Genomic DNA, 72,089 nt, shown 5'->3' on the forward strand with positions numbered 1-72,089 from the left:
AATCCAGATACCCGAAGGTAGATGATTTCCACCATCCCTCCTGGGACCCATATAGACCATATAAAGCACATTTTCCTTTTTTTCATTTTTTAATGTCCATATGTTTATTTGGCAGGAAATCAAGTTTCATTACATGTTCCTATTATTCCACTGTATAACAATTTTATTTATTGGCCACTCACATAAGAACTAATTTCTTTGATAGAAAAGCTGCTAATGTTGATTTAAGCTCACTATAATAAAAGCAATATTGCTGGCACTCCAAACAAATGCTGGACCTGAAAACCATGCCATTGTTCCCTCTTCCAATAAGGTAACTACATAGCGTCAACCTCTTCTCTTGGCTCCTTACACCAACGCGCGCCAAAGGTCCACAGGAATATTATCAAATGGTGGGGATTCCTACACAAAGCAAGGGAAGTGTAGCTAATCCCCCAGAATGGCTATGAGAAGTCTTTCCAATATAAGGTTATACTTGAATTCAGGGACTCACATACATAATAAATGTCTCTTAGAAAGCTATGTAGGAAGTAAGCAGTATTCTTTTAGAGCACAATGCTATCTATATGGAATACATGTGAATTGGAAATCTTGGTTTCTTTACAACTCTGCAAAAACATTTTGCTCATAACAGATAATAAAAGACTGCACATAAAATACATCCCCTGCAGTATTGGAAGTTCACTGAAGTTGCATTAAACACTGGACAGTTTTCCCACATTGATCTATAGGTAATTAGATTATGTTCCATAAACAATGGGCTGGATTCACGGCTTCACTTCAAATTCAGTAGGGTCTGGTAGCAATCAAAGATGCCTCAATATTAACTTCAGAAAGTTTATGCTTCAAGCAAAAGGAGTTTTCTGTTTCAAGAATGTCACCTCAGTGTTTCAAATGTTTACATTTTTGCTTACAGATGTAGCCATGAGCGAATGAATACATGGGTTAGCATGGGATTTCATGGTATGATTACTCTGGCCTCTGCAAAGTGTCCTGTCAGCAGTCTAAAACCATATGTTGGCAGTCAAGTCCAATAACATCTAATTAATCTTTTCCTTGGAATATCATGGTCAAAGTGAGTTATGATGCATGCAAGTGAAAGATCATGTGTTATCTAAGATAAATGTCCAAAGATAGTGTGAAAACATCTTGTTTTTAAATCATTTTAAGTGACTCTGATTTTTGTTACAGTCTTATATTCATAAAGTATAGGAATAAAGAAATGAGTAACCTTAAACATCTAAAGTAAAGGTAAAACTTTCAATCTGCCCTCCAACTAGAGGCTTCACATACATTATCTAGTCTGTTTGCAATCATAACTTATCTCAGGAACCATTCCATGAGTATTCCTCAGTGATAAATTCAGACTTTGCGTGCTGTGTCTTACAAAGAAACCCAAATTTTATTATTAATATGTTAGTACATCCCTTGTTCCTGGCTGAGTATTAGATAACCAATAAAAACACATTTAGTAATTCAGCCTTACCTTAAAATAACCTTGATGAGTGTCTGCATATATTTGTGTGTGTAGGGGGTACACATGTGTACAACTGACTGTGTGTGTGGAGGTCAGAGGACAACCTCAGTTGTTGTTCCTCAGATGGAATCTACCTTGTTCTTTTCAGGCAGGCTCATTCATTGGCCTAGAGATCATCAAATAGGCTAGGCTGGTTGGTAAGTTAGCTTCAGAGATAATGTCTTTCTCTGCCTCCCAAGCACGTGAATTACAACCACAAGCCATGATATATCTGGCTTACTTTTTAAATATATGTTCTGAAGGATTGAACTTGTGTCCTAGGACTTGCAAGGCAACTGATTGACTGACTGAGCCATCATTTCTGCCTCAATCATAGTGATATTAAAAGTTAATATTATTGCCTTCACTTAAAAGAGAATCCAGGGACCAAAATATTTATGAGCTGGATTTGATAGGACACTAGTCAGAATAATGTTTACCACAATCTTCCCACTGTCTCATTCTCTTCTTGGGGCTATCTACCAGAGTCTCTGTCTCCTAGTGGCAGTACTTTTAGGAAGTGATTATCCTTCCATGAAAAGCATTTTTTCAGCGCTAATAGTAGGTTGCACTATATTACTCTATTTATTGAAAATAAGTCTTAAAATAATACACAATGTAAAACATATCATTTTAACCATTTAGGTATATAGTTCAGTAGTTATAATTGTATTATAGTGTTCACTTTTTCATACTGGAAAATTAAAACTCAAGATCTGTTATGTCTGGATATGAAAAATCCCCCTGAAGCTCATGTGTTGAGAGGTGGGTCCCCAATACAAAAGTCAGAGGACAGATTTTCAGGAAGTGATTGTATCATGAGAGCTTTAATCTCATCCATCATTGATGGATTTGATGGTTAATCTTCGTTGTAACTTGCTATGGTTTAGAATGGCCCATGAGACACACCTCTGGGCGTGTCTACAATAGTGTTTCTAGAGAGATTCAACAGAAGTGGGAAGAACCACCTTGGAGGTGTGAGGCACCATTCCATGAGCTGATGACTGAGGCTGGATAAAACGGGGGGGGGGGGGGAGGAGAAAGTAGAACCCAGACATTTCCACTGCTCTGCATCCTGGTACAATACACAAGCAGCTGCAGCCCTATCATGCCTCCCCATCCATCATGAACCATAACTCTTCAAACCATGGACTGAAGTAAACTTCTCTCCCATTTAATTGCTTTTTGTCAGGTCCAGAGAGGAAACTAGTAAAATGCATCCATCATTTCATGGGCTGTTGGGATGTGGCAAAGACTTCAGTAGGAGGCAGGACCTAGATGGAGGAAATAGATCATTGGGAGAATTCTTTGGAGGCTGTATTCATAGGTAACTCCTCCTCTCCTCCTCCTATCCTCTCATCTATCCATATTCCATTTTTTGTCCCTATCTCTTTGAGCTCCCTTCTCTCTCCTGTCTACCTTACCCTGCCATTATATTATCTGTTCTGATGAGTCTGGCTACTTTAGATGTCTCCCACAGTGGTTGTCTTTTTGTAATTGGATTTCTTGACTTCTCATAATCAATTTTTATCCACTTTGGGGCATGTGTCAGAATTTCCTTCCTGTTCAATGTTGAAAAATGTGTATATATACCTAAACATGGCACATTTTGATTTCTATTCATCTACTGATAGACATTAGGGTCATCATGAATGATGCTGCTATGAACATGTGTGTAGGGATGTTTCTCAGAGATCCTATTTTTAATTTAATCAGATATATACCTAGAAGAACCATAAGATCATAAAGCATAAAGCATGTCTAGTTTTAGTTGTTTACAGAACTGTCATGTTGCTTTCTATATTGATTACATTAGTTTGCAGCCTGATCAACAGTGCAGGATTCCTACGGCTCCACAACTTTGCAAGGTATATGTCAGGGAGAACATGGGTGAATAGAGAACCATCTCTAGTTCTAAAAAGACTGAATATTTAGTAAACAAGACAGCTACATCCTTCATAGGAAGTGATTATATACTCAAATTAGCAATTATTTGATATAGCCTTTGCCTTCCTGGGAACTATATAAATATATATTTATAAAAATATAGTTGCTATAGATACTGATGTTCCCTATATAAAGGAAGTATGCCAGGTTTGTCAAGGTGTGGCAGATAGTCCACAAAGAAATTGATGTAGACAAACCATCCATCTGGTTGGACTTCTCTGAGGCCATTTTGCCATATGTTTAAAAAAATAGTGATCCTTTCCAATTTTATATATTACAACCTTGGGACCATTGTCAAGAAAATTACAACATAGAGGCTTAATAGACATTCTTTCTTTTATCATTAACCAATTACATCTGTCCCTAAAATCTTGTAGACATATAAATATACATGTATATATACATAAAGTATAAATGCCTATAATATATGTATGTATATTAACATGCTTATTTTTATTAATATACACATTCAGGTTAATTTATTGTTGATATAAAATACAAATACTTTTGTTGTTGTTGTTGTTGTTTTCCAAGACACAGTTTCTCTGTGTAGCTTTGGAGCCTGTCCTGGAATTCTGTCTGTAGACCAAGTTGGCCTCGAACCCACAGAGATCTACCTGCCTCTGCTTCCCAGGTGCTGGGATTAAGCCACCACCGCCCAGCAAACACAAATACTTTTAATTAAAGGAAGATTGACTGAAGATACTATGCATTTTGGCATCTCTACATCCCTGCACTGTTTTAGTATTTATGATCCTTGTCACAATCAACAGTGTTTGATGTCCTCAGGGCTCTCCTCTAACATGTTTCAAACAGTCTTCTCTTCATTCTCCTCACCTGGATCTCATCTCCATGCATTCAAGATATTCACCCACCTGGCCCCCGACCCATGCAAGACTGTTAAGGGTCTTAAAAGGATGATTTACTTAAACTCCCAAGCATTTCAACATACTAGCAAGACGGACTCAACAAAAGTAGTCGTATTTCCTTCAAAATTCCCTGCACAGTAAGCTGCTGTTGTCAGTCATTTTATTAGCTATATTTCAATATTCTGACAAATATTTTTTCAAAGCCATCTGGAAATGACTTTTGAACCAGAGAGTATATGTTCTGCCATGGTTGGTGAAACGGAATTCTGTGAGTCTGGCTTCAGGGTAGGTGTGTTCACCCACAGAATTCAGTTCCCTAGCTAGAACTTCAGTTTGTAAAATCACTTTGCTACCATCATTGTAAAAAGCCCATGTCCCAAGTCATGGGCATTTAAACTAAGCAAATGTGCGTTTAATAACAGGTCAGGCTTCCAGACCCACTGAGGTACCAAAGAGAGTCCAAGAGGATGCAGCCAGAGGACTACTCTTCCATTCAGCAATTGTTGGAGGCTTTCTGCTAAACTTCAGTTACTGGGGTCATAAAATTAAATTCATAAATTATCTGTGTCTCGCCTTGAGATATGATTGGAAGCATTACGAGTTAGGGGAATATACGACTAGCTGAATCATTTTTCTTTTGACTGATGAGTTGGCTTTACCAAATCAGTCAATAATAAAAGGAACCTCTTAGGCAGTTAAGAGAGGGAGTGATGGCATCCTATCTTCCAAATGAACTATGTTTGAAAATGGACTGTACCAAATGGTTCAGGGTAGTACACAGGGGAAACCTGAAGATTTAGCTAGAAGCACAGATAAAGTTATAAACCAAAAGTAAATGCCACAATGCAGATTTCTCTGGAACAATGAAACATGACCTCTACATGGCATGCCAGGGACTTAAAGTACTGATGTGGTTCATGTATCTTAGCAACCACAAAATGCTCTCATGTGTGATTTAATGTCATTTTCATTAAGGTTTCATATTTAGGGTTAAAATGTTCACTATAGAAGATGCTGGTGCTCCACAGTTTGCCTCTTTTATTCCTGAGTTGCTGTGGTGGTTTACATGAGAAATGTCCCCGGCAGGCTCAGGTATTTGAGTATGTGAACCCCAGTTGACAGTGCTCTTGGGAGAGGTTTAGGAATTGCAGCCTTGCTGGAAGAAGCACACCACTCACAAGCAGCCTTTGAGAGTTTATGGCCTCATCCCACTTGCTGTTCACTGTGGTCTCCATGTTTGCTTGTGGTGGTATTGTGTTCCCCCAAAATATTGTGCATGCTAATAAACTTATCTGGGGTCAGAGAACAGGACAGCCACAATATTAAACAGAGGATAGGCAGTGGTAGCATATGCCTTTAATCCTAGCATTCTAGAGGCAGAGATCTACCTGGATCTCTGTGAGTTCAAGGATACAACCAAGCATGGTGACTCACGCCTTTAATCCCAGGGAGTGATGGCAGAAAGCAGAAAAGTATATAAGGCGTGAAGACCAGAAACTAGAAGCTTTTGGCTGGTTAAGCTTTTAAGCTTTGAGCAGCACAGTTCAGCTGAGATCCATTTGGATAAGGACTCAGAGGCTTCCAGTCTGAGGAAACAGGATCAGCTGAGGAATTGGCGAGGTGAGGAAGCTGTGGCTTGTTCTGCTTCTCTTATCTTTCAGCATTCACCCCAATACCAGGCTCCCAGGTTTGTTTTTATTAATAAGACCATTTAAGATTCATGCTACATTTGCTGTTGAAGGTATGAACCCTCAACTTCCTACTCTTGGGCCACGCCTGCCACTTGCTGCCATGCCCCCTTACCAAGAGGGACTTTTATTCCTCTAGAATCGTAAGCCAAAATAAACTGTTTCTTCAATAAGTCACTTTTGGTCACAGAGTTTTAGCACAGCAACAGGGAAGTAACTACTACAATTACTACTTTCCTACACATCTCTATGGAACAATATTTTAAACATACGCTTTGGCTTTACGGTGCTAGTCTACATCATCTTCCCAGGGAGGGAGAATGGGTTTACCTTTTTAAAACCTGTTTTCTTGTTTACCTGACCTTACCACATACATGTGCTTCTCTTCTCTCTACTCCTTTCTCTTTCTTTCTACTTACAATGACTTTATTGGGACACAACCACATTGTAAGTCAAGGGCTAGTTTTGTGTACATTTTTCTCAGTGAATACTGTTTATATTATGGTCAATATGTAAACTATATAGAGATTTGCAATAGTAGTCTTTGAGAGTTAATGTTTCTTGTATAATTTGAACTCCTTGCAATAACTCTCTTATTTATCTGGGTGTGGTGACCTGATTCTATAATCCTAGCATTAAAGAGATTTAAACAGGAGGATTAAAACTTCAAGGCCAGTCAGACAATAGAGACAGACCCTGGTACAATAAGAAGATTAGTTTTACTTATTACTTAGTTTGCTAGTTTCTTTTGTATGTATTCACCATGAATTCAATTCTATAGCTCTTTCCACTTGTGTTCATCATTTGGGTGTATGTTAAGTACATATTGAGGAATTCTGCCCACTCCTATTCAGAAAGGTAAGTTAGGAACATCTAAGAATATTTGGTTTCTTTTGGTATTTTCTCAGAATCAAAACTTCTGGAAGAATACCAAGAGAATAGGAAAATTCCATTGAACATAGTCTTAGCACTTGTTGTATTATTTATTTCCTGCCTCCTTAAGAAGCATGAGTTCCATGAGAGTAGGAGCCGTGTTTGGTTGTCAAGATTGGTGTCTTAGACAGCTGCTGGGGCCCCAAGCCTGGATCGGATCCTCAACAATAGTTATGTCTCTCAAAAGAACAATTCCTAGTATGATAGTTTCTTAAATTAGATTGTCTCATTATATTTATTCTTACATCAACCACCAAAAGTGGAATGGGAATAAATAACCCTAGAGTTTGAATAGGAAAAAGTGAACAATGAACATTGACTAATAAACAATTGTTAAGGGATTAACTATTTAACCTTTAATTAATTATTTAAACAAATAACTTACAAATTATAACTAATTATTAATAAACTATTAGAAACAATTAGCTGTTAAATATTGATGTACCCAGGAATTGTTCAAAATGTCATTACATGCATTTCAGGGTTGTCAACAACAAATCTGTACTGAAATTTGGGGCAATTCAATATTCACTCTGATTTATGATTATCTGTTATCCCCGAAAGTTTTGCATCAGCTGCAAGTTACATTTGATTGGTAGTAGCTACTGAATGGGAGGTTATACCCATCCATAGCCTTCAAGAAAAAGGTTTTGACTGTTAATCTATATTTACCTGAAATCAGGTGGAAGCAGAGTTATAAATTTTGTATTTGACTACACAGTATTGCTTCCACAAAAATAAAGAATAGCCAAAAACTTAGGAATGCATCCCTAGTTCTTACAAAATGAAGTTTAAAGTACGATCAAATAAATCTAATGGTTAAGCAATTCCAAGAGAAATAATATGGCTGGCATCATCCATGGCTGCATGTCTAGCATGTGCTAGTCACTATGCAGGCACCAAGAACTCTAACCTTGCCCCTGAACTCAATGTGGAGTGAATGCAGATTGACACATAAAAGATAAATACAGAACAAAGAAGAACTTGTTATTTCTTCTTGAAATAAATGGGTTATCTGTATCTGAAACATACAAGTTTTGTCACTCGGAAGAGATGATAGCACCCCAGTCAGAAGGAATAATATGCTACAAGCAAAGCTGTGAAAGGGTTTGGCATTTCTCAGGAAAGAGAGAGGAGGGTTGGGTGAGAGGGAGAGGAGAGTTACTGTGTGCATGTGTTATAGCAGGAGAGGCTGAAATGGACAAGGCTCAGATTACGAATGGTTTCCCACCAAGAATATGACTATTTTTTCAGTGGCAGAACAGACTGGAAGCATGCAAGGCTTGCTAGGTACTGGCACACCACAGAACAAATGGAAGGAGTCAAGGAAAGAACAGAGACAGAGGAACCACTGAATGCAGGACAAGGGAACCAAAATTGCAGGGACAATGAATAGGGTTTAGAGGTCACAAGAAAAGGATGTCTCAGTGAACAGCAAAATTGTACATTAACTGATATGATGAAGGACAAGAGAGGTGGATTAGTAGGGGGATATGCAGAAGCGATCATGTGGATGCAAAGGCACCAGAACCAGGCCGCAAAAAAGAGAAGTAAGGCTTAGGGGCAATCTGCTAAAGCAGTAATTCTGAATTATTAGACTGTGTTAGTCCAGTCTCTCCAGACCCAGTGGAGTTCAGCAATTAGAACTCTAAGAGAAATGATGAATACTTTTTAAGAATACCTTTATGTACAAATATCCACCAGGATTGTAGGCAGGGGATTGGACCTGCTGTGGTTACACTGAGACACACGGAGGCCAACACAACTCATCCCTTTAGCAAACCAGCAAATACCAGGGACCACAACCACCATGAGTATAAAATAGCTACAAAAGAAAGTAAATAGCTCCTACTATAGAAAGCCTTAATTCCTATGAAGTTTTAGCTATACTTTCCATCGTGGTGGGTAGCTTAGCCAAAACAGCATCTGTCAGACGAACTGTGTGTCTGTCCTGTATACTGAGGACCATTCCACTGTGCTTCTTTGTCCCTCACGTTTCCACATGTGTAAAATGACAACCTCTGAATTCCCTTCCAGCCATAAAATACTCTTAGCTACTACAGAAGAAGTATGACATTCTTAACCAGTTGCCCTAAAACACACTTGACATTTCATAGGATAATTAAGATGCTAAACACTCATGTCAGATACTATTTGAAATTAATAGATTTTCCATTTGCCATTTAAGAAATTCCCTTTTGACTTTCCCTCAGATTTATTGCTCTTGAAAGTATTAAAGAGAGCTGTTTACTCGCTCCTATCCTGTGGCCTTTCTTTGTAACTCCTGGCATTCTTGCCATATAATAAAGAACGTGGTAGAACACCTAAGACCCAAAGGGGTTCCATCTCTCCTGAACACTTCCATCTAAAAATTTCACCAAGTCCCTTGGCAAAAGAAAGCATGCCAGGAGCTTCTAGAATTAACATGTCAGGTAGCTAAAACATCAGCTGTATCTCTTCTTTTCAGTTGGACAAGCCTACAACTGACTAAGAAAATTTGCTTTGGGAGTCTGAAAATGAAAACACAGTAAAATTTTTAAAGCTAGGCTTCATTTTTTTTATTCCCTTAAAATTTCACACATGTATGTAATGTGTTTTGACCAAACATATCCCCTATTCCTTTTCCTCTATTTCCTTCCTTACTTTTCCCTCTGAACATCATATATTCTTGTTTTAAAAATCATTGACTCCACTTAGTGCTGCCTATATGTGTATGGATGTAGGACCATCTACTGGAGCATGGGTAGGCACTCAGGGGTTTCATCCCTGATGGAAGCTTCATTCCCAGCCATCACCAATTGCTAATATCGCCCCAGTTAGGGGTAGAACTTCATGAACTCCTCCCCATTCATGCTGGGATTTTTGCTGGCTTGGTCTTGTGAACGCATTCCTGTGAGTTTATGTGTACAATGGTCCTGTCATTTTTAGAAAATAGTTTCACTGCAGATATCCACCACTCTGGCTCTTACAATCTTTTCTCTTCCGCTTCTAATGTGATCTCCCAGCCTTGTGGGGAGAGTTACACTATAGACATCCCGCTTAGAGGTAAGAGCACAACAGTCTCTTATTCTCTACACACTAACTGGTTGAGGGTCTCTGCATTTATCATCATTGTATTAATCACTTTCTGTTGCTGTAAAAAAACACCATGAGCAAAAGTAACTTAGTGAAGAAAACGTTTATTTGGGCTTACAGTTACTGAGGAACGGGTCCATCATGTTGGGGAAGTAGGGCAGGCATGGCAGCAGGAAGAGGAAGCTGAAAGCTTACATCTTCAAATCACAGAAGGTGAACTTGAAGTGGCCTGAGGTCGTTCATCTCAAAGCCTGTCCCAGTGATGTACCTCCTTCAATAAGGATGCCTCACCCAAACCTCCACAAACAGAGAAAACCAGTGGGGTGTTCAAATGCCTGAGAACAAGGGGGACATTTCTTATTCAAACCTCCACAGCCATCTACTGCAGAAAGAAGCTCCTCTGATGAGGTTTTAGAGATGCACTAACCCAGGGAAATAAAGATACGAACTTAGGGAGCAGCTTAATGCTGTGTTCATTTAGTAGATTAATGAATGGTATTGGGTTCTTTCCTAGGACCTGTGACCTAGTCAGCCATTGATTTGAAGCCCGGTTAACAGTGTCAGTCATGAGTCCCATCTTGTGGAACAGGCCTTAAAACTAATGAGGAATTAGTTGGTTTCTCTCCTGACATTCATGCCGTTAGTCCACCACTGAGCATATCTCGCCGGGCCAGTTGTTATTGTGGTTTGCAGGCATCACAGTTGGGTAAGACTGTGGATTACTTCTCTTCTCCTGTGCCATACATAGAACCTCCCAGGACTCTGAAAACTACCCAGTAGGGATGAGGCTTTATGTCAGTGCAAGTTTGATTTTTCCATGTCCTAACACTCAAGTATGTGTTCTCTTCAGCAAATAGGGTCTTGCCATCAAGTTCTGGAGAGTAATCAAGAGCAATAGGAGGTTTGTTGGGGAATATATGGACCTCCCTGACTAACAACTTGAAAAGGAGCAGCCCATCTAAATTCTCTCTGTGTGTGTGTATGTATGTATGCATATATATGTGTATATTTTAGGAAGACTTTCCAGTAGTAGGTTTCCATATTACATTTTCAAAGGCCTTTAATGGTAGTTATTCAGCCATACTCCTTCCTCTACCCTGTCCTTCCCCATCTCCCACCTGACTTAATCTTTCCTGTTTAAGCTTTCCTCTTCCCTCCTTTAGAACACCTGTGTTCCAGTCCCTTTCCTTGAACTTTCCTCCCATGCCCCTTATGCATTCCTAACTTCTATGTGTGCTCCAATGTAAGCATGCTCAACCAAAGAGTCAAAGCTACCATCCACATATGAGAGAGAACATGTGTTTTTTTTGTCTTTCTGGTCTGGGTTTCCTTACTCAGAATGATTATTTTCAGCTCCATCCATTTACCTATGATTTTCCTAGTTTCCTGTCTATTTATAGCTGAATAATATTAGTGTGCCCTGCCTTAGTTACTTTTCTATTGCTGTGACAATACAGCATGACCAAGGCAACTTACAAAAGGAAGCGTTCGATTTGAGGATCACAGTTCCAGAGGGTTAGAGTCCATAATCATCATGGTTGGGGACCATGGAGTATGGCACTGGAGCAGTAGCTGAGAGCTTAAATCTGATCCATAAGCATGAGGGAGAGAGAGAGAGAGAGAGAGAGAGAGAGAGAGAGAGAGAGAGAGAACTAGGAATAGAGTAGGCTTTTGAAACCTCAAATCCCATCTCCAGTGACCTACCCCCCAAAAAAAAATCACACTTGCTCATCACTTCTGAAAATAAATAAATAATTGAACAAATAAATATCCAGATTTGGTAAATTAGACTGTTGGCCCATTGGGCCAAACATAAATCTTTTATGGACATTTTGATGAGAACATGATTTCTTCCAAGTTCAGCCTTCATCACAGAACCATTCTTTTTATTCCCAACATGAAAAACCACATATGGTTTCACAATGACTCCAAAGCAAGAAGAGGTCTACATAACATCACACAATAGTAAAAATATTTTTCACATCTTTGTAAAAATCTAGTCCGTGTTTCAAATGAAATTTTCCACCTAGTTTCTAAAGAGCTTGAGTATGTGAAGAGACAGACTGGAGGCCCTGTAGGGGATTAGTAAGATGTGAGTGAACTCCATGAAGAACTAGTGAATGTGCTGACTAACAAGGATGGTTTTATTGGAGGTATTTTTTTTTTCTATTTTATTTCTTCTTAATGAGGAGAAACCAGGGAGGTAACTATAGAGTGAGACAAGATGTCCAAACAGCTTTCCAATGGTGCTCTGCTACTAACTGCTCCCAGAAGGGAAGACCTCAGCCTCTCTCACCCACAGGCCCACCCTTTAGTAACTGGTATAAATATTCACTTCTGATGGGCAGCAGTTAATGCCATAGTTTGACTATGTAAATCCCTCTAAATTCTTATCCTAGAAGTGGTATCACATCCTGTGGTGATAGATTAGCCATATTATAAAAGAGGCACAATGCAATCCTGTTACGGTTTGGATGTAAAGTGTCCTTCACAGGCTCATGTGTTTGAACACTTGGGCCCCAGCTGGTGGTGATGTTTGGGGAGGTCGTGGGACTGTGAGGAGGTGGAGCCTAGTTGGAGGAAATAAGTCACTTCAGGGAGGGCACTGAGGCTTTTAACCTAGCCCAGCCCAGCTTAGTTTCTTATGAGCTCTCGCCTCCTAATCTACCCAGATGTGAGTGAGCAGCCCCGTGCTCCTGTGTAGACAATCAACAGCTCTCCTGCTACAATATAGCTTCCAACTATCCTCAAATTGTGAACCACATTGAACCCTTCATCCATTAAGCTGCTTCTTGTCAAGTCCAGTAATGAAAGAAGCACTGAACACCACATTGTTGTTTGGCGTCCCACCCCCACCCCCCATCATGCAGCAAGGCACCATCCTGAGCCAAGACTCAAGTCTTTACCAGTCTTTATTTATTCTGCCTGTGTCTTGACCTTGGACTTCCCAGCCTGTATAACTATGGAAAGCATATTTGATTCTCTATAAATTTCCCTGTCTAGAATATTTTGCTCTACAGTAGGAATAGGTAAAAGGCATATGCCTAACACTTCCTGTGGAGAGAGGGGAATTCACGTCCCCTATTATCTAGACCAAGCACATCACTGGAAAGCCAGCTGCTTTACCTGGTAGATGAGTAGAGCAGTGAGCACAATGCTCCCAAAGCGAGAAGGCCACCCGCTGTGTCCCTTCTGTCCTGCATGCCAGCAAGATCATCTGAAGATGGTAGAAGGTCTCAACAGCTTTAACTTGTCATGTTTCTGGTACAACAGCCTTGACTGCTTCCAAAGAGCTTTTCAGAGAAAGTTCTGAGGTGGACTGTCATGAGGAAGCACAGGATATATTACTAATATTGCCCCCCATCAAGCTTATAATGGGAATGAGGTTGATCCTCTAAAAAGCAAAGGGAACTCATCCCCAAACTTGAATAGTTCTTTTAAGCAGCTTCACCCAGCTCAGAGTGGAAATGTGGTTTGCTTCCTCCATGTTGCTGCTTGGGTGCTCTGTGCTCCTTCCTCATCAGTCCCTCTCCTCTCTCTGAAGGAGAAAGATGATTGCGGACCACAAGGGGCAGAAACAACTTGTATCTGTTAATATTTCAGGGAATGGGGGAAAAGAAGGAATCTTTTTTTTTTTTTTTGGCATCTGGGTTGCTGTTGTCCCATGATTCTATGGGGTGATGGTACTCCCATATTTAACTGCTAGGGTTGTGGTAGTTTCACAATGGAGAAGAGAAGAAGGTAGATATGCCTGTTTTGAGTCAATGCTGTTGTTTTGGATTCTGCTGCTAAAGCTATAAATGCTACTCATGTTTTATATGCCTCTATTGAGAATGATGTAAGCAGCCAAAGTGATGCTCCTGATTGAGATGACATAGGTATAGCTAAGTGTTGAGATCTTGGTGTCTTCACATCTGCAATGATCCCTTGAGTCACTGTAACTGAGGTTGTCAATATGCCAAAGGGAGGTGGCTTCCACTTGGAGGTATCCCATAGAGTTTGGACCCTGATTCCCTCATACAGCAGTCACCTCCACTTTTGAAAGGAGCTATTTATTTACTATTGGGTTCAGGCTGACCCTGAGCACCTGACCCCAGAACTGTGACTCTATCCTATGGCCCCATTGGAAAGATCCAGCTCACGATCAGTGACTGATGAAATGGATTCAAATGGCTTGCTTATTAAATGGAACAGATGAAAATCCATAAAAAGCCTTGATTCTCCCATCGCCAACCCATCTGGATGAAAAGGCTACATTGAAATCACAATAACATTGAGATTCCATCTCCCCCAAGTAAGGATGGCTGCCATCAAGAAAAGAAATGACAACAGATGCTGGCAAGGATGTAAACACTCCTAGATGGAATGTGAACTACTACAGCCGCTATGGAAATCAACATGGAGGCTCCTCAGGAAACTAAGCCTAGAACCGCCACCTGCTCCTGACATACCACTCTGGGTATATGCCTGAGGGAATCTACGTCATCAGCAGAGGTAGCTGCACATCCATGCAGACTGTACACTAGGTACAGTATTCAAGACCTAGAGCCAGTGCAGAAGCCTTGATGGATGAAAGGACAAAGAGAATGTGGTGTATTATACAGATGTTATGAGGAATACTAATTTTCAATAAAGCGACCAGAGGTGGAGATCACATTAAATAAGCCTGATGTGCAAACTATCACATGCTCTCTTGTATGAAGAATCTAGGTTTATATATATACACATGTAAGAGTGGAACAGGACTGTGTGGGGCGGGCAACTAGAGAGGAGGGAAAAAGACGAGTGTCACATTATCCTGTGTTCTCTCATGTGAAGAACACACACACACACACACACACACACACACACACACACACACACACACGTACATAAAAAGAAAGCAGAAGGGACGATTTGACACGACTAAGTGGACCAGTGGGAGGAGGTGCTGGGAGGTTTATGAGGAAAAAATGTGAGCAAGTACAATACATGTGTGTGAAAGCCATGAAAAGACCTATTAGTTTGTATGCTTATTTTAAAATACTTCAAGATCTTTAAGTGCTTATAACAATTCATCTAAAAAACAATGCCAGATAGTGATTTCAATTAATTCTACCTTTAATAAGATATTACTCCTTACAGAACTAGACATTTTAATAAGTAAATCTATGAGTCAGTAAATTATTTATTCACATTTTATTTGTCATTATAATTTGACAGTGAACCACTTTTCACAAAGACAATCTGGAAACACATTGGGGAGGGTAAACTGATTCTTCACAAATGTGGGGAACCCCCAGGGTAGGACTAGGTATCACATTATAGGCACCAAGAAAATGGAAATCAAACCTGCATAACGGAAATGAAACACTATGGAAATCAAACACTATGCAGCCACTAGAATGGTCAAAATGAAAGCATGGTAGAGAACTGGGCATCAGGGGCTACCACACTGCCTGGAGTGGAAAACGGTAAAACTACATTGACAAACAGCTAGATGGTTCAGGTAATGATGCAGGACATCACCCAGCCTCTCTGTTGTGAGGGTGGATGCTTACACCTCACAATAGCCCTATTTATGACAGCCCCACACAGGAAGTGACCCAAACCTGTGGTGACTGGACCAGCAAATTGCACTGTGTCCATAAAATGACATCTATGCAGCCACAAAATAAACAGGTGGCATTTACAACATGATGATTCTCAAGACAATTTTGTTGAATGAAAACAGATTATCATAAACTTCATTCATGTATTATGGGAGTGTTGGCTGTGTCACCATGATAATTTTTGTGAGGATCAAATAAGGAAAAAATTTCTTAAATGTAAGATAATAATCAATATGCCGGTGAGGATTCATTTATTCTGGCTGTCGACCTCTCCTGGGAGCTTTGTAAGAATCCACGACTTCAGCCTCTCCAGCTCAGTTCTGTTCAGCTCATGGTAGAGATTTGGGAAACTGTGAAACACTGTGTTCACTCCTAGAGACTTCAGGTTTGAGTTTGTCTCCTGGCCCCAAGAGTGAAGAACCAGCTCGTCTGCAATGCCGTGACACTGGAAAAGCTCAGGGAACGTGCCGCCACTGTGCTGGAGATCCTGAAGGAAGGGGTAAGAAGTCAGTCCACTCAGGCACCCATCAGAGAAGACCACTCCTAGCTTACTATGGCTTCTGTAGGTAAACGAAGAGGGAGCCTCCAGAGATGGCACAGAGCGAGGTGTGCACTGTATGCCAGTGGGCAGGCCTCTGTGAGGGCTGCGTGGGTGTGTGTGTGTGCCTTATGGGTTTATACCACTGAGGACGCTTCAAAGGCCAGGAAAGCATTTCCTGAAGAAATAAGTGAAATGCAAAGACAGACTTCTTCATGGGGAGAGGGAGAAGGAGAATCATAGAGCTGAGACCCACCTGAAGGGAAGTCATAGTCAAATGCTCTGGTCAGTTTTTGGTAATGGAGTTGTAACACCATCATGTAGGATAGTCATAAGCTTGAATACTGCTGTAAAGCAGTTGCTTTATAATTGATTTCTGAGTAGACTCATAATAAGCAAGCCCACCTATTGTCTCATACATTGTAGTTCTGTATAAAGGATTCATATAGTACTAAACATATCCTTCCTTATAACTGTCCTTTTCAAGGGGGAATTGCTAAACATAGAGGCCTCCTGTAATCAATATGATTCATGGATTCCACGGACATCTAATCTTTATCGACCAGGCACATTTTATTGCTCTATCATCAACTTTATTTTAGTTTCAATGTGTTTATGTTTCATGTTACTTTTGTTTGTTTGTTTGTTAAACCTAGGACTTACCTTGTAAACAGAAGACTCTTTATTCAGAAAACTAGAAAGAGCAAATACTCCTGCCACATCTCGGTGATTTCTATATGCAAGATGTATCGCCATGCAGCCTCCCATAGAAAATCCCCCTAAAGAAAACAAGACACAGGCCTTATCAGAAAGAGAGGACTACACATGGTACTCAGAATAAGACAGGTCAGGACCAATCTTTCACAAACATTTTAAAGCTGTCTGGAGATGTGAAGGAACTATACTCCTAAACAGAACGTCAGTCTCCATCTTAAGCACTCTTCTATCGCTGAAGAGACACCATGGCCAAGGCAACTCTTACAAAAGAAAGCATCTAATTGGGTTAGTGCTTTATTGTCACCGCAGGGAGCATGGTGGCAGGCAGGCAGGCAGATATGGTGCTGGAGAAGGAGCTGAGAGCGACACTCTGATCTTCAAGTAAAAAGCTAAGGGAGGAGAGTGGGGGAGAGTGCCTGAACCTAGTGTGGGCATTTGAAATCTCAAAGTCCATCCCCAGTGACACACCTCCTCCAACAAGGCCACATCTCCTCATCCTTCTGATCCTTACAAACAGTTCTACTCCCCGGTGACCAAGCATTCAAATATCTGAGCCTATGGGGGCATTCTTATTCAAGTCACCAGTCTTCTTCAGGTCTCAGAGAACAAACCCTGCTTTGAGTAAGTAATGCCAAGACATCAGCGGTAAAGAGATGTATTACAAAAAGAGCCAGACTTAGAGAAATCACATACATCAAGAAAAGCATTTATCATAATTCAAAATACAAGTCATACTATGACTCTGACTTGGTTAAACTTCTAGTGTCTACTTGAGTTTGGGTTTTACTTCTAGGAGCCCTCACACCACACCTACAGTTAATACCATGCTCCTTCCTGTATCACTTGCTGTGCTATGGGCTCCACTAATAGTCATGTTTCTGCAATTTCCCCGTAACAGATGCCTGGAGACCTCTGCATTAGGAAGCATGATTAAAACCACTGGGGAGCTACATAAAGCATTTTGGAATTATGGTATTAGTTTGTAAACTGACAAGATAAAATGAAATGAACTCATCTCTATGAGAAAAGCCATTTAGTTACTTAACTACTTTAAGTGCCACAAGGGTTGAGTATCTTTGCCAGCCCTTGGTTATGATGTAATCCAGGCTGGCCTGGAACTCCTAATCCTTAAACCTCGGATAACTTTGCTAGCCCTCAGTTTTTTGAGACAGAGTCTTACTATGTAGCCCAGGCTGCCCTGGAACTCATGATGCTCCTGCCTCTGTCCTTAAGTGCAGAATATGATGCTAGTCACTACAAACACATGGAGACCCTGCCGGGGGGTGGGGCGTGGGGGGGTGATGCTAATGAGAAAACACATGCATCACAGAGTAGAGATGGCATGCAGGGAAAGAGCAGAGAGGCAGAGGATGCAACACATGGCTAGAGCTCAGAGCTCCATGTGGTGGTCCTGGCCTTTAGCGAGAGAGCTGAAGGCATCTTGTTTGTATTCTATGAGAAATTAAAAATGGAAGCAAACCACACATTTAGAGAGTTTAAAATTACACTCTGGTACACAATTCAGTCTCCTAAATTTCGGCCTACTGCCTTACTTCACATAATAAAGTACAATCCTAGCCCTCCTCAGACCATCGTGTGAATTTATAAGGTTCTCCCTCCATGCATCGAGAAGACAGGCCTCAGAGATCAGGTGGCCTGCTTAAAGGTGTAAAGTAAAGACTTTTGGGATCAAGATCCCTGTGGCAGAGCTCAATGTCCTTTCTCTCATCCTTTGATATTTATTCAGAGGATTTCTTTCCCTGGGAAAGTCAGCTGCTATTAATTAGGGCACAGGATTCAAATATATAAAAGACAGCAGACTGCAAAGTTTAAATTTCTCCTACAGGCACAATTTGTAAGTAATAAGCAGACGTGATAAAAATGATTGTTATCACAGGGCTCACCAGTAGTGCTAGAGTCTAGTGGTCTAGTGACTAGACTTGGTGTGGACAAGAACCACCTTAAAGGATGACAGACCCATCCATCCCCAGTTGCAGGCAGCGAAGGAAGGATCAGGAACAGCTTGGCAAGTGAAAAGAGGATGCACATCTTAAGACACTGTGTGCTTGCCTTTATGTGTGAGCCTTGCCCGGATTGAATAGCCAGTGGGTCTGCAATGATGCATCCTCAATGTGTCTCCTCTGGACATACAGAACTTGGCACAGCAAGTAAGCATCCCCAGCCATTGAATATATGCCTACGCAGAGTGGAGTCTCAGCATCGTTATTTTCATATGACTTCCTGCAGTTCTAGCTTTGGGCCTCTTTCTTCTGAAGTCCCTATACAGTAGCTGTGGGTCTGAAACAAAATTCTCATTTTGATTTGCTGAAGACATACTAGTTCCCTCATGTTACAAACCTTGAGAGGAAGAGGCAGTTCTTTCTTCAATTGTCAGCAATGAGCTGAGTCCTAGGACCTGCTGAGTGGTGTCTCTCCCCTCCTTTGCAAAGCCTCATTGGCTAGCTTCTCTTTAAACACCCAGTCCAGTCCAGGGTCTGGCACATGATGACAACTGAATAATTAAGTCCATATAACTGAATCCACATTGCTGGTGTACCCCTATACTGCCAGCTCAAAGGAGACGGAGGCAGGGGGAACGGAAGTTCAAGGAAAACCTAGGCTACATGAGACTCTGTCTCAGAAACAACCAACCAGCCATCCTACAATGTCTGTTGATTTGATACTTTAAAAATTGGTATTTTATAAGCCTCTCTTAATATTTTCTAACTTAAAATTTGGTAGCAAGGTGATAAGACTGAAAATACGGGACCCTTACTTCTAGTCTGCCTGTGACATGTCCCACTTGAATGAATAAATTCATTAAAATTCAAGACTTAATTTCCAGCCAAATAGAGAGCTAGAGTAGATAGCCTTGACAATTTCCATCAGATTTCTGAACCAACAGTGTATAGTTGGTTGTTGCTAAAACTTGAATCTTCAAAGGCTTTCAAAGTTTACATTTATCATAAGTATACAAATCCATTCTTTGCTGAGGAGTAAGATCAACATCTCTTGGGACAGAATTGTAACTTTCCTACATCCTCATGGGTCAGTGTTGGGAATGCCCATCTCTTTGACCTCTTCCATTGTGCCTTACCCATTTATATGAATTGTAAAGGCAAGCACACTGTTAACCATGGGCTATGCCTCTAAAAGGATTCTAGGGTGTGTGTGTGTGTGTGTGTGTGTGTGTGTGTGTGTGTAGAGAGAGGGGGGAGGGGCAGAGAGGTAGGGGGAGAGAGAGGAAGGAAGGGAGGAGGAGAAAGAGGGAGGAAGGGATAAGGAGATGAAGAGGGAGAGGCAGAGACAGACAGACAGACACATACAGAAACACAGAAAAACAGACACACACACAGAGAAACAGATACACACACACAAGAGAAAGAGAGAGAAACAGGCAGACACACACATACATACACACACACACACACACACAGAAACACAGAGATAAAAACAGAAAGAGACAGACAGACAGACACACACACACACACACACACACACACACACACACACACACACACACACGAGAGAGAGAGAGAGAGAGAGAGAGAGAGAGAGAGAGAGAGAGAGAGAGAGACAGACAGACAGACAGACAGACAGACAGACAGACAGAGAAAAAATAGAGAGGGAAGGAAGGAGGGTGAGAGGGAGAGGTAGAGATACACACAGAGAAACAGAGACACACAGAAAGAGACAGAGAGAGAAACAGAGAGAAAAATACAGACACACACAGAGAGGGAGAGGCAGAGACACAGAGACACACACAGAGACACACACAGAGACAGAGAGAAATAGACAGAGAAAGAGAATGAATCTGGAGGAAGTGTGAGGCTGAGGAGAGGGGAGGAAGCAGGCCACGACACTGGCAGGGTGATAATTCAAGCCATAGCTGGAGGTTTAACTGTTCCTCTGTAGCAAGGCAATATTCTTTCACAGAAGGAATCATAATAAATCATTCTAGAAACTGTTCCTAGCATTTAATTTCTTGCTGGAATTTATTAAGTGGATCTTTATTAAACATAAAACTCAAAAGCCAGACATTGTGCATGTGGCCACTTGTGCTACTGACACTTTAATAAAGTCTTCAATAAAGAGCATAACGACTTAGCAGTCACTGGAGAAGAAAGATCTCCCTATGCTTAGGACAGGGCTGCGCACAGCAGGAGCTTCATAAATATTCACCGAATAAATGAAGTTCGTGTAAGCTGAAGTTTGAAAGAGATACTTCTTCAAGGAGGCAAATTTATCGTCAGGAAATGTCATTTTCTGGCAATTTGATATGATAGTAAAGCTTTAAAAAAAACTATCTCTGGTTGAAGCTGGGAATGGTGGTGTTTCCACGACATTGAAGCACTCAGGAGTGGAAGGCAAGAGGACTGTTTGAGGTCAACCTGCACAGCACAGCAGCTCATGAAAGAAAAGGAAATTGGGAGTGAATGATTAGTGTCTCTGCCCTGAACAGTCACAATCTGTCTTCTTAAAAATATCAATCCTGGGCCACAAGCAAAATCTCATCACATATGTCTGATTTCAAGGGCTCTCATATGAATCAGATGTTTGGGAACCATGTCTGTTGTGGTGAGTAATTCAAGTATTCTGGGTTAAGTGCAAGCATGGCCACAATTTAAGATGGATCCATCTTCTTCGAACACCAGGGCTACAGAGCTTCTCTTTTCTGAGAAACTCAAGAGTTAAACTTTCTCAAACATTTCTCATGATGACTTCAAGGACAGCTAATGTGATGGGGGAACTACACTTTAAATTGTGTTTGTTAGCTAGCCTAAATTTGAATTGAAAGAGCCACAGTTATTGGTGGAAGTGTATGTAAACAATGAAGAGCATCTAAGTGTACCAGAGAAAACAACTCTCTAAGATCCAATTCAGCTAAAGGAATTAATTCATAAAAGATAATCTCAAGGCTAAGATAAGGATCATCAAAAACTAAAGTGTAAATCAAACAAACTAATAGGCCAACACATGTTTTAAAGTGATTATAAAACCATAAAACTTCACACATTAAGCACCTTTGACATTTCACTTGTATTAAGTAGGACATCTAATGACTTCGTGTGGCTTCAGTGTCCTTTGATGAGACTAGCTGGAGAAAGAAAACAATGAAGTAAGAGAGAGGGCTTGGGGTGGGGAAAGAGATGAGAAGAAAAAGAAAAAAGAGAGAAAAGAAAACACATAAAGATTTCCTATAGGCATTTAGCCTTGTGTTTATATACATCACAACAGAGAACATGTGCATCCTGAAATCTTACTATGATCCCATTTTAAGTCTCTAATCCATTTACTGTCCTTTGAGGTAAGCATAGCTCCCCACTTGCTGGCTTTGACAACACTGTCACCTCTAGCAGGGGACACTGTGAAAAGGAACTTTGTATATTTTCCCTCAAAGGAGAAAACTGAACACAAAGGTCCAGTTATTTGAGTCAATTTTTCATCTAGGAGTCTAAACTCCAGCTCACAATATCCTACTCAGTAAGTAAACAGAAAATAGTAAATTCACTGTAGGTAATGGTTATGGTGGGCATTTATAGTTGCTGGTGAAGTATTTAAAGTAGTAAGAGGTAACAATTTAACATATACTTAAGATTAACAAGCTGAATAAAACATGTTAAAAAATAATAAACTTGGCTTTATGAACTCCTTATATAAAATAAAACAGAAACAATCTATAAAAAAAATCTATACTGGGAAAATTAACGTGTTCTATTTCAATGCAAATTCCTAAGGACAAAAATATGAAGTTTGTTATCAAGGGAACAGATTTTTTTTTAAAAAAAAAAGGTAATAAAATCCACCAGCACCCCAAATTTCAGTCCCTCTACTTCATTTACATGGTACTCTAGTGCTCTTCAGACTTGAGAAAAGGCTCAAAAGATCTGGGGATAGACAACTCATGGTTACCATGTTTATTTCTGCTTTCCTCTCCCATAAAGTTTGCAAGTTACAATATTTCTACTATTTTATGGAAAGGTGTTAGGACAACAGTCCCAACCAAGCCTTTGGAGGCCTGGTAAGCATTGCTGAAAGAATCCTGAGTTGTTTTTAATTAGTAAAAATACATTTATTTGCACATATACATAGAGAGAACAATGGCATCATTCCACATGTCAGCTCCAGGCAGGACCTGAGGGTTCAGCAAACGGCTGCATCTTGTGAGTTCCAGATGCCCCCTTGCTTACTTTTATTTTAAATCCTATCATGTCACTATATTAACACATGCCCATTCTGTAGTGTTTCCTCTATAGATAAAGCAAATAAAGGAAACCAATCCTGAGATTCTTAGTATCTAGAGCCCTTTAGCAGGTTTTCAAAGTTTTGTTTTAACAATTGAACTAATCCATATTGTACCTTGCTTTCTCACATGGATCCCTCCTATGAAAAGTCTTTCCATGGGTTTCAAAACATGAAAGTTAAGAACTAAATTTAAAAATAGATAAACACTGAATGCCTTCTATGTGTAGACATTGAATTTAATGGCTATATAACATGCAGTTTTATGAATAGACCATGATTACTTTAAAGATGAGCCCTTCATGATGAATATGTAGGTCACCCATGTGACATAAATGTGGTCCTATAAACACTTGCTCCCCCCATTGCAAAATTTGGATCATATACCTATATTATCAAAATTCTGGTGTCAGATTCTATACATCCTAGATCAAAACTGAACCTAAATTATATCAATATTCTCTCTTAACAAGTTGTCACCACCTAGTGGCCATGAATGGATCCTGATCCTGGCAGAAAGTTCTTGACTAAACCAAGGGGCTTGGGTTCTAGGCTCCTGCCGTGCCACCCATAACTTCTGAACTGTAGTCCCTTTATTGGTGGAATGAAAATAATTATATCCTACCTTTCTCATTGCAAGGCTCAAGTGGGACAGCTGTATAAGGAAGAGAAGCTTATGATTTCAACCCTTTCCAAACAGAACATGGATATAGAATGGCTGCTATGAGCCAAGTGTCAGCTAGTGGGAGAGCATTACCATCATTTCTAGGCTTTCCCAGCACAACAGTGCACACTGGAGCCTCTCACTCTCCATTTTTATTTCTCTTCTTAAATAAAAATATACAGAAGTCCATGAAGGAAACCCGAGAGGTATGCACTGGCTATGAAATGTGCTCATATTTTACATAGTGCTGTGGGATGTCTTTCTGTATGCTGTGAATATGTGTTGCTATGATTGATTAATAAATAAGCTGCTTTGGCCTATGGCAAGGCAGCTTAGAGGCAGGTGGGAAATTCAAGGAGAAAGACAGGAAAGAGAAAGTCAGAGTCTGGAGACACTAGCTGCTGCCAAAGGAGAAGCAACATGCCAGCAGACTGGTAAAGCCATGGAACACGTGGCAAAACACAGAGTAATAGAAATGGGTTAAGTTATAAGATCTAGCTAGCAAGAAGCATGCCATAGGCCATACAGTTTGTAAATAATATTAAGCTTCTATGTGTTAACTTGGGACCAAGCGGCTGCGGGATGTGGGGTGGGAGAGATTTGCTCTGACCGCAGGACTGGGCAGGACCAGAGGAACCTTCCAGCTACAGAAGTTCATGAAGTAAACTTAAGAGGTATGCAATGGCTATGAAATGTGCTCCTATTTTACACATGGGCACTCACAATGAATGTATAAGAAAGCTAGAACACAGGCCAATCTCATACTGCTCAGTTTCCTCACAGTACAGGATTCAGCACTGCCTCTACCAGGGACTATCTGGTCAACTTCCAGAAAGTAATTGGAAAGTTAGTAATTGCATGACTGTGTTTCTTCTAAGTTTTATCAGAACTTTTATAGACTCATGTGGTGTGTAAATAATGCAAAAAACAAGTAAAGTAAACATTGTCTTATATTCTTAGCACACCCAACAAGGATTCATGAATATCTCTTGCACTGACTTCCTGTGTATCAGATGTGTACCCCAGCAAAATGTTTGCCTCATTCTTCCTTTACAACAGAAGCTTATTAATGTTTTCTATCAAGAGAACAATGTGAGTCCTTCGCATAGGACTTGGAAAATGCATTTTTTGTAGCCTGCTTCACAGTTGGCTATACTCTTTTTTGGAACCATCTTATTTCTGTCTTCTCCACATCTTAGAGTCAGTTTATTGTTCCATGAATCACCTTATCTGTTATGTTTGCCTTCCTGCTGTCCTAGTGAGCTTCACATGTCACCTCCACAGCATGGTTGGTGTCTTTGTGAAGTGAACATCCCATCACACCACCTGTTCTCTGTGAAATTTGGTGATGCTAAGTACTGAGGTGTATGCCAAAATACTATTTCCTGAGAGGATGCAATGAGCCCCTTGCTTTCTTCCACAGACAGGTTTTCCTCTCACTTTATCAAATTCTTTCCATGCTTTAAGATCAGCTGGAGGGTTATAATTCTGAGGAAGAAGTCCTCTTGGGGGTTACCCTAAGATCTATTTGCTCTCTCCATACTATCTGTCCCACATATTCCAATCATTTCTCCAACAATACTTCTACATTAGAATGTCTGACTTCAGTTCCTATCCTATTGGAGTTTTTGAGAAATTCTACTACTCCAACACCTAAGTTTTATGAACAACTTAGACATACAAGTTAGTCTAAATACCTTAGTGTAAGACAGAGTCCCTGGAAGAGGTGGCAGATCACGTATAATATGAAAAACTATTTCTAACTGAGTGTGACACAATAAAATAGCAGCTATTGAATTAACACACAGGGAAAGGATGTGTTGTCACCTGCATCAGATCTGAAGCAGCATCCTTTACAAAGTTTCAATGGTTGTACTTATAATCTCAGAGACACGGTCCCATTAGCACACATTATCTCACAGTACGTCAGAACTCTGGTCATTATTACACAGAAGAATAAGGAAACCATTTTGTACCTCGTACTTTCCTTCGATTCCCTTAAAATCTTACAGTTGTTCTACTTTGCAACTATTTGCTTTGATAATGTAACTTTCATTTTTCAATATGGAGTGTGTGCGCGTGCGCGCGCGCGCGCGCACACACACACACACACACATACACACACACACGTGAATGCACAGATTTCAACAGTAGCTATATATTCTAACAGGCACATTAGATAGAGTAAAGCTAGCAGAAAGATATTTTGCAGTATTTTGTGTTTAAACGGTCACTGAACAGTGAAAAGGAGAGACCTAGGTAACTCACTGAACAGTTCAGTACTGCAGTGAGCACCAAGCAGCTCTATAGCACTCAAAATGTCCTTTAATCCAGTCTCTAGAAGATTTCTGAGTATATTTTAATGCGATTTAGCACATGATGGAGATATTTAATTTACATTATAATTTCATCATCAGATACAGCTGTTAAAAGTTTGCACAACCAAAGCATTCTGTACTACTGCCATCCTCCAAATCTCATCTAGTATTTGTATATATTACATAGAAATTTTGCTAGTTTATGCATTTGATGAGTTCAGCCAAAGAAGAATTCAATACATAATTTACACAAAGCTTTAAATGCCCTTGGGAACAGGGCTCACTGTGACATGTTTAACACACGGTTATCGATGTTTTAGTTTTGTGAAACTCACTCAAAAGACTTGCTGCTCATGAATTTGACAGCACATTCTCACCATGTACACTATTTCAATCATGGTAAGGGCAGTTTAATTTTATATTCGTAAGACCCCAGCTACATGAAAGAAGTATTTTTTTTCATTACAATGGATAATCTCAGTTGAAATTAAAGTAGAAAATTATTTATCATTGAAACAATGGCACAATAGATAGGGCATGATGATGCATTCCTGTAGCCCAGTGCTTGGGAGGTGGGGGCAGGAAAAACGGAACTTTGAGGTCGGTCTTGGCTATATAGCAATGCCTTGTCTAAAGCAAATAAACAAGCCAAAAAAGAGTTCTTATTAAAAATGAAAATCAATGAAAGTTTCATGAGCTGTTGTTTATGACTCTAATATTTCTGAAAGCTGCACATGTAGCTTATCCAAAACTGTGAACGCGTCAAGCAATATTCACGTACTTGTAAACAATGTTACAAATATAACTCAAGAAATGTAATTAGACAAAAGTGAAATACATTACCAGTGTTATAAAGACCTCACCTACTAATATCCTGCTCTTCTGGATGCCATTTTTTACTTCATCATCAATCAATTCAGTGAGCACTTGACACATTCTATCAATTGACTCAAGGTGTTCCGGGCTGTCATTAGATATTTTAAATCTGTCAAACCACACATTGGAGAGCTCTCCCTTCATAGGAGTATATGGCCTGTTTAAAACAAACAACAACAAAGTGATATTAAAATTTCTAAAGGATTAATGTACTATTTTTTGCTGAATTTTATATTAAAGAATTTGTATGGAAAATGATCCATATATACTACATTAGCATATTTATTCCATTAACATTTCCTAAAGCTGGCTCACCATCTTTACCTAACTGTCTAATCGTGACATTTATTTACTCGGGGGAGGTGTGCTATGGGCAATGTGGGGGTCAGAGCACATCTGAAGTGCCAGTTCTCTCCTTCACCATAAAGGTTCTCTGAGCATCTCACAAGCCCATTGACTACTTATTTTAGGAGGTAGGACAGTTCTGGTGCCATGAATATTAGCCCATTCACGTACATTAATGCTATGTTTTATACACATCCTTGTGCACATTCCAAATATTTGTAGATCAATTACAGTGTGGCTAAAGGCTTCATGTCTAAGCTCTGGATCAGCAGAGGTAAACAAAGGGGGATGAAGACAATTTTGGCAACACGTTGCTGTGCAGGAGCAGCTCTGCTAAAACATGGAGAAGGAAGAGCTGCCCAAGATCAGGGACAGGAGGTTTGACCAGAGGCTCTGCCCATTCCCAGGCAAGCTCTTGTTTTCTTACTTAATAGTAAAGTGCGTGGTCTGTTTTCTATATAAGACTGCCGCAGGTGAGCTAGCCAGCAACAAATGGCCCACTATGGTTGAAAGGCATCTCAACTAATCACAGTGACTCTCCTCACTGCCAGCTACTCATCCCTCCCTCTTCCACTCTGTTTCGCAGACTCAGCTACACACTCACTTTTCAAGCCATGTAGATACAAGTTAATGTGTGACTTAGAAGAGTAAAAGATGGGGACAGAAAGAACCAGCCAACACCTGACCTGCTTCTGTGCACTTCTCTTCTGAAACCACAAGGGAAAGTGCAGCATAACCAATGGTCTCCCCAGTGTCTGCCAGGCCATCGTGGTGCTTGAGGACAGGTACATGCCACCACTTTTCCCTGCCAAGGACACTACTGAAAACAAATGGACATCCAATCTGGACACCTGGCTGTATTTAAAACTTTCCCAGAGAAGCTGAAAGAATCCCAGAAACAAGAAAGTTTCCCTAACTCAAATGTAACAAAAGCCCATGTGCTGCCATCTTCTGCTTACTAATGGAATCATGCTGTGGAATGCTTCTGTACACTGTGAAAATTATACTGTGATCAGTTTAATAAAGAAGATGATTGGCCAATAGTTGGACAGGATAAGGTTAGCCAGGAAAATCAGACTAAGGACACTGGGAAAGAAGGGTGGAGCCAGAGGAATTGCTAGCCACACCACAGGGGAAGCAGGATGTGTACAAAATGAGGTAACAAGCAATGAGCTACAAGGCAGCAAGTAAAGGACTAGAAATGGGTTAATTTAAGTTGTAAAAATTAGCTGGTAACAAGCCTGAGCTATCAGCCGATCATTTATAATTAATACTGAGTCTCTGTGTTGGTTATTTGGGAACTAGTGGGTAGGAAAGAAAAATCTGCCTACAGAATCATGCAATAGATGCTACTTTGGAATGAGCTTTCAAATGTTTTAATGCATGTGATGAATATTCCTATCAATGCATAAACACCAAAAATTTCCACTGCCTTATGTATATATAAAAATATGTTACCAACATGGTGATGTGTCACTGTATATTACTAAATATACACATATACATTAGTTCAGTTCCCATATATACTATTTGGGTTTCTGAGATAATAAATCTGATTTAATATTTGCTCAACTCCTCACCCTTTTCCACAGCAGCAAATTGTTTTAACCATCTGTAACTACACCCTTGGTGCTTCCTCCACATATACTAAAACATAACCTTACAGCACTATTTTTCCTTTGAGCACTACTGCCTATCAAAACTGAAAAAACACATTCTGCTTCTCAGATGTATGCATGCTCTTCTCCACAGCCTCACAGAGCTCCACCTGAATGGTCCTCACTACGCACCTTTTCATCAGTGAATGCTGTTCTTTCTGTGTGTCTCTGTGAATTTTGGTCCCATTCCCAGCTCCCTGCCATCCCTACCAGCCTCCTTCCCTATGAATAATTATATAAATAAAATTTCTTATGTTCACAGATGAAAAGCTACTTTACAATTGAATCTCCCATTCTCCCCTGATGATTGCTTACTTGGTACCTACATTCTAGGCCCTGTGAACAGGGTGACATTAAACATTCATACATACATATATATATATATATATATATATATATATATATATATATATTTAATACAGATGCATTTTTTTGTGTGTAGCGGGACTATTATTCTTATGGAACAGAAACCAAGAATCATATTGCTGGATTGGAAGGTGCAGTTTTTACCTTAATACATGTTTCAAAGTTGCCTCCATAAAATGGAGGTGGTAAAAATCCACCATTCTACCACAAGGAAGACTACCTTTCCCCACAGCACCTGTAGAAACAGGTACCGGTGGAGGTACTAGGTACTAACATGGCTCAGTTGAGTGTATTGACTAAATTATGGGCTAACATATAAAACCCTGCTCAGTTTTAACCTCAAAGTTCAAATGCTTTTGACACGGCAACCACCCCTTTCCCGAGACACCCCCTCAGACCCTTTCAGATAATTCAGATACACTTCCCAGGCCACACTGACTGTTCCCATCAGTGCTGATTAACTTTGCCTATTCTAAGTCATTACATCAATGGAAATGACGACTGATAATATCAGCTATTTTTTTTCTATCATGGTTTAGTTTTTCTCATTAATTCAGAAGAGCGCTTGTTTATTACTGACAAACACTTGCCTTCTGTTTTCAAGTGTGGTGTTTTCTAAATGTAGTTTGCATAGTTATATAGTATCCTTTAAATTATTTTATAATTTAATTCAAATATGATTACATCGTTACGAAGTATCCCTTTTTACCAAGTAAAAGAATTCCACACCTGAAAGCATTTGAAATGTCTTCATTTAAAAGTTCAGTTTCTGGCTTTCCTGATTTAAGTGCTTTTTCCGAATCCCAGGGGGTTTTACACAGTCTTATCTAGTAAAGCCTTACCTAATGTGCCTTCCGTGGCTTGTGTTGCCATTTTTACTTTTCAAAGTTTAAACTCTGGGGAAACCTTTTCATGTGTGGTATGACTCAAGCTCAAATTCATTTTCTCTAATATGGACAGGTGTGGAGAGAGGGAAAGAAGGAGTGATGGAGGATGCTGGGAGGAAGAGGCACCATTCTCAGACAAGTGGAAGTCCTACTCCCTAAGGCGCACACTGTACACAGTGAAGGGACTTCATGTTTAACCTGCTAGACAAGCCCTAATTCTGGACCATGCTCGGGAAAACCAGGAAAACCATTGCTCAAACAACTCTCGAATTCTCTGACTCCTTCAAGGCAGCTCCCCTGCTGACCTATGCATCTGTCAGCCCCTCAGTTGTTGTGGGAAAGATGAAATCCCACAGCAGCTCCTCTCAGTTGCCCACTCACCCACTGTGCCTTCTGACCCCAGCAGCTACTTGGCTCAGGGGAGAGAGCTCAGGTACAATGAGAGGGCAGAAATCATCCAAGCCTTCCTCCTCCCAGAGGCCTTTTAAAGGTTAAGCCTGAGTGCACAGCAAATGAAAGCAGGTGCTTCGTTCAAAGTCTTTGTCATACACCGTGAAGTCCCAAGTTCATTGGGACTGCTATTGAAGCCCAGTTCCAGAGTGGATGCACAGCCCTCACGCTGAAGTTCCAATCAGACTGTCACCCTTGGAGTTACTTCGGCTTCCCTCTCCGTTTCCCTGTGCTATTTCTCTGTTTATTTGTCTGTCTAAGCACTTAAATAAGGATGATATCATAGGCTAAGATGTGAATCATTCTGGGAACTCAGCCATTAATGGGAAAAAATGATACTTACTTTACTCTTTTTCCCTTTGACAATGCCTTATTTAATTAATCTAGATAGATGCTCCACTGAGGTACAGCCCAATGCAAATCCCAATTTACTCATCTGGAGGTTTTTGGTCTCTCATTTCTCTAAGAAAAAAATTAAAATTCTCTGTTCAAAAAGAATCATTAGGATAATTTAATGGGATAAAAAGACTTCAGAACTTTTTTTTTTTGCTAAGAAAACAATCAAGAGTACATAAATCTCCAAAGATGTTAGAATAACCTTTAACTAAAGTGTAAAAGATTGTTTTTAAACAGCTAAAAGGCCTGGCACATGTGTTATGTTCATTCACTTTCTTCCTCAAATAAATCACTTTATTAGCTGGTATAAAAACAGCTCAGACATTACCACAGTAAACAAATATGTTCAGCAGAGAGCATCTGTGTGGCTCCTAAATCAATCAACCAATCGACCCATTACACACTGGTAAAGAATTAACCCAGAGGAAATGTCCAAAGCTTTTTTTTTTTTTTTTTTTAATAAAAAGGCATTCAGCTGAATACCCATTTTTATTTTGGTCTGTGTTCCCCTAAAATTGTAAAAACCAGAAGATCATCTGCAGTCTTTCAGATAGCAACCTGGCTCCAGTCATTCTCGGTCCTGGTTTCTCAGTTTCCCCCAGCATGCTCTAGGGTCCAGTCACTTGGACCAGCCCAGCAGTGATACAGGAGCATTGCATCCAGTCTCCCTCTCTCTGCATGGTCTTCCTGTCTTTCTGTGCTAAGCTCCCACAGTCTCAACTCCAGTGCTGCCATCTCAGAGGACCTTCTCCTACTCTGCGGTGTTGCCTCCATTCTGTAATGCGGACTCTGTCTTGTTACTTTAACAGTCTTTATAGCATTCGTCATTACTTGACATTGTATTTCTTCACCTTTTGTTACTCACTCTGTATATGAGCAATTGACCTCTGGCCTCCATGTGCATACCCCTTATATGTGCACTCCCCATATGGACATGTAAAAATATAAATGCATAAAATAAGTATCTAAATCTGCTTTAGAGTACACATTTACTGCAAATGCTAAGCACTCACTTTATGTGGGAAAATGTATAATCAACATGTAGAAGCATACACAAGTCTGATGAGTTTGAGAATTTTTCAAATCACCAAGAGAATTTATACCATAAAAAATTATAAATGGACTATAAAACATTGTTATTTTTTAATGGAAAATCTGTTATTAAATCCAAACTAAGAAAACCTGTAGTTGTAAACACAGTTAAAATATGCCACAAAAATAAAAATATTTATTGGGTACTTCCAATTAAAGAGTGAGTCCAAATTAATATAATGAAAAAAATACTATTCTATTTTTCCATTTTAATTAACACAGCAAACTATTGTTGACTTTTATTTAATATACTCCTGCTTAGCCAATTTATAGCAAAGGAAAAGGAGTACTTATAGACAAAAGGGTAATTCACAATTTAGTGAAAATACAATGATATGCCATTGTATTTTCTACATTGACCAAATATAATAAACCACTGACCCCTCTTAGGTTCTTTGTTGCATTTATTACTACAAAAAAACAAAATTATAACCTTGCTTGATGGTGTTCTCAACATATGTAGATGAAAGACATGAGAATCATAAAGGGGAAGAGGAAAGGGGACTATGTATTTTGAAGTTATAAAATTCAGTGAAAGTGGTAAATATTTACTCTAAGATGGGGAAAGGTCTGTAATTTATACTGAGCCTTACCACGATCAGGGAAAAAAGAACAGAAAATTAAATTGAAATATTAAAAAATTTAAATGGTGCAAAAAGTGAAGAAAATTGAATACAGGAGAACAAAAAAATCCAACAGACTTATATTCAAGCCTATAAATCCAATGTTACATTAAATGTAAATGGCTAAACAAATCATTTAAAAGACAGAAACTGTCAGAATGGCTAAAGATATAAGCAAAGCTCAAACACATGTTGTCTATAACAAACACATTTTAAATATAATTGATAGATAAGCTAAAAATAAAAGGCTGGAGTTTTGCTATGCAACACTAATCAAAGTAACATAAAGTGATAAAAAAATTGTAAAATAAGTATAGGAAAGCTGCTGTGCAGTATATAATTATTATACAAATTACACTTTGGGGTGTTATCAGAAGTTAAGAGTGACCATTTTGTAAGAAAAAGGTAATTATTAAAGCCCTCCCCTCATGACTCCTAGAACTACTTAAAAATAATTATCAAACATATATAAAATGTAAGTAATGCTATCAGCCACCTTGGACTATACTGGTATTTTTTAAATGCTACACATAAAAATACACATGAAGAGTCACCATGATAGAATTCATGCAACACCATAAAGACTCAGGGAGAATCCAAAGACTGGGATTGTATAGGATATTTTATCTGACAGCAATGAAATGAAATTAGAAATCAGCAACTATAAGACAACTTCAATAACCCTCAATTCATGGAAATTACTAACAGACTTCTAAATAGAAGGTCCAGGAATTACATTTGTTGCATCTAGTCAGAACAGTAACCACACAAGCCCTTTCCACAGTGTGACTAACATTTGCTGAGAGGCAAAGGCCTACACTCCTTACTTGCGACCTGGTTGCCTTCTGCATGAGCTCTGCATCCGCTAACTTCTTGGTTCTCTGAGGATATCTCCGCTGGGAACCGAAGCCTCCAGGACTCCAAAGGGTGGGCTGGGGAGATGTGCCCCGTGCAAACACGAGGATCTGAATTCAGCACCAACATAAAAGCCAGGAGTGCTGGCACTCTTCTGGGGGTTGGCAAGAGGTCAGAAAGGAGAGCTAGATCTCTGGAGCCTGCTGGCCTGCCAGTCTCGCTAGATTGGGGAGCTCCAGGTTTGGTGAGAGATTTTTGTCTCAAAAAACAAGGTGGAGAGCAACAGAAAAAGACTACTGACTTCAACCTCTGGCCTTCATGTGCACATGGATCAGCATGCACACACACATACACACACTCAATATATATATATATATATATAAAACGAACTCCAAATGGTGAAGCCCAATATAGGCGTGCAGAGATTGTAGGAAGCCCCAGCTAATATCCCGTATCAACTGCCAGCTATGTGAGTAAGCCTTCAGATGAAGGATCCAGTCCCCAGCAGACAAATCGTAAGTCACACCCAACCTTCAAGCTTTCCCAGGAGAAGCCCCAAAAACAACAGAATTGGGATTGAGTCACCACTATTGTGCCCTTTCTGAGTTCCTAACCCACAAAATTTGTGACCATAATAAAAGTGTTGCTTGGGGGTGATTTGTTATGCAAGTATTATACAAGGAACATGAATGTGATAGAAAATCTTCCAATATAAATAAAACAGAAAAAAAAAAAAAACCATGGTGAGATTTGGCTAGAGTAGTGCTAAAATTACTGCTCTAATATAAATAGAAGGGAAAAAGAAAATTAATGGATATAAATGAAAAGTTAAGAGAGAAAAAGGTGCTGGGTGTGGTGAACACCTGTAATCCTAGCACTTAGGAGACAGAGACAGAATGATCATGAGTTCTAGGCCAGCCTGGGCTACATAGTGAGACTCTGTATCCAAACTACAACCAAACAGAGAAAAAAGCCAAGCCTAAATTGGTTCTAAAAAAGAGTCAACAACCAGTACCCCTTGATAAGACAAAACACACACACACACACACACACACACACACACACACACACACACACACACACACACACAAGTAATAATAATATTATTGTCAGAACTGAAATAAAATATATAAACAGAAATCTAATCATTAAAAATAAGTACATGAGGTCAAAGACAAATTCCACTAAATCACTGATACTGGCTTGAAAATACATAGAAAATCTGGAAATCTTGGTTGTATAAAAGAAAATAAATTAATTGCCAACAACTCAAAAGAAAACTTCAAGTTCAGGTGACTTCACTAAGTGCTATAAAACATTTAAAGAAGACATAATACAAACCTAGAGGGACAAACACTTCCAAACACCTACAAATGACACAGAATGCATGTGAAGATATGTAAATATGAAATACTATCGGTTTAAAATTTGAAAAACACTGACCTAGAATTCATGTTACAATTGATAATATGTGAAAGTCAAGGGATGATAATCATTAAATTCTTAGCCAGAGATAAAACCTATTACATTCTTGGAATCATGTCTCGAATGTCTTAGTTAATCATATTTACAATTAGCCTAAAACACACCATCCTTCCAGTTTCCACAGAAGTATCAGTACTCCCTTCAAATTGCACCTGCCCTGGAAACCAGTTACAAACAACATGCTCTTAGTACCCATCCCTAAAAGTTCTCTGTGGGTGCTACTAAACCCCTAAGCTTAGTTGTATTAAAATAACTTTTAAATCTTCTATTTTATACTCTCCTTTTTGTTCTATAACTGTTCAATTCTATCGACTAGAGAAATAAGCTCTTATTGGTGAATATAAGAAGTTTCTTGAAATCCTGGTTCATTTTCTTGTGAATACAAGGTTGACAGAAAAATGAAAGTCTAGCTTTTTTTTGTGAAAACAAAGCATGCTTAAGGAAAAAACATGAGAACAGATCATGAGAAAGACTGGGTTGTATGACACAACACAACATTTGTTTATGCAAAAAAAGTTGGAAAAAAAGACTATGTGAATGATTATTTAATAAACATAAAAAGCCAGGGGTCTGAAGAGATGGCTCAGTGGTTAAGAGCACTTGCTGTTCTTGCAGAGGACCCGAATTCGATTCCCAGCACCCACATGGTGCTCACAATCATCCATAATTCCAGTTACAGGAAATTCAGCTCCCTTTTCTGACCTCTGAGGGCACCAGGCATGCATGTGGCACACAGATACACATGCACACACACGCATACACATAACATAAACAAATCTTTTTTAAAAAGCCGTAACAGTAAGTAGGCCTCATGTCTATCTTGGTTGACTGACTCAAAGGGCCTGACAGTATTTAACCTCCTGAAGCTTAGAAAGAATGGTATAACTCTTTTCTAGGAACTATGAACCTGGGTTGAACTAAATTATCAGAAAGACTATCTTGGCAGAAGTTATTAAGTTTGCTGTTGGGGTGTGTGAGATAAAGAGGAGATGAGCACTGTGCAGGCTGGCAGGAAGCAGAGTGTGGGCTGGGAAGGGGTCGGTCTGAGTGGCAGCGCATGCTTCCCAGAGAGGCCGGGAAAGCTTGGCCAAGGAGCCTAACTTCAAAGTAAAGCATTCATTTTTACAGGTGGGAGTTGTATTTAAAATATCTTCAATCCAGAGTTAAAGTTAAAAACATCTCACTGGCACATACATCTATTTTATGCCCTGGAGTTATACCGAGAAGGGAAATTGAGCATTGCATACCTGGAGGGGGCCGTTGGGTAAATAATCTTTATGTGCTGGAATGTTAAGTCCTGGTTTAGCACATTGCTGATCCACTCTCTCTGTCCTTGGCCAGAATGACCTGAAAAATTACAAAATTCACAGTCAAATAAACATCTTCATAACACACTGCATTTCAAAGTACTCTGTACCTCTCAGGTCACACGAAGGCTGGAATATAGAATGTGAAAAATCTCTACATGCCAAAAAGAGCTGTTTAGATTCAGCAGGCAGAATTAGTTGAGCAAGTAAGAACAGTAGAAATAATCCTTATTATTATACATCCAGATGTATTGTTTATCAGTTAGAATACCATACTCAAGCTTGAATTTCAGCTTTCCTCACTTATAATAGATATAATAAATTCTTCTAGTGGGGAATTATGTTTAGCTGTTTTCTAACACTATTCTTTTCCCATCTACACTTTAAAAACTGCCAAGTGATTTACACCACTGTAGCTGACATGACCTAATACAATTTTCTTGGTGAAAACAAGTCTGGGGGTGGGGTAAGATATTTATTCTACTTCAAATTTAAACTTGAAGAAATCAGATTTTAAGTGTGTTGACACATTTATATAACCTAGCATCATGATTATATACTACTCAAGGTCAAAAAATAAGTATAAGAATTGATGTATGGCTATCTGCATGGAGACAGGGAAAGAATCTAAGTGTGTCATATATTACTGAAGAGAAAATGTTAAAGTTCACAACTTTAAATTTTTATCTATCTTTCTGTTCATGTCTCTGTTGTTTATGTATGTGTGTGCATGTGTGTGTGTCTGTGTATATGTGTGTGTATGTGCATGTGTGTCTGTGTGTCTGTGTGTGTGTGTGTGTATGTCTGGGGGGGGGGAGGTCTGCTGGAGTCCAGCTCTGACCTGCTACCACCTTACAAAGGGTTCTTGGGTGAAGGAGAGAGAAATGAGGAAATATTAGACAGAAAGACAGACCTAGATGACGAGGAGAAAGACAGAGACACAGGATAGCTTCTCGAGGGTCTGGGTCAATACTCGGTCACCCAGAGCTATATTCAAAAAGTTTTTTATAATATTCCAAGGGGAGAGGCAAAAGACCTTCCCCTTGTAAGATCAAAACACATCATACAGCTAAGTGTAGATTCTTCCAAACACCTGGTAAACATGCCTGTGGCAAAATATCTCCTTATGCAGCCCTGCTGGGTAAAGCAAGCTCAGATTCTCTGACCCTGAGTAAGTTCTCATAAGATAGCCTCTGTGGGCCTCTGTGTGTGTGTGTGTGTGTGTGTGTGTGTGTGTGTGTGTGTGTGTAATGGCCCAGGCCCATGTAAATGTGCAGATGTCAGAAGACATTGGGTGTCCTGCTACATAACTTTCTGCCTTACCCCTTGACACAGGGCTCATAGGATTTGCTTGTAGGTTGGCTGTTCAGCAAGCCCCAGAGACCCTCCTGTCTCCCCTAGTGCTGGGGTCTCAGGCACATGCAGTAATGCCCAGTTTTTCCCTGGGTGTTGGAAACAAACACAGCAAGCAAGCCACACTAACATTTATTTTAATCATCCTAAACAGTATCTTAAAAAAAAATAGGCATTTTATAAGTAGAAAAGGGTTCAAATACACTTGGGGCATATTCCCATATATTTTCCTACAGCTGTTATACTCTAGACCAGATTCTAAAGCTTTTTAGGTTGTTTTTCTTTATTAAATGGGGTCGGTTTTTAAATACTTTTTCAGTCTTGGGCGAAAGAAACAATCGAATGTTAGAAAACAACATTTGTCCGTCTACTCACAAAATTCTCTTTTTAAAAAGCTTGTACCCATTGTATACATGTATGAAATTCTCAAGAAAAAAAAATTTAAATGACACAAAAAGTTAGTAGTACCTTATTCCAAAACCATGGTAAAACCATATAATTGGTTTATTTATATTTGGATTACCCAGAAGGCAAATACTTCCTGTTCCAACACAAACACATGCTCAAGTCCAGTGGTTGTTACCCTCCAACCTGGAGGGCCAAGGCCTCCTTCTCCTTTGCTTTCTGTTGCCGTGATAAAACACTGACCTAGGCCAACTTGGGAGGAAAGGGTTTATTTCAACTTACTCTTCTGGCCAATAGTCCATCAGCAAGGGAAGTCAGGACAGGCACTTGAGCAGGAACAGAGCGAGGAACCACAGGGCAAAGTTGATACCAGCTCGGCCCTGCGGCTCATGCTCAACCAGCTTTTTAGTAGGACCCAGGACACCTGCCCAGGGGTAGCAACCGTGGGCTGGGGCCTCCTGTATCAATCAACAATCAAAGCCATTCACTATAGACACAGCCACAGGCCAATCTGAACTGGGCAACGTCTCAGTTGAGACTCTCGTTTCCCAGGGGACTCCTGGTTCAAGATGACAATAAAAACTAACAGGACAGGCCTATTCCAAAAAGAGCACTTTATATATCAATGGAGACTTAATTAGGTAAGAATAATATACCTGAACATCTGGAAGAATTATTTAGATGAATTCTTTTTCCAGTGTACAAAGTTTTACACACACACACACACACACACACACACACACACACACACACGTGCGTACACGCTGTGTAAAATACACACAGAGTGGATGACTGTGATGTCAGACATGCATTATAGGTTATAAAAATGTCAGTGATTTGAAATTGAAAAACAGGAAGCATTAAGCAAAGTGGTCCAGAGGGTGAAAAAAAAAAAAAAAGAAGAAGAACCAATTCTAGTTCTTTATAAAGACACTGAATTAATTATGAGAAGGAATTACTATGTGGGAATTCTGGATGTTCATCACAGAAGGCTCCTGGGGTCCTGAATAACCACTATTCAGCTAGTTATACAGCCCTAAGTCGTCAGCCACGTCTTTCCCTTTTACACATGCTCAACCCTTATCTTCTGTTTCCAAAGTGATACATCATAGTTTGGGGTTCCCCTGCCTCTCCCACCCAGAGTATTAATTCTGAATCAGACATCTGTGTTTAAATCCCAGCTTCCCCCACCACTCACAGCGACAGCAAGTAAACTTGTCTAGCCCCGTTTTCAAAATGAAGAGAACGTCTCACATTGTTGCTAACACTCCTTCCAATCCCTTCGGTGTTCTAGTCTCCATTCCCTTTAAGCGCACACGTGTCTCAGCTCAAACAAGGCGTGCTTGGACAACTCTGACAAGCCCTTCAGTTGCAAAGGCCTTACTAATGTCCAACCACATTCTTTCCTTTTCCTTACTATTCACTTGGCAGTAGCTCAGGCACCATCTTGTGACCCCCTGTTCACTGCTGACTCAAATTAATGAACTGTTTTTGTTTTTGAATTTAGGTAGGCCCCCTGAGGACACCCGCTGGATCTCATTTCTGAGAGAGAGAGAGAGAGAGAGAGAGAGAGAGAGAGAGAGAGAGAGAGAGAGAGAGAGAGAGAGAGAGAGAGAGAGAGAGAGAGAAGAAAAAAATTATTTTTCTTTCCTGGGAACTTACCCTGAGCCAGCCAAGCACCGTGGATGCAAGGATTAAAACAGGGTTCTTATTCTCTCTCTAGGGGCACTCCCTGGACGGAGATGATTTTGTACTTACCTCAGAGATTTAATGACAGAGTGCAAAAAGAGAAATCAGGGAGGAGGAACATTAAAAAGGACAGGTGGGAAGCGCATGGGAGCCCTGGTGGTGCCAAGCATAAAGAACACAGGCCGTAAATATGAACCCAGTTCACTGTGAAGATCAAGCCTCCCTATGATCCTGGAAAGGCAGACAGAGGCTCATGACTCGCTCCAGGGGTTGGGAGTGGTGGTGATGGTGGTGGGTTTATGTCAGATCACTGGTGGCCGACCGTGAAAACAGTAGTTAATCCATGTGCCTGGAGACTCACATTGCTATGGTGGTGTGCCTGAACTTGGGGTGGGGTAAGGACTGACTGCCCTGAAGACTATGCTGTGGTTGGAAGGGTCAAGGACACCAGCGAAGGAAGCGAGATGAAGACAGCACCCTAGAGAAAGAAGACACCCTCCCAGGAGGTGGCAGGCTCCCTCCCGACCCTGGGCGCAGGAAGCCTGTAACAGCACTAGGGAGCTGGGGGACGGAGGAGAGGGTGCTTCCCCAGCGGCAGCACGCGGGACGGAGACCACGAGACTGCAATGCATGCACCTGAGCCGTGCAGGAAAATCAGCGAAGCAGTGTGTCTCCCGGCCGGCGACACCACACAACGCTGCAGGTGAACCGCACCGGGTGCGACAGCCATGGCGGAACCAAGAGCCAAGTCGCGCGGCCACGCCCCTCGACGTCGCGGGACCGCGCACGCAGGCGCGCAGCACAAGCATGGGTTTGCGCAGGCGCCGAGGAAGGCCTCCTGCTCCTTAACCTGAGGTTGGGAGTGAGCAGCGTTTCCTTGGGCTGAGAATTGCAACCCTTTAGGGTCAGGCTTCGCTATTGTAATCACCGAGAATAGACTCCTGTCCCGAGAATTTGCTGCAGGTTTTAAACTGTAATTCTAAAGCACAGGATCACCCCATTTGGAGAATATTACTAGCTTCAAAATTTTACAGATATAATCACATTTTTTTTTTTATAACCATCCACTTTGAGGCTTACACCAGATGTTCGTAGCTTTTTGCATACGGGATGAGCCAGCCATATAATAACTTATTTCTTGTGTCTTTATTTTGTTTTTCTTTTTCTAATAGTTAACAGACAGATCTAATTTTAATGAGCTCGGCCTTCACATTCCTTGGCATGGCTGTTACCAAAAATGTGGGCAGTGATGGGTGGGAATGAGTACAAGCTGAGGATTGTTGCGCATGGCCGATGGGAGCAGGAAGTAATGTGGAATTATATGAACCACAACTTCTACTTCTGGATACATCCCTTCCTAAAGATAGGAAATCAGGGACTCAAGACATAGGCTCCCACACCTATATCCGAAGTGGTATTCACAGTCCACAAAGGCTACAACAACCCCCACACCCATCTCCACACGGATGGATGAACAGGATGCTTGGTATATGTGCATCTGTAGTACCCATCAGTCCTAACAAGGGTGGAATTCTGATTCCTGTGCAAAATAGATTGACTTTGAAAACACTGTGTTGGTTAAATGAGCCAGATAGAAAGGGTCAAACATAACCGACTCCATTCGTTTGTCTTATCTGGAATGAACAAATTTATGAAGACAGATGGTAGAAGAACGCTTGCCTTACTAGGGTGGACCACAGTGGAGGGTGGGCAATGTTAATCAGTGAAGAGCTTCTATTTGGGGTGTTGACTCCTTTCTGGAAGTGGACAGTAGTGAGGAAAAGAGTTGTTGAGTTATTTAATAACATGGCACTGTGCCTTTAGAAATGGTTGAAATAGTAAAATAAGATTTGTTATTTTATTCTAATTCTAGTGATATGCAAAAATATGAAATTAACACTTGCATAAATATTAAACATAACTAACTTTTAATAATAAGACTGCTGCCCCAGCAAGTGTCTCTTTCTTCATGCAAAATTGGATAAAAAAACCCCGGGGGAGTTTATGGAACTAAACTACATGATAATATATACCATATTTAAGCAATTACAAATTGTATCTTATTTTTTATAGTATTTGCCCTGCTCCTGAGTGACAAGCCTGCTTAGTAGCAATTCCTGGTTGCTAGGATATGCTTGTCGCTATCAGGGTTTTGTACCAGTGCTGTCAGTGGGAAGGCAACTACATGCCCATTGTAGCTACTAACTAGCTAGATTAAAAAGAACTGGAGTCAGTTCTCTGTATCCCATGGATTTGCTGCTGGGAGAAATGAGAGTGAAGGAGCCAGCTCTGCTCTGACAGCCCAAGGTAAACGCACCGTTGTCTCTGGACCTGCCTGCCTCTTTTCAGCAGGTCTAGAGAGCACTCAGGAGCCAGGCAGGAAGAGAGCAGTCAGTTACACCTAGAACTCCAGTCACTCCTGCAGAGCCTAGCTGTGATCCACCTTGAAACAGTGAGACAAATCATCAAGAACAGGATGATTCAGTGGCTGTTATTAATATAACCTTTATTCTTGTTAATAAGCAGCCTGTCTATGTAGTACTTACAAGGTGCTGAACCCTGACATAAATAAATACCCATGACTTAACTGTGGCTACCTATGCTTGGCAACTTAGCTTATCTGGATAAGGAACTTGTCTCTCTTTTTTGTTTGTTTGTTTGTTTGTTTGTTTGTTGTTTGTTTCAAGACAGGGTTTCTCTGTGTAGCTTTGGAGCCTATCCTAGAACTCACTCTGTAGACCAGGCTGGCCTCAAACTCACAGAGATCCACCTGTCTCTGCCTCCCAAGTGCTGGGATTAAAGGCATGTGCCACCATTGCCCAGCAACTTGTCTCAGTATAATCCAGCACTCACTGGTAGAGCTTGGGCTCACACGTGTGTCACACCAGGGCTCATGTTCTTAATCATACCCACAGTCAAACCCTGACCTACAAAAATAAGGCCAAGAAATACCCTAACTATCCCAGTTAGTTTTTCTTGTCAGCTTGACACAAGCTAGAGGGTCACCTGGGAAGAGGGAAACTCAGCTGAGGAATTGCTTGGATACCATTGGCCTGTGAGCATGTCTGTGGGAGATGGTCTTGATTGCTAATTGATTAGAAGGGCCCAGACCACTGTGTGTGGTACCATTCCCTGGGAAGGTGATCTTGGGCTGGCTAAGCGTGAACCCAGAAGCAAGCCCCCGTAAGCAGCATTCCTTCATGGTTTCTGCTTGAGGTCCTGCCCTGACTTCCTTGAGGATGGACTGTGACCTGGAAGTGAAGCTGAAACAAACCCTTTGTTCTCCGACTTGCTTTTGGTCATTGTCACAGTAACAGATACCAAACAAGAGCACCAGCCATGGTGGGATTTTTTAAAAGCATTTCTTTAGCTTTTCTCAGATTTCTGAGTGCCATATCCTGCTCTCTGTCTCCAAATGAATGACTATCATCACAACAGGTAGGTGATGGGGAATGGATTCCTACATGCAGGCTAGGAGTTGGCCTCTCTCCTGGATTCATGATCACTATTAGATTGAGCCAGATCCTTCCCAACCTAATCACAGTGTTCTTTCATTTGTCCGTGATTGGAATAGGGAGCTATTGTTGCTGTCCCTTTCATCTCTAGTTGTGGAACAAGCAGAGGGGTATATATTCCTATATTTAGAGATGCCATCTGGTAAGCACACCATTGATGCTTTGTTTCTTTCATGTCCCGTCATACTTTGAAATGTAATTAGGTTTCAGGCTGGTGGGAAGGGGGTGCTGCCTCTTTTATGATAGATCTCTTGCTCTATTGAGTTGGGGGTGGGAATGTTCCTGGAGGGTCTTTAATCCGACATTATCTCACTCTTTCTGTACCGTCCTCTTTCCTTGTTACTGCTCATATACTTTTAGCCGGTCTGTCCATCTACCCTGATAGCATCAGTTCAAGACTAAAAAAGCTAGCACAGAGAACCAAGCCAAAGCAAAGAAAAGGAATAAAAAAAAACTTTCACTTTTCAAATTTTTCGTGTCTATTGGAATAAAAACATATGAGGTCAAGATCAGCACAGTGGCACCTGCCTTTAATCCCAGGACATGTGAGGCAGAGGTGGGCAGATCTCTGAGTTCCAGGAGCAAGAGCTACATAGTGATACCTTTTCCAAAAAAAATTAAAAAATTAAAAAAATGCAGTGATGTTTCAAATGGTCACAGTTACACGAAATACTGTCAGTTGTCCTTCGTCTCATTTATGAGTCTGAAACTGTCTTCTCTGTTGGTTGGATTTTTTATTAATTATTAATTTTACTTATTACTATTACTGTGTTCATGTATGTGAATAACATGTGGGTGTGCTTGCCACAGTGTACATATGGACGTCAAAGGACAACTTTGTGGAATGAGTTCTCTCTTTCCACTTGTGAGTTCCAAGAATTGAAGTCAGGTCACCAGGCTTGCACAGTAAGTGCCTTAACCAGCTCAGCCATCTTGCTGGCTTGGTTATTTTTTTTTTATCTACTACTGCATTTTGCAAAAATACAAATGCTGTGGGATAGTCTGTATGTCAAATGTGTTGCTGATTGGTCAATAAATAAATCACTGATTGGCCCGTGGCCAGGCAGGAAGTATAGGCGGGACAAGGAGGAGAATAGAGCTGGGAAGTGGAAGGCTGAGTCAGAGAGACACTGCCAGCCGCCATCATGACAAGCAGCATGTGAAGTTGCCGGTAAGCCACAAGCCATGTGGCAAGGTATAGATTAATGGAAATGGATTAATTTAAGCTGTAAGAACAGTTAGCAAGAAGCCTGCCATGGCCATACAGTTTGTAACCAATATAAGTCTCTGTGTTTACTTGGTTGGGTCTGAGTGGCTGTGGGACTGGCGGGTGTCAGAGATTTGTCCTGACTGTGGGCCAGTCAGGAAAACTCAAGCTACATACAAACATACATAATTAATACACATATCACAGCTTCAGACTTAGGTGACTTAATACATTTTATAAATTGGCAAAAGTAAATCCCTTTATCCATTTATGAAAGAAACTAGGAAAAACTTAAAGGTCCTGAGTCTTTATCAAACAATAAAACATTTTTGAAACGAGACTACAATTTTAATGTAACCATTGCCTTCATTCTAGAGGTTTTAAGCTTTTTAGTTTTGGCCTTCTAGATGCAGCTGTGGGGCATGCCTTTCCTCACGACTGCCCCCCCCCATGGCACTCTCTGGATTTACAAGGTCCCTTTCTCTTTGGGCATTGTAAGCTGGGCTGGGAAGCACTGGTAATGGGGATTATGACAGAGCAAAGCCTTGGAGTGTTGATGGGTTTTTTCTCTGTTGGATTATTAATAGTTGGAGTGATTAATGCTGAAGTGATGCTCAGACTCTTGGGGACAATAGTGGAAGGTCCATAGTTAGTAACCTTGACACAGTCGGTGTATAACCTGGGCACCCAAGTCTTTTTTTTTTTTTTTTGAGACAAGGTTTCTCTGTAGTTTTGGTGCCTGTCCTGGAACTAGCTCTGCAGACCAGGCTGGTCTCAAAATCACAGAGATCCACCTGCCTCTGCCTCCTGAGTGCTGGGATCAAAGGTGTGTGCCACCACCACCTGGCTTGGCACCCAAGTCTTAATCTTCACAGTATCTTATGCCTCTTCTCTTCCTTAGGAAAGAGATTCCTCCAATTTAGCACTTCTTATGACTGTTTCTTAGATTCCCAAGTTACTCCTGGAAATATTCTTATTCTGCTTTCTCGAAGTCTACCTAAGAGTCTCAGAAAACCCTCCATTCATTTTGCTAGCCTATGTGTTCTAGTATTATTATTTCACTCTAATAATAGCTCTTGGTGGACATCAAATCCAAAGCTTTTTAGTTTTGGCCTGCTAGATGCAGATGTGTGGCATCTATATGGGCCCTGTTCCCCTGAAGGAAGGAGGCCAGTCCTTTAAATCTCTGAAGTGAGGGGAAGCCACAGTATCCCAGAAATCATATGTAAGAAAAACAGAAAGAAATTTCACTGTCAGTAGAGTTCAGACTTTCACATTCTGCCCCATTTGTTTATTATAGTTGTGTAAGTACATGAATGTTGAAATGCTGTAACAACAATAAGGATTTCTAGTCCCTGGCAGGGATGACAGTTGTTTTGCCACTGTGTGCCCTGTGTCTTACAGCACACAGTCTCCAGCTGTATAATAAGGGAACAAGGCTTGACGACCTCACTAATTCAGTGATTTTAGGCCTGTGAAAAACTCACGTGTTCAGCTGTCTCCACTATTTCCATGGTGATGTCCAAAAGTTTAAAAGACGAATATAGAATGGATGGCTGATGTGAAGGCAATCTTTGCCATTTATTTTATTCCAGCATGGACTATTTTCAGGTTTGTGTGTGTGTGTGTGTGTGTGTGTGTGTGTGTGTGTGTGTGTGTGTGTGTGTGTATGTGTATGTGTGTGTCTACCATCGACCTCTGAACAATAGTCTATGTGAGGATATGACAGTGGATTTCCTGGCACCATAATTGTATCTTCAGACAATAAGGAAGCTTTGGAAATTATTATTAATTCTCATTGTGAAAGCAAATCAATATTGATTCTCTTTCAGACTTCATTTTAAAATGATTTGCTTCCTTTTGAGATGGTATAATGTCAGTCTTTAAAAGCAGATAGATAGTCTTGGGTCAATGAGATGGCTAAGTGTGGAAAGAGGCTTGCTGTCAAGCCTGCTGACTCATGTTTGATCCCTGGAACCCAAATAGTGTGTGTGTGTAGGCGGGGAGAAGAACGGACTGCCACAAGTTGTCCTTTGAACTCTTCATGTGGCCCCTGATATGCATGCACCCATACCCACACATACAAATTAGTTAATTAAGGTAATAAAATCTATTTTTAAAACAGAGCATGTTTTCCTTGTGTAGATTGACAATGAACCAATAAATGTAGCTACAGTTTTCCTGCCTGGCCCACAGTCAGGACAAATCTCTGACACCCGCCAGTCCCACAGCCGCTCAAACCCGACCAAGTAAACACAGAGACTTATATTGGTTACAAACTGTATGGCCGTGGCAGGCTTCTTGCTAACTGTTCTTACAGCTTAAATTAATCCATTTCCATTAATCTATACCTTGCCACATGGCTTGTGGCTTACCGGCATCTTCACATGCTGCTTGTCATGATGGCGGCTGGCAGTGTCTCTCTGACTCAGCCTTCCACTTCCCAGCTTTATTCTCCTCCTTGTCCCGCCTACACTTCCTGCCTAGCCAATGGCCAATCAGTGTTTTATTTATTGAATAATCAGCAACACACTTGACATACAGAACATCCCACAGCACTTCCCCCCCCCCTTTTTTTTCCAAAAGGAAGGCTTTAACCTTAACAAAGTAAAATTGCATATAATTTGGGAATTTGGGCGTAGCTTCTCTTACTACTTCCTGCTGGAGGGGGACGCTGTATCTTGTGGGGACACAAAGAAAATTTTAGGATTATGGAATAGTCCATGAGGCTGTATTGTCTGAGCCAGTTGCCTTCAAACCATTTTGGATATTGGATCATCTGGGCCATGGTGTCATTGGAGACCTTTCAGGGGGTCTTGGCTGGTCAAACCTGATGTATCTTAATCTGGAACAAATCCATAGCCTTTGACTTTCTGTGGGAACAAAAGCAGAGTCTCCTTTCCAAAGCAACACATCCTTACATCCAAATTTTGAAGTCAAGGTACCTTTAAAATATACATTTTGGCATAACTCAACAGCTTTTACAATCAAATGTTTTTCTGCAGTTAAAAATCCCAAAGACAACACAATCCAGATTCTCTGTGTAATATTCATCTTTATGTGGCTTATTTTTATATTAGTTTTACTGTCTCTTTAAAGGCTTTATTTTTTAAAACTATGTATTTGTTTCTATAACTGTATATATCACCTTTTTTGTTTCTTTCGAGCCTACGTATATTTTACACACATTGTAAACTATTACATCTGAATCTGTCTTATTGTGAATCTATTGCCTTAAACTGCAGCAGCTGTGGCTGCTGGCTCTGCCCACCTCAGCTTCCCAACATGGTGGTGGTTTACCGCCAGCTCTGGGAGCTATCGTGGGTCTATGCTTTTATCCAAGCAGTGATGGCACCCAACGTGGGGCAAGAGTTTCCATCGAAAACCTGAGAAAAGATTCTAAAACAGAGCTAAAAACAGCTTCCTAATTGTCTCTCTCAAATGAGCGGCAGGCAGCTGCCGGTTTGAGCTACTGGTGGGTTCCTAGCGTGCGTGCTCGATCTGCAGTGTGGTGGGAATGAGGCCTCTGCAAGTGGCACATTAAGCTGCGTGGTGGATTTAGCCTTTGCTAGTACAAAACAAAAAAAGAGGTTTCTGGGCTACAAATAAACGTAAGGCTATATGTCTAAAAAGAGGGTCTTTGAGAGGTATGTATACATTCATATTTATATACATAATAACCAAAGGGTGAAAAGAAACCAAAAGTCTACAGATAGACAAACAAAACTAACAGTAAGATGTTATTCAGCCTTTAAAAAGAGGTAGTCTTGTCACATGCTCTAATGTGGACACATATATAAATTCACTGGAAGACAGTTTATACCATGTGACTCCTTCTTTCAGGTATCAGAAGTAAAATTCATAAAACACATGAGAGTCTCACAAGTCCAAGCATAGAATCAAGAGGCTATAAAGTAACTTTTATGGGAAAGCATCCCTTTAAGAAGACATAATTGTATCTCCAAAGTCTAAATTTACAAGATTAACTAGTTACGGTATAATGTGAATTTTTTCCATGTATTTCGGTGACTTTCCCACACACAAACAGGACACTTTCATCTTTCTATAGCTGGTGTCTAATTTATATAAAAATCTGTGTATAATTATGTTTTTAAAATAGAGCTTTGCAATGCCTCTGCTGCAGGCCTTGGTGCCAGCCTTCCAAATAGTCCTCAGGAACAGGGTGCTGCTGACTTGTCTTGTTGCATTTGCAGCCCTGGCCCCAGCCCTGGCCCCAGCCCTTCTTGCTGTGCTGGACCCCAGCAGTGAGCCAGACATGGTGCTCTATTTCCTGCCTTCACCCCATCTCTCCCTGCCAGCTAGCTGTCCCCACTCCTTTTTGAGACAAGATCTTAACATGCTGCCTTAGCTAGTATGAAACTTGCTCTGTAGACCAGGCTGGCCTTGAACTCACAGGGATCTGCCTGCCTCTGCCTCCCCAGTGCCAGGATTAAGGGCGTGCGCCACCACACCCAGCCTTGCTCATTTTCTTTATGGTCCACCTTCTGGACCTCCATTGGTCCACTTCCGTGTGTTTACTAACATGGCCGGGGCAGCTACATGAAACTATTATGGAATGTTTAATACACAAATGGCTGTTAAAACCTCTGATCCTTACAGCTGCTTCAAAATAAAAAGTAAAAGAAATAAGAAATACACCCCTCAATAATTTAATTTACAAAGAAAATCTCAACATTCCCCCCTTTGGAAACTTAAGTAACAATTGTTACTTAATTGTTTCAGTTTGTATCAGTGATAACTATCAAGATCCTCTCCTCTCTCCTCCTCTTTTCTCTCCCATCCCCTCTTCTTCTCCTCCCTTCTCTTCCCCTCTCCTTCCCTTCCCTTCCCTCCCCCCTTCTCCCCTTTCCCATCCTGTCTCCTCTTTTATCTCCTACCCCTCCTTTCCTTCTTCCCCTCCCCTCTGTCCTCTTTTGGGGGGGCCAGTGTGCCAAGATCTCACTTCATATCCCAGGCTCACCCTGATCATTTCTTTGCTCTAACAACTTGTGTATCCTTACTAGGACTGAAGTCCAAATACATGTGAGTGTTTAATGTTTTCCTAAGAAGACGGAGTTGATGTTAATAAAAACATTGTCTCGTGTCTTCCTAGCGAGAAATGCCATCCCCAGACTACCTCGATACTTCCTGCTCTTAATAATACAATGTCAAGAAGGTCATTAAAAAAATACCTTCATTTTCATGAACATGCATAATTTGGTTTTCTTTTTAACTTTTGTTCTTCTGTCATACATTTCATCCCCTCCCACCACTCCTTTCAGTCACCTCCCCCATCTTCTGTCTCCTCCCAGATCTATTCCTCCTCTCTTTCCTTTAAAAAAAAAGAATAGGCTTCTCAGGGATAGCCCCCCAACATGGCATAACACGATGCAATAAGACAGGACACACACCCTCATACCACAGCTGGATGTGGCAGCCCTGTAGGAGGAAAAGGGTCCCAAGTGCAGGCAAGAGTGAGAGACACCCCCACTCCCACTGTTAGGAGTCCTGCAAGAACACCAACCTACATAACTAGTTTTCTTAACAGCAAATATGAACTGCATCCATGTTTAACTTTAGCTGAAAGTAATTTCAGTGTGCTTTTATTATGTCATATAAAACACACCCAAAGGACTGTCCATCAATTAGCATAGAGTATAAGAATTTAACTTCCTGTCTAGATCATAGGCACAGATTTTGAAATATAAGATATATAAGGCATTAAGGGGTAAATTATGATTAGTTTTCATTAATTTATTTTTCTTCTTTATAAATAAGAAAGTTAATGCACAGTTCATAGATTTAAAGCTCGTCTTTCCCCCATAAGAACATATCTTATCCACACAGGTGTTTTACATCACACAGGTGGAGTTGATCAGCAGAATGAACTTTCCATGGCTATTGAAATAATCATATATTCTAAGACTCATCTTGCTGTGCTTGTTGGAGGCTGGTTCTGCTGATTGTATGGCTAACATCTGGAGGTCACATGAGGCAATAACCACTTGCAATTTGCTGCTTTTCAGAGCAGATACACCAACAGGTGAGAAAAGGGTAAATCCCATGTCTCTTCCAACACTCTCAGACTTAGAGTCTCATCATTGCCTTTAAGTCATTCATTAAGCCACTGAAAAGGTAAAAGGTCAATAAATATGTTCTTTGTCCTCAAACAAACCTCCAGAGGACACAGAAATGTTCAGCAATGAAATCCCAGCGCAGGGATTTCAGGTTGGTCCAGCTGCAAACGCAGTTGGTGCTTTGGGGGATAGCACATTTGTGTCTCCCAGAACGTCATTTGGGAGACTTGTTTGTCTCTGAATATAGAAAAAGAAAATCATAGAGAGTGGTAGAGACAGCCCAGCTATTCTCTGTCTCAATAAACAGTCGCCATCTCTCAACTGTGCTCTGCAGATCTCTCTGGCATCTCCAATGGCATCAAGCAGATGTTTCTCTGTGGATTTCTTTAATACAGAATTTGCTAGTGATGGAATGTTTTCATGGCTGATTCTATGATCATTTGTATGGATTGGTGGCATTTCAAAGATAACTATGAGGGAGAGAAGGAAGAAATACAATCATAGAAAAGGCCTAGCTGTTTTCTGTCCCAATAAACAGGAGGCAGGAGATCCATGACACAAATATTATGGAAATCAATATGGAAGTACTTCAAAGAGTAGAAACAAAACTGCCAGGGCCAGCCAAATGGCTCAGTGAGTGACGCTTCTTGCCACCGATGCTGGTGGCCTGAGTTCAATCCCAAGCCCTCAATGGTGGCAGGCGAGAACTGATACCTACCAGTTGTTCTCTGACCCCCAAATCCAAATCATGCCATATATGCTACACATGCACATGCGTGTACAGGTACACACACAGTCATACTCACACAATAAATAAATGTAAAATAAAAAAATAAAAGATCACTCTGTTATCAAACTGTACAACTGTTGAGTATATATACCTACAGAAATCAAAGTTTATACATAAATAAACACTTGTATTCCCATGTTTGTCACAGCAACCAAACTGTGGCATCAGTATAGGTGCCCACGAATAAACGTAGGGAGACTTTGGCATATATACACAATGGGCTATTGAGCCTCAAAGAGGAATTAAACCATGTGGTTTGTGGGAAAATAGATAGAGCTAGAATTCTTCATGTCAAGTGAAATAGAATAAATTCAGAGAGATAAGTGTCATGTGTTTTCCTTTAATATGTTTTTCCCAGAAAAAAAAAAGACATGGACATTGAAGGAGGCTGTTAGGGAAGAAGAGGGAACTGGGGACACGGGCACGGAAGGTGAGAGGGGGTCACGAGAGGGAATATGATCAGAGTGTATTTTACACATGGATGGAACAACTCGATGAAACCTAGTGTTTTGTACATTTAGTATATATTGATTTTTTAAATCAGAAAAAAATGGTTTGTCTTCTTTTAAATAGTGGTTTCTATTGAGGATAAATATGTTGTTCTTTATGGTCAAAGATTATGCTGATCATAGCATTTTTTTTAATCTGAAGACAGGACTGTATTCTGTGCCTCTGGCTTTTGTCTCAGAGGCCACTATTGGTTTTAATTACTGTCCTTTTTGACCTCTGCTTGACTAAATCCCTTACTCACAATGTCCCCTCATTCCCCACAGTGTCTTACCCCCATGCCATTGTTGGAGAAAGGGGCTATGGCTCTTCTCACATTGCTTTCTTTTCCTGCTACTTGCAGTTGAACCATGAAGATCTCTAAAGTTCAGTCAAATTGAATGGCTGTGAATGTCACCTGATTTCAAGTGGATTTGCACTTTAAAATCAGCACTTACATGACATAACCAGAAATATAAAACAGCCCCATCTTCTAAATGTGGATAGTCCAAGTATCAAAAATATTACCTCACTAACCATTCTTTCCAGCAGGAAGTTGGGATTCAGTACTAGTTTTCTAGAGATGATGTGGAGGCCTGGTAAGGTGGCTTTCCTGTGGTCTGTTAATCGTTGTGTATTTCCATTGCATAACTAACATATCATTTCCTGAAGATTAGTTAAACTTAAGTTTGTGAAGCTGTTAGTAGATTGAGTTGCTTCTATGGTAAGCTACAATTGACAAATACGTACTCTGAAAGGACTTTGAGTTTTAAATTTTTCTTTATAGTGTAGAGAAACCTAAGGGAGAGTCACTATCTGTTGGGGACCTGGCCATGAGGAGATGGCCCTGTGGATGGCCCCACACATCTATGTGCAGATGGGCAGCACTAATTGCACTCAAGAAGGCTGTGAAGGTTCGAGGATCTGAGGTTAGTGGCACTAGAGGAGTTGGAGGAGAGTAATGGTGGATGAATATGATCCAAATACATTGTATAAATGCATGAAATAAGAAATGATGGATAAAATTGCTATAAACAGGAAAAGAGAAAAAACTGAAAGATGAGGAAAATTTATATTATCTGCTTAATAGTTGGAACCTATTGCAGACAACAATTTCTTAATTTTAAGATTTCTAGGATACTTTATGCAACATTAAAAATATGGTAGTCATGAGAATAGATTTGTTTCTGAGAGACATCTGCCATGTGCATCAATATTTGTAGAGAAAGTGGTCTAGCAATACATGCTACTAAATTAGAGAGCAATAATAATAATAATAATAATAATAATAATAAAAATGATGGTACTGCACAGTTCATGACATTGTCATCTTAGATTGCATACTTAGTTACCTTTGGGGATTTAAAAAGGGTCATTCTGTAGAGACTTCTTGATCTAATTTGTCATCTTCAAGCTAAACTAGAATGCCTTCGTTTCTGTCCAGAATAGAACAGGAATCTGCACATGATTTGGAGTATCCTCTTAAGTATTCCTCCCAAATGCTGCTCATACCTGCACCTTTCCAATTTTTCACTGCCCATCTCTGTAATAAGTATTGTTGTGGTACAGTGAGTATTCGGAAATACATTACTTGAATCCGTTGAAAACTTTACTCAACCAATTAAAATAGAATATCCACTCTTCTAATGCACAGGGTTAAATACTGTTGGTGAGGGACAGGAAGGCTCTTGTCCTTACAGAGTTTATACTCAACAGGAAGAAAAGTGGTAAGAACAACAGCCTGGTGTGAATGACAAATACTAAAGGGGGGACAGGACAGGTTTTAGAGGTTCGGGGGAAACAATATGTTTATAGTCATATAAAATCAGAGAAGGCTCCAATACAATAGACACCACAGTCCTATGAAGTAGAAAGTAGAAATTCTCAGACAATGGGGTCTAAGAGAACAAGGCTAGCCACATCCTCTCCTCCCACTGAAGCTCAGCATTTTTCTGCAGCAAATCGATGTGCTCAGTAATATACTCTGTTACCTCTCTCTGCTTCTTTTCTTTATTCTGGCTTCGTCTCATTTTATCTCAAGCCCAAGAATAGCACAATTCCTTCTGATAAATTGGCCAGGTCTTGGTATGATACTATTATGGTTCTCTTGGATTTAAGCATATGTGGCTTAGAGATTGTAAACTTGTCATTGATGTGGGATGACTGGATGTTGACCAGTTGATTGGTAAGTGACTGAGTGTGTAAGGAGAGAGTGTAACCATCAGCTAGGAAACCATGGGCCAAGGCAAACAGTGGGTCCTGATGCACTACTCCTGTCACTTAAGGAGCGTCTTTAGCACAGTTCTTCAAATGTTGAGAAGCTGAACCTGATGCTCCTTGGAAGTCTCAAGTCCTGCACTTGGGAGCCGATATTTAGATAATTTGAGAAAGCTCAGTCACCTTCTGGAAGGTACAGCCGTGTTTCTCCACTGGATAAACAGACCATTGTGCAGTATTTCCAGCAACTTTCCTAGATATGACCCTGATGAGTTCAAAAGCAACCAAAAAGTGATTCAATTTGATAAAGGCCAGGCACTTCTGATTACGTGTACTAGTTTACAAAATGAAATGTCCCAAACCATAACTGTGTGCCTCTAAGTTCTCCTACCGTGGAGTCTCCTTCTCACAGCATTACATCTCACTGTTTGTTTGTAAGAATGGACTGGGGATAAAAGGATCCCATCTGCCAGTTTCTGTGATGCTGGGGGAAGGCAGCATTTTCAGTTTTCACCACTGATTAGCTCAGCTCCCAGCTGTGCAGCACCACGCCCCGCTGTGAGACTGAGAGGGAGTCCTGGGACAAGTTTATATTGGCTTAAATTTATAGCTTTTCTTTGGGACGATTTTTTTTCTTCTAAATTACATTGTGATGTTGTGACTTTGTGTTACAGCCTATACAGCATGGATCACTCAAGGGAGTGATCACTGGTGTACTATGTTTGGCTCTTTTAAAGAAATGTTAACAGCTAAGTGATGAGAGGAAAACTGAAGCAAGAATCGAATTAACTAATTATTTAATGAGAGAGTTCACTGACTCCAATTCCATATCTATGAGGACCTGGCCTGAAAAATATGTTCAGAGTAGTAAGCCAACAGATAATAATGCAATCCACTCAAATTGTGTGTGACTTTTGACACACCTATCGCTGAAATAGCTTCAAAGCTCCATGTCAGTTTTCACATAGGAAGAGCATGTTCAGAAGGACAAAGCGAGGTTAATGTCCCAGAGCTCTGACATCTCCAGAAAGAAAGTGGCTAAACAATGACAGTGGTGTAGGACCTTTCAATAACTGATGGCAAGTTCAGAATTTTAAGGTAAACATTTGATCCTCAGCTTTTTCCCTGTTCTCCTGTACACCCTAATGTGTGGGGAAAAGGAGGAGAATCTTAAAGCATTTCCTCATCTTGAGTGAGGCAGGTTAGATGAAGTCGGGTAATTCTGTGGGTATTTGTGCTTTGTGGACAGCTCATCTATCAATGCAGGGTTGGGTTTTTAGGTATCTACTGAGCACTAATCACTGTGGAAAGACAGAGGGGAAGAAGAGGCTCTGTACCAAGACTTTTTAAATATGAGAGTGACATGTTCATGCATCTAATGAGCTAGCTTGGACAAAATAAAAATATATTTAAGGACGATATATGAGTGTGTTGAAAGAGGCTGTGAGGAGACACTTACTAGAAATCTGTTTCAGTAGACCAAAATGGGGAAAAGAGAGAACAAATGGAAAACTCCCAGTGTACTTGTTTGGAAAATTCAGAAAATACTTTTTAAAGTCTGGTGAAAGTGTTCTGGTGAGAGAATTAACAAGACAAAGTATACAAAGAAAAAGATGGTATGAATTTAATACATTCGAATTTGGAGGAATGTTTGAAGTGCCAAACAAAATTGAAGGTAAGAAATGAGGGTCTAGAGCTTAGACTGATGATGGAAATAAAATTTAAGAGCCATTAATCTTACCTGAAGGGCAATCCCAGGAAGAAAAGCTGCCCATGAGGAGAGTGATAGGAGCATGGAGACAGAGGGGAGGAATGTCATGAAAGCAGACCGCTGTCTCGAGATGTGAGGAACACATGGTAGGTGCCACAAGTGAGCAAAATGAGGTCATTGGATTTGGGAGTTGGAAGCAAGATGACCAAAAAAGCTTTGGAAAACAGACTCAGTGCAGCAGTCAGATTTTCAGCCCTAACTGGAAACTGTGAGTGAACAAGTGTGTGTAGCAAGTACAATTGAGGCTTCAATACACGTAAACTCAAGAAAGCGATGAGGTTGCCATATTAGTTAACTCAGCTCACCATTGTGACATAATACTCTACAGGAAGAAAACACAATGAAGAAAGGATTTATTTTGGGTCACACTTTGAGGGTACATTACACCAAGGAGGGAAGATCATGGTGGCAGGAGCTCAAGGCAGCACTGCATTTCCAGTCAGAAAGAATAGAGATGAATGCTTATGGTCATCTAGCTTCCTCCTTTTTATTCCATCTAGGACCCAAGTCCAAAGAATGAAGCCACCCTCCTTTAGAGTGAGTCATCAGTCCTATCTCAATCATCCCTTGATCAAGATTAATCCCTTACAAACATGCCTAGAGACTAACCTAATCATAATAAGCCCCGGCAGGTGGGTAACTCCAGATCTTTTCCAGGTGACAATAAACACTAATCATAGCTGGGGGGGAAAGATATTTAAAAATGTTATTTCAACATATAAACTGACAAGAGAGTTCAAGAAGTAGAGAGAAACAAAACAATGACAAGCAAGAACTCAAAAAAGATGGAGCAGGAAGTGATGGAGAAGCTGAGAAAGCAGCATGCTTCGACGACTAACAAGGTAGAAATATGTTCTGGTTCTCATATGTGTGATACTAGCATTCAAGAGGCAGAATCAGAAGGTTCACATGTGCAAGTCTAGCCTGGGCTATCTGGAGAGTTGAGGCCAGTTTAGGCTATGTAGTAGGACCCTATTTGGAGATAGATGGCTTTCTCTATCGATCTATCTATCATCTAGTTAGCTCGCCATCATCTATCTAGGAATCTCGTGTCTAGGAATGAAAGGAATGGGACAAAAGGTTGGTGACTTAAGAACAATCTATAAAGGACTGGAGAAAAAGAACTGAGAGATGGAACAGCTCCTACTTAGTGGTGGCTGCACATAGAAACTGCAATGAAGCTAATCTACATTGTCCTCAATTGTAATGAGAAAAGAACCAGAACCAGCAAAAATGAAGGATTTGTTGTTCTGGCATTGGAGATCATAAATGTGAAGGTCAAGATGGAGTGAGGTGCTCAATTTGGATGGGTAAGAGTATCATGATTGTTCTGTATACAAGGAAAGATTTAAGTCAAGAAAGGGAAAATATGTTGGGAAAACAATGAAGAGTCAAAACTTTGAGACAAAGTGGTGGACTTTCTGAAACAGTTTGGTGCAGAGGAGAGATTGAGAGAAGCAGAAGGACAGGAAGTGAGGTATGAGAAAGGACACTGAGCATCAGAGGTGGGGGAATCAGAGGCCATTGTCTTGAGTGCAGCAGCATCAGAAGACTTCCTGAGTGAGTGGGCCTGTGCTGGGTCTCAAAAACTGGTCAGATTTATAATGGGGGGGATAGGAAGATGGTCTGTGGTCCACACCAGAGAAGGGGGGATACTGAAAGAGTTTTCACGAGACTCGAGAAGGTACATCTGTATAGAAAGAAAATGAACAGACCATGGGGAAGCTGTGTGCTGCAGTTAAGGGAGATGAATATATCTCAACAAGAATAGACAATATTGAAATGGCCCTGTGGAATGACAGCCTTCTTTTACAGAGCAATCCAGGAACCACAAGAGAACACTGAGCTAGGGAATGTCACAAGCTGCATGATGCTTTTGACAATTATCTGGACAGAGACTCTGCAAGTCATTGCGGAGAGGCTCATCCGGAAGTCTTAGGAAACAGGATCTGGGAGGCCTGGTATCTGCAGCAGTGATGTGAGCAGAGACAGCTTCAAGCAAGAGGGAGCAGCATCAGGGGCTGGGGGGATGACTCAGTCCTTCAAGTGCTTTCCAGGAGAGCATGAAGAGCTGAGTTTGGACCTTCTGCCTTGATGTAAAATTCTGGATACCTGTTGTAGCTAAAGTTTTCCTGCCTGGCCCACAGTCAGGACAAATCTCTCTCACCTGCCAGTCCCACAGCCGCTCAGACCCGACCAAGTAAACACGGAGACTTATATTGGTTACAAACTGTATGGCCGTGGCAGGCTTCTTGCTAACTGTTCTTACAGCTTAAATTAATCCATTTCCATTAATCTATACCTTGCCACATGGCTCGTGGCTTACCAGCATCTTCACATGCTGCTTCTCATGGTGGCGGCTGGCAGTGTCTCTGACTCAGTCTTCCACTTCCCAGCTTTATTCTCCTCCTTGTCCCGCCTATGCTTCCTGCCTAGCCACTGGCCAATCAGTGTTTTATTTATTGACCAATCAGAGCAACACATTTGCCATACAGAACATCCCACAGCAACCTGTAATCCCAACTGGGGAGGAGAAGACATCTCTACAGCTTGCTGGCCAGCTGTTCTAGCCATCAGTAAACTCCTGGTTCAGTAAGGGACCTTGTCTCAAAAAAAAATAAAATAAAAAAGGTGGAGAAATAATTGGGGAAGGCAACACCTGAAATTAACCACACACACACACACACACACACACACACACACACACACACACACACACACACACCAAGATACAGAAGGGAAAGTTACAGAGGTTCTATCAAGACAGCAGATAATAATCTTTCCACTGAGGACTGTGAAGAAACAAGAGAAGGGAGAGCCAAGGAGGGAAGGGTTCCTCCTGGACGTTGCTTGTTGGTGTTGTGGGGAAAATGAACAAAAGCATGTTCCATAGGAAGTCATGGGATGTGAAAAGCATATAGACGGAGTTGCTATCATGTCTTCTTTTACTAAAACTGACATGTAGAGAAGCCCTCAGCTGTCCAGAGACCATCAGTAGCTGACTTCTTATGGCATGGAGAAGACCGAGGCTGGGTGATTCATTTGGTCCTTCAGAGCAGTGGCCTCTGGTGAACAGAGTCTGTGAATGATGGCTGTGTTCCAATTAACAACTTTCAGGGGAGGGTAATATGAAAAAGACCATTTAATCACACCTTGAGTTTTTTCAGTCACGGCTGCACATGGGTAGCAGACACCATGCTGAGAATACTACCTTTGATTGCCAAGCATAAATTTTTAAAGGCATTTTTCTTCTTCCTAATAAGTTAAAAATCGGGGTCTTTTTTTCTGTATTGCATCTAAGAGAAAATACCCAAAAGTGCCTGAGTGGACCTGGTTAAATTTTTTAATTAGTTTTGATGATTCCTAGTTACTTAGGTTGTGGTAAAATGTAGATTAATGGATATTTTAAGTGAAATTACTGTGCAGTAGATTTAAATCTGGGCCAGATAGATCAATAGTAACTAAGAGTAGGGAAGGTAATTTCTGAAATGGTTATTTCATGGAAAAAAATATGGCAGACTTTTATGATATTTTTTCCTAAAATATTTCCTTTATTTTAATGGAACTGGAATGTGACTTTTAAGGACATATTGCTTTATAATTAGGTGGAAGTATGCTACGGGGTGGGAGGTGTTCTTGCTTCATGTCAACTTTGCTCTAATTTTTAGATGATATTGCCTCAAAAACAAAAATAGATGTTGGGCAGCTACAGCTGGTGTTTTCCTTGTGTAGAGTATGATTTACATTAGGTTTTCTCCATGTACAGTGTAATTTACACATTTTACTTTGGTTCTATATTGGGATCTCTGATTTGTAAGTGGATTATCAAGTCCCTAAGTACTCCTCTTTATTCTTTAGGAAATAAGCAATCAGGTGACGACTTAATTTCTTTGAGTTATCCTAAGACAGGATTGATGTCAGATGCCACAATGGCTTAGAAAGGCAAACGTGATCATTCAGAGCCCTACAGCCTAGAAATCGGAAAGCCAAGTGTCTTCTGGGCCATCTTGCCTGCTGAAATTCTATGTATACTTCTGTGCTTGCTCTTGGTACAGGCCATGATGTTGCGTGGCCTATAGCTACATCACGACAATGTGTGCATCTGTATTCCAATGGTGTTCTTTGTCTCTCTGCTTCTTCCACGACTTCATGCTCAAATCTTCATTTTTCTCTTATGAGGACACTAGTCATCTGATGTAGAGCCTACTCTAAATCCTAAATCATTCCTACTTGAGATCCCAGGCTGATTCCATCAGCAAAGACAGTGTATCTACCCGATTAGTGACTGCTGTTCAGACAGTTGAGGTAGAGGCAGCCATTTGGAGGAAAGGGACAGTATTCAGCTCAAAACAAGTGGTAATAAAATATCTCAGACATGTAGTATTTTAGTTTGAAAATTGTCAGCCAGACCAGCTGTAAAGAGAGAGGGGCCAAAAAATGTGGAGGCCTCAGGATGTAACACAGGAAGTGGTCTGGCAGGGGAGTACTCCCTCAGGATCTGTGTGTCCCAGAGAGGATTTACAGGATGAACTTGCAACAAGCTCCTTGGCCTTGTATATGTCTCCATGGTCTCCTGACTTTTCAATAAATGAGAAAGAAAAAGCAAGCTCCAGCCTGAAGGCTAAAGCATAACTCTTCATACACTAGACTGGACCAAAGCAAGGGTACAATGAGTGTTCAAATGTATGCCATTCACTAGCCAACAAGTGAGTGACACCTAACACTAGTATCATATGAATGCATTTGCTCAGTGAGCCTCACACATGCTGGTAAAGTCAGCAGGTATACTGGGATTCAGACATTTGTGGAAAATATGTAGCTCAAGTTTTCGGTGGCTTTCTGAGCATAGCAAGTGTTTTGTAAACATCTGTTTGGTTCTGGACTCTGTCTAGGAAGTCACTGAACCAGAAAACAGAGAAAGTCTTGCTAATCACTGGTTCAGTAGTTATGATCAAGCCACATACTTGATTATTATTCCTACTTTTCCCAAGGAAATTTCCTTCTTTAAAAATATATTTGTAGCCGGGCGGTGGTGGCGCACGCCTTTAATCCCAGCACTCGGGAGGCAGAGCCAGGCGGATCTCTGTGAGTTCGAGGCCAGCCTGGACTACCAAGTGAGTTCCAGGAAAGGCGCAAAGCTACACAGAGAAACCCTGTCTCGAAAAACCAAAAAAAAAAAAAAAAAAAAACCAACAACAACAACAACAAAAATATATTTGTGTGTGTGTGTGTGTGTGTGTGTGTGTGTGTGTGTGTGTGTGTGTGTGTGTATGTATGTGTGTTTGTGTGCATGCACACATGCAAACATACCACAGGACACTGTGGAAGGCAAAGGAGAACCCCCAGAAGTTGGTTCTTTCTTTCCACTGCCTGGGTTCCATGGATAGAATTTGGGTCCTCAGGCTTGGCAGCAACTCCTGCCCCCTCCCCTGCACACCCCCCCCCCCCCCCCGCCTTTCTTAATTCCTGTAGGAGAACTGAATCTTCTTAATAACACTGTTGTATTTGTATAGTGCATATAATGTGTTATCCTCTTCATTCTGTCTTTCAAAACCTCTTCAGTTTAGTCCACACAGTTGTGGACTACAGCATTGGCTTAGAAATATTAACTGATTTATTTAGATCCATGGTGGCCAGCTTGTGGACTTAAGTTTAAGCTTTCTGTCCTACATTACTTGCTTTATAAATAATGAAAAGGGGAAAACATTGATGGGTATATACTAATTGCATCTTGGACTTCAGTGGCATGAAAAATTAAGCTAAGCATTCTATGTAATGGAAAGCATACAGGTTTCAAAGCCAGAGACCTGGTATTTCAGTCTCTACTCCCTGATTTGAGCTGGAAAAGGATGGTCATGATTTGGGAAAGTCAACTGACTATTTGTGGAGTGGATCCTCACTTTTCAAGCTCATGTGGTGTGTTTCAGATGAAGGAGCTCTGGTCTATAACACGAAAATCCTTCTGTCACTTGGGGAGATTTCATTTTCTGGAAATCAGCCGATTCTGGCTCGTGGAGCAAACGTGTTTGCATAACATGCTGGTTGCCATGTGTTTGGGAGATGTCCCCATATGCCATTGTTGACACAACAGTGATGGGGCTTTTAAATGTTGAGACTATGAAAATGTAATGTGATTGGATTTGGACACGGGCCTGAAACAGACCACCCATTGTATTTATTTTGCTGCCAAACAGGTCAAACAATTTCACTCATGGAGCTTTGAACCTTCTTGATAGGAATACTTCACATTTCACTTTAAATACATGCTGAATTGTGCTGAAATACTCATCTTGAGAACTAGATTTTGTGGGGGGTTTTTCTTCGCAGACCTTTTACTTTTGTCAATTTTATTTTGGAAAAGAAGTCATCCTGTCTAGATGGGGAAAGAGACTTGGTTAAAGCCTGCTTTGGGGATTTAATCAGGCCCCAGTGCATCCCTCAGAGCAGTCTTGTACTTTACAACCTCTCCTGAGTGTGTCCCCTAGATCTCATGGCTAGATCTGCCTTGTTCCCTTCCTTCTTGCCCAGCTGCATATTCCTTCCATACGTCTCATCAGACCTATACCACACCTCAGGGACTGGCCTGGAGCATGGCATGGAACAGGCATTCAGAAAGTGCTTACAGATGGGAAGTACATGGCCCATGTCAGACTCATGAGTAAAACTGGCTCCAAGCTCCTTTCTCAACTGCTCCATTCTCTTGGTCACACAGATGAGAATTCCTCAAGTCTTACTGAGGCCAAGCAGAGTGTAAAACACATGCAGCACGTCCTCTGTAGCGATAAGGAGGTGTTTATTTTCCTCATGGTGTTGAAGGTTTCAGCCCATGCTTGGCTGGCTCTTTGCTTTGGGAGATACAGAGAAGCATAATTGCTCATCTCACTCCCAGAAATCAAAACAACCAAAGCAAAATAAAAGATAAAATAGCAATGGGAAGGTACTGTGTCTTCAGTGTCCTCTCCAAGGCTACATGCCCACTTACCTGAAGACTTCCACTGAGGCTCCACCATATCTCAACAGCATCTCCACAGGGACTAACTCTGGCAGATGGAATTCTGGGAGACAGGAAAGACCCTGATGTGAGAAAAACAAGTGGTTGGATCTCAGTCCTTCCTCTTCCTAGAAGATTGAGGAAAGAACTGTCAACAGTGAGCCTGGCTATCCTTCTGGCCCAAGCCTAAGAGGGTGAGCTGCCCGGTTGCCCAAGATATCTCATAAACATGACTCCAGGCCCCTCCAGATGACACAGTATGGAATCACTATTTTCATTTTCCTTTTTTCTGATAACTCTCACATGACCTGATTCAGCATTCAGATGCATGAGGAAGTCCTAGTTCTGACATTCCAGTTGCCCACAGTAAAGAAGAGGACAATGGACATTGCTCACAAACTGTTATTTTTCTTTTAGGTATCACATGAAATCCTCAATTTGCCTCATGTATCTATTCATTGCCCAGGGTACTTCAAATTCTGTTCACTTCCACTGAAACCTCAAATTCCCTGAGTGACAGTTTATGCTAGGATGTACTAGGAATACTGACTCCAAGAGGTACCATTTTGACTAGAGTGTAGAGATAAGCACTACTGAGCAATGGTTGTTCAGGAAAAGGCTCTCAGAGATTTCTAGTAGCTCACAGCTGTAGAAGCATGTCATTAACTTCTCAGCAATCTTTTTTTTTAATGGCAGCATAATGTTCTTATTCGCCTTTGAACTCTCCAGAGATCCTCCTTTTATTTTTCTCATGTCTTTGTGCACGGAGTGTCTCTCTCTCTCTCTCTCTCTCTCTCTCTCTCTCTCTCTCTCTCTCTCTCTCTCTCTCTCTCACTCTGTGTGTGTGTGTGTGTGTGTGTTTGTGTGTGTGTGTGTGTGTGTATGTTTGTGTTTGCAGGTTTGAGCATGCGCATGAGGATATCCAAGGCTGGTGTCAGGAGTCTTCCTGGATTTCTCTTCAACTTTTCCATTGAACCCAGTGATGATCAATATGTCTTGTCTAGATGGAGAGCTTGGTCAAGGGACCCCCAGTCTCCACTTTTCAAGTGTGCTAGAATTTCCCACTGTGTGGACCACCATACCTTCCTGGAGAGATGGAGTCTCCTCACTTGAGGCTTGTACAGCAAGTTCTTTAACCACAGAGCTTTCTCTCCAAACCCAGAACTGTGTTCTCTATCATTATTTTTCTGTAGGCAGGTTAGCTTCATTGTCAAGTGTGTGGACTTAGAGCCACAGTGCTCAAATTTCAACCTTAGCCCTTCCACTTTGTAATTGTGTAGCCATGAGTAAGCAAATTATCCTCCTTAAGCTTCAGTTTCCTTACCTATAAAATGGACCAAATAATAGTACATAATAAATAGGGACTAGTAAGAGCATTAAATAAACTATATTATTATAAATCTATAAAATGCTGCATGTCAAAACTGCTTAATACATTGTGGCTAATATTAGTTTTTATTTCTGGATAGCCCCAAATTATTCACTGCCATGGTAAATCCTCTACTGTCAAATTCCCATAAACATGTGGAACTGAGGATACAAATAGTATTCCAAACAAAATTCAGAAGCAAAGGGAAAGCTTGGGTCTCACAGATCTCTTAGTGTGCTTATTAGTAACATATGAAAGATTTCAGAGGTTTGAATGGGTCCAGAACATTCATCTTGAACCACACTGCAAATGAGTGAGTGTCACAAACAGTACCCAGAGCCCTTTTCAACATGAGCATCTAGGTTTGGGTTAGCATCTTCTGTTCTGTGTTGCTGTTCACTCATGCCCTCATGCATTCAGTACATGTTTGGAGACTGTGATAAACTTTACTTAAACTTTAGAGCACCTAAAATTAGCCAAATGCTGCCTTTGTTTACCATAACACCAAAACTGTAGCAAGCTAGATGAGGCATAAACATTGTTTGATTTTGTGAAGAACGAATGATACTCTTTGAACTAAGTGGTGTCATTAGTGTTCAGAACCTAAGTAGCTGTAGGGATTTAAGAACCAGCATGCTGAACTTACCATGGATATACCCCAAAAAATCATTTAAGAAGAAGTATGGTATTATAAAAAGAATAGGCCTTGAGGGGCTGAGAGATAGCCCCATCACAAAGCCCCATCTTTGTGTCTCTTCGAACACAAAGACTTGAGTGAGTTAGATATCCATAATACACTTACAAAGTCAGGATGGTAATCTGCTTGGACTTCCAGAGCTGGGAAAGGACCCACAGATCCCTGGCCAATCATAGTCTATTTGGCAAATTTCTGCCTAGTAAGAGGCCTCCACATGTACACATGCACACACACGCATGCATACACACCTGCACATTCACCAGTGTGAACATGCACTCAAGAAAGAAAGAGAAAAAAGAAGTCAGATCTTTTTGTTTGTTTGTTTTGCTTTTGTTTCTCAAGACAGGGTTTCTCTGTGTAGCCTGGGCTATCCTGGAACTTACTCTGTAGACCAGGCTGGCCTCGCATTCATATATGCTATAACAACTAAAAGGTTTTCTACAGAAGAAGTATGAAGACGTAACTAAACAACGCTTAGAAGAAAACACAGCAGGTGTGACTCTCAAAAGGGTAACTACCTTTACTTCATCTTCTACAGCTGTGTGGACCCAATTTATTGCACCAAGAACTTCTCCTCCCCTCAGTGCATTCACTATTCTGCCCCAAATGTCACCAACCAGGAAAATCTTGAGGTGTTTGGAACCTGTGTCTTTGCCCTTTACAGGAAGATGGCTGCTGTTCCTGTGGCCTTGTAGAAGAGTGATAACACAACAAGCAGTTAAGCACTCGCGGCACTTGCAGAGGGCTGAAGTCAAGCAGCTCATAGCCGCCAGTAATGCTAGAGTATCTGCTGCCCTCTTTTGGTCTCTGGGGGAAGCCACACCAACATGCACACACACACACACACACACACACACACACACACACACACACACACACACACACACACAATGTAAAAAGAAAATTCCTAAAAGAAAAAAGAGAAATAGAGTAAGACTCCCATTGCTTTTTGTCTTCATCCTCATGATTGTGCAGCTGTTCATCACTGTGGAAGTGGAATTTCTTTTTTTGTGTGTAGGCATGTATGTCTGTTCATGAATGTGTGTATGTGTGCATGTGTATGTATATGTATGCATGTATGTATTAAATGAGTGCATTTGTGTGTATATTTGTTTATGTGTGCATGAGTATGTGTGTGCATATGTGTATATATTGAGTATGTATGTATATGTATATATGTGTCTGTGAGTATATATGCCCATGTTTGTATATGTGTAGTATGTATGTATGTGTATTTTGTGTATGTCTTTAGATGAATGTGTTATATGTATGTGTGTGTGTGTGTGTGTGTGTGTGTGTGTGTGTGTGTGTTATGTGTATGTATGTGTAGGTTTGTATGTGTGCAGGTCAACATGTGTATAGTGGCTAGAGATGCATCCCATGTTTCATTTCTCAGGTGCCATACCTCTTGTTTATTGAGGCAGGATCTCTCATTGATCTAGAATTCCATGTAGGCTCTCCAAGCTGCTTGGCCAGTGACCACAGGAATCCACTGGTCTCTAACTCCTAGCACTGGGACTATAAGTATGTGACACCACACAGTCCTTGCACATGGGCTCAAGGGATCATAATCAGGTTTGCATGCTTGCATGGCGAGGACTTTACTGACTGGGCTATCTTCTTAGTGCCATAGTTGCAATTATTACCAAGCATGCATACACTCCTAATTGATATTCTTGTGATGGCCTCTAGGCAATAGCTACTTTAACCTTAATATGAAAAAAGTAGGTCTGTAGACATAGCTCAGGAGTAGAGCACTTGCCTAGTATACATGAAGCCCTGGAATTAATTCCCAGCATTTCAACAAAAGAAAAAAATGAAAGAGCATCAGAGACCAAAGTAAGTTCTGCAACACGAAGCAGCTGAGTGGTAACAGGTCTGTGTCCCAGTTCCATGGTTATAAGTCCAGGGTACTTTTTGACAAGTCTGTGGGTGGGCTCCAAACATACTCTGACTCTCCATCTCCTCATTGAAACCAAACTATCAGATAATCACCAGAAGGTTGCTGGAGCCATTCCTCCACTCTTCACGTGTAATGTGTGTAAACATACCCTCACAGTAAAGTATCTTAATCCTATTATACAATATATCTTTAAAGTACTGTTTTAAGAGACACAGCTAAAGCTTGTAACTTTTTGATGTTCTAGAACACTCTTCTTCCCACTTTGGAGTGGGGCCTTGCAGAATTTTATTTTAATAGGGCAGAATGATTTGTGGAGACAGGGAAATAAAAGTCCTTAATGATTATAAGTAGAGGGCAATATATTTCCATCCCTGGTGCCTTATTTTCTGTAACACCTTGGGCCAGGAATGTTTACTAAATGAGGTGCTCAGACCCCATTCCTGCAGTTTCCCTCACTATAATCACACACACAGCCCCCTCAAACCCTTACATTTTCCACTCACTTTGATAAAAAGAAACGATCAGGACCTTCATTTGTGAAAACTCAGAAGGTAAATTTGTAATGTTGTGGATTGAAAAGTGACTCTCCTTTCTTCCTTCCTTTCTTCCTCTAAACAGCACACATATCTGCTTTATCTTTCTTTAATTCCTGGGAGAGATGATGAAAGAGATATATCTTCTTCCTATGGAATTTCTTTTGGAGTCTTCTCATTCAGTCTGCTAATCCTCTGTTTTTACATTCCTTACACAGAAATTGCATATATATCTAAGCCAGAGGATTGTTACCTCTGATTTGCAATGGGCAGCAGATGGAAAGGAATGCTTTCAGAACCCAGATCTTGTTTCCAAAGAACTTTTTAGAAATAACAGGGAGGGATTGAAGTTTGGTAACATAGGAGGTAGTGGAGCTGGGCGGAGGACAAAGCAGGTACCACTATGAGCAAATTATCTATAATGTTTTACAGAGTTCAAGTATCTTTGTCAACACAAACCACAGGGTAACTTAGTTCTACGGCTCTTTAGAATGTCTACAAGGAAGAAGCAGAGACGGGGGTTCTAATTGCCTAACGCTGAGATGCCAGCCATCTTAATGAGAAGAATGACAGATGGCAGAGAACAAACAGCCAGTGTTCATCATGCTGAACCATTAACCACCCAGACATGAATCTTGGGGTATGTTCCCCTAAGCTGACAGAGAAAGGAAATAGATGGGTCCCGTGCTATATCAAAAATGTGGAGTCAGATGAGAATAATCAACTTGTAAAAACAGCCATTAAATAATTTTCTACTCATTCGAACAGACACCAGAGAAAGTCAGGTAGTAATTTTTGTCTCTGTTCCCTTCCATCTGCACACACGCAAACAAACTGGAGCGGGTAGGGCATGGACAAGGTTTTTGAACAGCTTTTTAATTCTCTTTATTGCGGAGCAAGCTTACGGCAGGTACAGCATTTTTCTCAAAGAACAAAAACAAATAGAACTGACGGTGTCATTGAACAGGGACACCACAAGCTCTGAACCATTGAAGACTCGCTTATATCCTCTAAAATAGAAGCGACAAGACTAGAGTGAACTATCAAAATAATTCCTCCCAGCTGCAAGATTTGGAGCGAGGCATTGTCCCCGGCAAAGTGTGCCCCATCCAGTTCAGAGCACCCTTACTCTTGGTGAAATCTGAGCATTAAATGAAGACCCAGGATTTCTGGGTTCAGGTTCCAGTTGTTTACCAACTAAAATGAAAGAGCCCGCAAAAAAGTGTTCATGAGACTTTTGTGCTTCACATTATTCTCCCCAAACATGTTGATGAGTTAAGTATAAACGAATCAGAAACATATGGTTCAAATTTCTGTGGAAATCCACAGGGCATATTAAGGGAATTAAAGGAAATGTGTTAGGCCAAACATATTTAAGAATTTTACAAAACCCAAATCCAGCAAAATATTTTAACATTTTCTGGTAAGCCTGTTCCAGTTTATTCTTCTGTAATAGTGTGTTTTCTCAATTTCCTTATTCTTTCATTTTTATATGCTGTGTAGAGCCCAGATCATTGTAATGTATTGTAGTGAGGTTACCAATCTAGCTCTTTAATCTCAAGTAATCAAATTCATCACAGAATAATTCAAGTATACTTAAAACCTTAGGGAATTTGGACCAATTACAAAGAAGCTAAATTTTGAAATGTTGAGGTTGAATTTATTCAGTACATTGAATTTAAATCATTTTAAGGGAACATACTCTTTAGATTTATTTATCATTATTTAGTTTTGTTTAAGGCACTTTTCTTATATGCCCAGGTTTCATGCAGATTTAAAAATAAATAAAATATGTGGATCGCGCCTTTAAGGAGCATGCCCCTAGGTTAAGTTATTATGAAATTGGATGTATGTTATATTTTTACTACAGTTTAATTATATATAGTACTGTAGTTTTTTTAGAGTTGATTTTCTAAGGCATGGAAGAGTCTGTTAAAGGAAATGTGTAAAAATGATGTAATTTATGCAATTAGTATTCATTTAACAGTATATTTCAGAAAATAATCATTTTCACTCTAAAGTTATTTGGAAATTATCTTTCACGTAAATCTTAATGCACTGTTTCTACTAGTAGTCCTCCATGGGGAAGAGATGGTTGGTTTAATTAGACTTTGTCAATGGTAATTTAGAGTTTTCTAGTGACTATAACTTCACTAAAGGCTATATGGTGAATACAAAATGAGGAACTAGGGTGTAGCTCAATTGTAGTACATTCACTTAGCATGCATAGGAGCCTGAATTAGTTCCCCAATACCACCAAAACAAGGTGGGGGAGGACTCTGGAGATGACTCTGTATGTAAAGTACTAGCTAAAGGATCATGAAGACTTGATCCCTAGGATCCACATGAAAACTGAGTAATAGTGATGTTCCTCTGTAATCCCAGAGCTAGAAGTCAAGGAGACAGTTGCCTCCTCTACAGCCTGAGGGCTTGCTGGCCAGTCAGTCTAGCCAAAATGGCAACCCCAAGCTCAGTGAGAGACCCTGTCTCAAGAACTAAGGTGGACAGATATCTCCTGCAGCTAACAGGTCACAAAATTAACCTATTAAAGTCAGTAGCCTAACATACTGAGAAATAAATCAGGTAAACAATTGCATTCACAATTATATATATATATATATATATATATATATATATATATATATATATATATATGAGTAAATCTAGCAAAGGAAGTGAAAGATGCTACAGTGAAAATTTCAAAACTCTGAAGAAAGCAATTGAGGAAGACACTAGGAGATAGAAGCTTGCCTACAGATGTAAAGAATTAATATCATGAAAATGACCATGATACCAAATGTAATTTATAGATTCAATGCAATCCTAATCAAAATCCTCATGACATCTTCATAGGAACAGAAAAAAAAATCCTAAAATTTGTATTATTGGAAGTACAAAAGACTCTGAATAAACAGTGCTATCCTGAGCCAAAAGAACAATGCTAGGTGACTATACCAGATTTGAAGCTATTTCACAGAGCTAAGTTTGGGGAGAGATGTTGATTAGTTCATTCTTCTGCATATAACTATCCAACTTTCCCAACACCATTTATTGAAGATACTGTTCTCTCTCCAATGTGTATTTTTGGCATCTTTTTAAAAAAAGAAAGAAAGAAAGAAAATCCCACAGGTGTCTGTAGTTATAAAGACATATATGAGTCATCTATTCTATTCCATTGATCTCTAAGTCTGTTTTTGTCCTGTGCCATGTTGATTTTATGACTATGTCTCTGTAGTATAATTTGTATGACATGAATGGTTTGGTCTCCAACAATGTTTCTCTTACTGAGGACTGTTTTTCCGTTTGGGATCTTTTGTGTTTCCATGTGGATTTTAAGATCTTTGTTCTAAAACAGTTAAAGACAAAAGCAGAAAGTCCACCACACAACGTAGGTAGAGGAAGGACTTTTGGGATAGAATTCTGGTTGCTCAGGAAATATGGCCAACAATTGACAAAATGGTGCATTATGGAATTAAAAGGGCTTTGTACAGTAAAGGAAATGGTCGACTGAGTGATGAGGCAGTCTACAGAATGGAGAAAAATCTTTGCTAGCTATATGTCTGACAGAGAATTGATATATAGAATATACAAAGAAGTCAAAATCCAAATATCATAAAAACAAACACCTCAATTAAAAGATAGTCTATAGTACTGAACAAAATGTTCTCAACAGAAGAAGTCAAAACAGCTGCTAAACATTCTTTAAAATGCCCAACATCCTTAGCCACCATGGAAATGGAAACTAAACTGCTTTGGGAGTTCATCTCACCCAGGAAGAGTTTGTTTATAAAGTAGTTTCTATATGACATTATCCTCCATCTTTGGCTTTGGTTGATCCTCTTCCACATCCTTATCCTTCCCTTACTCTTTATCTCCATCTACCTTTAAGCCTCTCCTTCCCACAACTCCCCCTTCTGCTTTCATATTAGATGTGTTTTACTATCCCCTTCTTTAGACTTCTCCCCATAAACACACATACCTTAGTTCCTTCATTGCTGTGATACAGGCATCAGAGAGGGACTGGTTGGGAAACAGAAAGTGGGTCAGCAGAAGGGCAAGAGGGGTTGAGAGGACAGTGGAGGGTGAGTGTGATCACAGTGCATTTCATACAAGTGTGATATTATTAAAACTTAATAATACGTTTAGTTAAAAAGATAAGTTGGAGAAGTGGAGAATACTATAAAAACAAATTTAATGTAGACTTCTGGCCTCCATGTGAGCGTGCATTGATGTACACACCTGAACACAAACATATTTATACATGTAGACACATACATGCATGCACACACAGAGTGGATGCACAATGAGGAGAGAGGGAATTAACAGTTTATTTTCCTAATTTGTATAAAATTGCCCAGAACTGTAAAAGTATAGAGAGTGTTGTATTAAAAGGCAAAGACATGTACCCCCTAAGTACCAGAAATAATACGTTATTACTAAAATATTCTCACCAAACCATACTTCTAATTTAAAGACATATAAGGTTCTTGTACTTGACTCCACACAACAATGCAATGGTCCAGGTGTCCTGGAAGGACCAATTTCCTTCTTATCTCATCTTTTGTTTTTCAAAGGCAACATCTTAGACTGACAATATCTACCAACAAAGGGCCTATGGTAGAGACAGTTTCTAGATTTGAGTCCCTT

General features: G+C 40.4%; 1 protein-coding gene across 1 annotated transcript; it reads right to left on the bottom strand.

Annotated features, from left to right (window-relative positions):
- Positions 1-15,191: 15,191 nt before the first annotated feature.
- Lyplal1 (lysophospholipase like 1) lies at positions 15,192-40,656 on the bottom strand. Its single transcript, XM_052737944.1, has 5 exons — positions 40,523-40,656; positions 36,380-36,479; positions 26,963-27,132; positions 16,821-16,936; positions 15,192-16,106 (listed from the first exon to the last, which is right to left on the bottom strand). Exons 1-5 carry the CDS (start codon positions 40,614-40,616, stop codon positions 15,867-15,869), a joined length of 720 nt encoding a protein of 239 aa, XP_052593904.1. The 5' UTR covers positions 40,617-40,656; the 3' UTR covers positions 15,192-15,866.
- Positions 40,657-72,089: the final 31,433 nt, after the last annotated feature.

This window comes from Peromyscus californicus, unplaced genomic scaffold (genome assembly GCF_007827085.1).
Source record: "Peromyscus californicus insignis strain IS unplaced genomic scaffold, ASM782708v3 Scaffold_14__1_contigs__length_90479793_seg_2, whole genome shotgun sequence".
Classification (NCBI taxonomy): domain Eukaryota; kingdom Metazoa; phylum Chordata; class Mammalia; order Rodentia; family Cricetidae; genus Peromyscus; species Peromyscus californicus.

Bases quoted from the DNA above. Each gene is read 5' to 3' on its own strand.
- Lyplal1 (XM_052737944.1), bottom strand. From the start codon at position 40,616: ATGGCTGTCGCACCCGGTGCGGTTCACCTGCAGCGTTGTGTGGTGTCG. The intron at 36,480-40,522 runs GTGCATGCATTG...GTAATTTTTCAG, and splicing joins GATTTTCCTGCACGGCTCAG to GTCATTCTGGCCAAGGACAG. The intron at 16,937-26,962 runs GTGAGGTCTTTA...TGTTTTCTTTAG, and splicing joins GAAGAGCAGGATATTAGTAG to GGGGATTTTCTATGGGAGGC.